The sequence below is a fragment of the Osmerus eperlanus genome, chromosome 2, assembly GCF_963692335.1.
Source record: "Osmerus eperlanus chromosome 2, fOsmEpe2.1, whole genome shotgun sequence".
Taxonomy (NCBI): Eukaryota; Metazoa; Chordata; class Actinopteri; order Osmeriformes; family Osmeridae; genus Osmerus; species Osmerus eperlanus.
Window position 1 is genome coordinate 19745634 of NC_085019.1, and position 62998 is coordinate 19808631.

At 44.2% G+C, this 62998-nt stretch overlaps 4 protein-coding genes across 4 annotated transcripts in view; 2 read left to right on the forward strand and 2 right to left on the reverse strand.

The window, feature by feature from the left end:
* Positions 1-3548, reverse strand: part of LOC134034873 (uncharacterized) — a 6714-nt gene extending 3166 nt beyond the window's left edge. Inside the window, exons 1-5 of the mRNA XM_062479553.1 lie at positions 3044-3548; positions 2839-2894; positions 2204-2750; positions 2001-2054; positions 1815-1893 (exon numbers count right to left, since the gene is read on the reverse strand). Coding sequence (XP_062335537.1) covers positions 1815-1893; positions 2001-2054; positions 2204-2750; positions 2839-2894; positions 3044-3147 — 840 coding nt within the window. The 5' untranslated portion in view covers positions 3148-3548. The remainder of the gene's footprint in view (positions 1-1814; positions 1894-2000; positions 2055-2203; positions 2751-2838; positions 2895-3043) is intronic.
* A 7235-nt stretch (positions 3549-10783) lies between these two features.
* Positions 10784-24369, forward strand: LOC134037195 (cilia- and flagella-associated protein 70-like). The gene is given in 9 exon segments (XM_062482534.1): positions 10784-10945; positions 12794-12981; positions 14402-14462; positions 14638-14734; positions 14737-14927; positions 15079-15204; positions 15390-15510; positions 15617-15731; positions 24324-24369. Coding segments are annotated over 9 exon segments (1107 nt in total).
* A 5416-nt stretch (positions 24370-29785) lies between these two features.
* On the reverse strand, positions 29786-34591 carry LOC134037212 (collagen alpha-2(IV) chain-like). Its single transcript, XM_062482535.1, has 12 exons — positions 34183-34591; positions 33981-34100; positions 33785-33903; positions 33551-33701; positions 33333-33451; positions 33121-33259; positions 31729-32259; positions 31531-31620; positions 31120-31476; positions 30895-30984; positions 30589-30651; positions 29786-30534 (listed from the first exon to the last, which is right to left on the reverse strand). The coding sequence occupies exons 1-12, from the start codon at positions 34448-34450 to the stop codon at positions 29786-29788; spliced, it is 2796 nt and encodes a 931-aa protein (XP_062338519.1). The 5' UTR covers positions 34451-34591.
* A 5127-nt stretch (positions 34592-39718) lies between these two features.
* hmox2b (heme oxygenase 2b) lies at positions 39719-46399 on the forward strand. The gene is made up of 7 exons (XM_062479809.1): positions 39719-39862; positions 40629-40770; positions 41146-41274; positions 41560-41677; positions 42058-42549; positions 43339-43462; positions 43675-46399. The coding sequence occupies exons 3-7, from the start codon at positions 41201-41203 to the stop codon at positions 43800-43802; spliced, it is 936 nt and encodes a 311-aa protein (XP_062335793.1). The 5' UTR covers positions 39719-39862; positions 40629-40770; positions 41146-41200; the 3' UTR covers positions 43803-46399.
* The last annotated feature ends 16599 nt before the right edge of the window (positions 46400-62998 follow it).

Below are 62998 nucleotides of genomic sequence, written 5' to 3' on the forward strand. Positions count from 1 at the left end.
TCTTGGGGCATTTTCCCTTCAGTTTTGTCTTTAGCAAGTGAAATGCATGCTCAATTGGATTTAGGTCAGGTGATTGACTTGGCCATTGCAGAACATTCCACTTCTTTGCCTTAACCCTTGTGTTATCTTCGGGTCATTCTGACCCATCAGTCATTGTGACCCACTGTCGTATTGCGACAAATTGACCTCATACAAAAACAAAGTGAAGCATTTTCTTTTAACTGTCGGGCTGTCTCAGACCCCCCACATTGCAATGGTTAAAAGAAAATTATTTTTATTTGTTTTTGTATTGGGTGAAATTGGGTAAACACAACGATGGTTCGTTGTGAACCTTTGGGTCATGTGACCCGAAGGCAGCACGAGGGTTAAAAAACTCTTGGTTGCTTTCGCAGTATGCTTCGGGTCATTGTCCATCTGCACTGTGAAGCGCCGTCCTATGAGTTCTGAAGCATTTGGCTGAATCTGAGCAGATAATATTGCCAGAAACACTTCAGAATTCATCCTACTGCTTTTGTCAGCAGTCACATCATCGATAAATACAAGGGAACCAGTTCCATTGGCAGCCATACATGCCCACGCCATAACACTACCTCCACCATGCTTCACTGATGAGGTGGTATGCTTTGGATCATGAGCAGTTCCTTCCCTTCTCCATACTCTTCTCTTCCCATCATTCTGGTACAAGTTGATCTTGGTCTCATCTGTCCATAGGATGTTGTTCCAGAACTGTACAGGGTCTTTTAGATCTTTTTTTGGCAAACTCTAATCTGGTCTTCCTGTTTTTGAGACTCACCAATGGTTTACATCTTGTGGTGAACCCTCTGTATTTACTCTGGTGAAGTCTTCTCTTAATTTTTGACTTTGACACAGATACGCCTACCTCCTGGAGAGTGTTCTTGATCTGGCCAACTGTTGTGAAGGGGTTTTTCTTCACCAGGGAAAGAATTCTTCTGTCATCCACCACAGTTGTTTTCCGTGGTCTTCCGGGTCTTTTGGTGTTGCTGAGCTCACCAGTGCGTTCTTTCTTTTTAAGAATGTACCAAACAGTTGATTTGGCCACACCTAATGTTTTTGCTATCTCTCTGATAGGTTTGTTTTGATTTTTCAGCCTAACGATGGCTTGCTTCACTGATGGTGACAGCTCTTTGGACTTCATATTGAGAGTTGACAGCAACAGATTCCAAACACAAATACCATACTTGAAATGAACTCTAGACCTTTTATCTGCTCCTTGTCAATGAAATAACGAACTCCCATGAGGGAATAACATACACCTGGCCATGGAACAGCTGAGCAGCCAATTGTCCAATTACTTTTGGTCCCTTAAAAAGGGGGGGGCCACATATCAAATGTGTTGTAATACCTACACCGTTCACCTGATTTGGATGTAAATACCCTGAAATTAAAGCTGAAAGTCTGCACTTAAAGCACATCTTGATTGTTTCATTTCAAATCCATTGTGATGGTATACAGAGCCAAAATGATGAAAATGGTGTCAATGTCCAAATATTTATGGACCTAACTGTATATACACACACATACAATGAGATATATGTGTATATATACACACACACACACACACACACGTGACCTGTTGAGACCAGACAGGCACTGGAGGATACAGAAGGTCATTCTCTCAAAGCATAGTATAGTGTAGCGAAATGGAGTCTGTGTGAATCTGAATATCTGGCAAAAGCTGACACTGACTTTGATGCATGCTAATTTGTACCAAGCGGGCTGTGTGAATGAGTGGGAAGCAAGCTGGTTGATTAGCTAGCTGTCAAAGACCTATTGAAGAGAAAGGACTTGGATACCGTGGCTCTCATTTGCTCCGCAAAGCGAGTCTTCTCTGGCACTGGCTTGAAATGTGTTTCCATTACTTTGTCTGATAACCTGAGGGCATAAAGCTTCTATTTAAAAACAGATCATATAAAAGTAGCAGTAGCCTATTCAGTTTATTTCAACATCACAGTCATCAAATTATTTTGAGTCAGATTTACCGGTTCTGTTTGTTCTTGAGAGTCCTCCATTTAGAAAGCATCTGGGAGGATATTCTGCCAGACACAAAACACAAATGAAACAGATTGTTGGAACAAAGTCAAATTACTACCTCTCACAGATCAACGTGGCATTTCTACATGGACATGCTATACACTGAGGTCTACGTGACTGCAATAGTCATGTATATCGTCACGCGTCATACCCAATCTGTGGCTGTGGAAGGTGTACTGATGTAGACCCCACAATGTGGCAAGCAGACACTGGGTCTTCATGAATAGGTAGAGAGGTAGCTGTGTCTTTGCCTGAGTCTCCAACACACACAGTATACTCAAAGGGAAAGTGAACCGTTTCAACCGTAGCTGGACCTGGGATAGTTGGCTTTTCTTTCTTAGACGGGTTAGGCAATCTCTTGCCTGGTTCTACTGATCGTTTCTGGACAGAACCTCTAACCAGGCTGGCTCTTCCATGGTCCAGCTGATGTGACGGCCTCCTCCGCCCTCCTCTTGAGGAACTTGGTACTGGTACTTTTCTTTCAGCAGGTTTGGTTCCTGCTGATTTGTCTTTGGTGCTTCCTGAGCCTTGTACACCACCCTTAGTCGTCTTTTTCAGCGCATCTCCAACATCTTTACGAGGCTCAGTGCAGATGTGAGTTTGTTTGGTGGGTGCGCTGCTGCGTACTCTAAGGGCCTTTTCTAGCACCCTCTGCAGCAACTCCATCTCCTCCCTCTCCTCGGGAGGGAGATCCGAGTCTACACATGGAAAAATAATATGCAGATTAGATTCATTCAAAATCAACGGTGACACATCACTCTCCCAATACTCAATGTTTATTCATACCCTTGTCAGGAAGATTAGCGGATTCTATTTCTTTGGGTGGCTTCTTTACTGGTCTCCTGCAGAAAATAATCACTCGAGTCAGTGACGTTGGTTAAATTCGGACAAAAATGACAGCTGTCCTGACTACAGATAACTTATTTGCAAACTGTGTGACCCTTTACTGAACTTCCAAGGATGACAAAGCAGGATTGTCAGTTGTACTTACATGGATGCCAGTATCTCTCTGCTTTGGTTGATGTTTTCATTTATCCTAGCTTCTTCAGCGTTGCATAACCTGATAGCCTCATCCACAACACTGAGCAGTGACATTCTACTTAAACAAGGCTGCCTAAAAATACCACGCACCGGCAGTAAATAACATATCACATGATCGTTTCGACTTGAAATAGTTTAACACCGACAAAACAAAGAGTAAAGGAGCGATCATTTACTTCACAATGCTTGACACTTCTAATCAAAAACCGCTGCCCAACATTTACTAGTACAACGTAGATGTTTTTCGTAATGCCCCGCGAAAGGATGCGGAAGTAACATAGACAACTAACGACTTTCACTCTGATAGAACTAGATCAAATACTTTAAGAAACATGTATATATATAGTTATAATATTTTCTTAAAAACTGGGACATTATTGTATATTGTATATATGTGTATATTAAAGCACGCCACGGATTAAAAGGCTTGGTAGTCAGAGCTAGGTCGACCGAATAGCAACTTTTCAGACTCAATCCCAATGTTGTGTCTCGCTCTCGCGATATTCAGCTTCGTTGCTAGCAGGATGGGCTGAAGCATGATGCTTCAGCCCATCCTGCTTGTGTAACTGACTTTTGCCATTCATTCAAACAATTTCTTGACAACTGACACATTTGTGGAGTTCACAAATTAACATGGAGCCACTTGTAGACAAAGCAATGCCTGTGCAAATTACAGTTGTGCGTGGGAATAATCTGGTAAAGCATCCATGGCATTACCAGAGCAGAAGGGCTGCTACTACAGGAATGACACCACTGACTACCACGTACAGTAGGCAGTCCACTGTAGACAGTAGCAAGGAACTTCTGGCAAAAACGCAACATTGAACAACAAGAAAAAAAACACTTAATTCATATAACCTTATTTGTGTTTATGTACATTAATTATTATTAGTTTTGTTTTCAATGCATCGTTAAACATTTGCCGACTAGCTTGGTTTCTTAGCTTCAACTGTGCTTTAGCTCAAACTTTTAACCTTGATAAAGGAACTAGGCCTATTTTAGTGTCCAGGTCCGAACTTACTATAAAGATGCTGTAAAGTGTAATTGAAAATTAGTTTTAAGTTCATCACACCACAGAAGAATGTGTTGTTAACTACCCATCCAAATTCGAATAAAAAAACAGACAAGTAGCCTATGTTAAATTAGGCTTTGAAATCGTGAGAAAATCAGCAGTCTTCTCTGCTTGAGACTGGTGGGCGTGTCGCCTGAAGGAGCTGAAGCTCCGCCCCCTCGAATTTATTGAATTTAGCAACAACAGCAACACTAGCTAAATCAATTGCAGATTTCAGAACAGACCTACCCAGGGCCGGTCTTAAGCATAGGTGACATAGGCAGCCGCCTAGGGCGCCATGAAGTGGGCGGGGGCAAATTCCCAAGTGCATCCATTAATTAACCCTCCCGCACCACCAGCAGAGGGCGCCAAGTCATATATATCCGTGTTGTGGTTGGGGGCGGCACATCGATTTGCCCCGGGGGGTGCTGGTGATAAATCTTGCCTAGGGCGCCACATGTGCTAGGACCGGCACTGGACCTACCTGCAGTCTCTTGAGTGTTTTATGTGTTAATTACTTTGTCTTTGCATCGTACCAGCTGAGTAACAATGCAACCGTCTGTGATCTGACGTAGATAGGTCGCTGTGACGTAGATAGGTGGGTTTTTATGGAGCTAAATCAGGGCCAAATGTTTTGTTAATTCGAAAAAAAAAATCTTTAGTTGAAAAACTAAAGCTTGACATTGAAAATGTAAGTTTTGGTCAAAAACTTGAAAAATAAAACCATGAATTCAAAGAAAAAATAATTTTACCAATTTTTTTTTCAAGTTGAATACAATTTCGATTAAAGTCTGGAATTATTTTGAATAAATTATAAATTTTCATTTTTCACTAGATTTTCACATAGTTTCACATTTAATGTTTTCAGATTCAAAACTTCTTTTTTTTACGGCTTCAACTTTTTTTTTAGAGTTTTTTTTTTAGAGTTTCAGATCTGTTTTTCAGTTTCAGAGTTTTGGCCCCGATTTTGCGTAGGGGGCGTGGCTTCAACTCAGAGTTATGAGTGACAGCCTAACCAAGAGGCAGAAGACTCGGCAGTTGGCATGGCGTCCGCTCTGCCAAGGCAACACGCTGGCGCCAGCGCACAGGCAGGGGCGTAGCCAGGACATTATTTCTGGGGGGGTTAACCCACCCAAATTAGTTTCGGTTAAACAGGCGTGGGAGGAAATTGCCACAATTGTTACAAATCAAGTTCACATACATAGAGATTTGTCATGAAAATAATTTTTTAATCATTGAAGAAATGTAACACGCCATAAATCCAAACAATGTAACGTAGCTTCGCAGAAAGAAGACCCTGGCCTCGCCAGCAGTGCGCACGGACCAAGCTTGCGCCCTTAAAATAGCATCTAAATAACGCACCATTGACTTTAGACTACGTTTTTCCTGGTCAGTGGCGGAATTGTTTTTCTGAAACTGCAAAATAGCACCAGGGAACGTTTGCGCCAGAACACGCCTCCTTTTTTCGCTGAACCGCCCCCAGGAGCGCAAAGTCATTCCCTAATTTACCGACGTGCGTCTGTGGAGGGAAAAGTCCGCTTTGCGTCGAGTGCAAACTAGGAATGATACTTGCGTCGTTGACAAAGTCAATTGCGTTGGGTGCAAGATAGGGCCCTAGCACTCTCGAGGATCATGTGGTTTAATTGTAATCTGTTTAACTACGTGCTCCTCTGGTACTACCCATTGGCACTTATTTGCTTTTTCACAATGTATGCTTCATGTTTTAGCTACCCGCAATGTTTGGGGCTATCTCGCTGTTTATGATCATTGACCTATGCACTTTTTGTAAAGCTCTCTCTTGGAAGTCGCTTTGGATAAAAGGTTCTGCTAAATGAATAAATGTAAATATAGTCTAAGGTACTTAAAAAATATATAATAATATAATATATATTTGATTATGGATATGGATGGCTAATATGTTACTTGGCAGATAAAACATTTCATAAGATTATATTTTTAGCTTTAATTCAGTGCTTGTCAATGTATTCAAACACCAAGGGTGTAAAATTCTTTGAACGCAATAGGAGGACTAGTTGAAACTGAACCTGTAGTCTAGCTCTACAGCTAGTTCAGAGGCTGCTGACACATTGGATGATGTGGCACATAAACCAGTCACACGTAAGCTAACTGTTATTGTCCTGGCTATTGATTGTACAGCAATTAACTGTTAAAAACAAACAAATATGTAATGTAAAACAGTGATATTACAGTAGTATGACATTCGATTTTAAATATATTTACACTTCCTAATGAAAAAAGTTCTCCTGAAGTGTGGAACAATTCTAAGTTAAAAAAACTGCCACTGGAACTCAGAGTTTGATGCAAAGTTTATTGGACTCCAGGGTGACAAAGAATCCAACAAACAAGTGTGTTCCCGGGAGCAGACTGGAATTTTTCTCTGGACATTTACCTTATATACTGTATATTTTCCTCCTATTATCTTGTGCTATTTTATTATTGGTAATTTGAACGTGCTGTATCTAACCAACTGTCTAACTTTCTCTCTCAGAACAACCTGCTTGACCCCAACCAATCAGGCTTCAAGACTGGCCACTCCACAGAGACTGCCCTCCTTTCAGTCACCACTGCCCTCCAGTCTGCCAGAGCGGCTTCCAGGTCATCCGTCATCATTCTGCTGGACCTTTCTGCAGCGTTTGATACGGTTAACCACCAGATCCTGCTCGCCAGACTTTCTGAGATGGGCATCATTGGCACTGCACTCCAGTGGATCTCATCCTACCTGTCGGGAAGATCCTACCAGGTTTCCTGGGGAGGCAAACTGTCAGGACCTCGCCAGCTCTCCACTGGTGTCCCACAGGGCTCCGTCCTTGGACCCCTCCTCTTCTCTCTGTACACCACCTCACTTGGACCAATCATCACCTCCCATGGCTTCTCCTACCACTGCTACGCTGACGACACGCAGCTGTACCTGTCGTTCCCCCCGACCGATCCGGGGATCTCAGCTAGGATTGAGGCCTGCCTCACAGACATCTCCGCCTGGATGACCGAGCACCACCTCCAGCTGAACCTCGCCAAAACAGAACTTCTCATCATCCCGGCTAAACCCTCCATCTCCCACGATCTCTCAATCACCCTGGGATCTGCGACGGTGACCCCTTCATCCTCTGCCAGGAACCTTGGGGTTACCATGGACGACGAGCTCTCCCTCACGGCCCACATTGCTGCGGTCTCCCGGTCGTGTAGATTCACCCTCTACAACATCCGGAAGATCAGGAGATACCTGTCTGAGCACTCCACCCAGCTGCTAGTTCAAGCACTTGTCCTCTCCAAGTTGGACTATTGCAACTCGCTGCTCGCTGGTCTCCCAGCATGTGCAACCCGCCCTCTTCAGAGGATTCAGAACGCAGCGGCCCGCCTGGTCTACAATCTACCCAGACGCTCCCATGTTACCCCGCTCCTCATCTCTCTCCACTGGCTACCTATCATGGCCCGTATCAGATTCAAGACCCTGGTATTGACCTTCCGAGCAGTGAACGGGACTGCACCCGTCTACATCAAGTCTCTCCTGCAGCCTTACACCCCCACCCGTCACCTACGGTCTTCTTCAGACAACCGCCTGGTGGTCCCACCGCTCAAGACCGCCCGGTCCCAACACAAGCTCTTCTCCTGTCTGGCCCCCCAGTGGTGGAATCAACTCCCCACCTCCATCAGAGACACTGACTGTCTCTCCACCTTCAAGAAAAGGCTCAAGACGCACTTGTTCCGGGAGTACAACGGTACTTAGGAATGGTTCGCTTGACCCGATGTTAGTTTCCTCAAGGATCACAATGACTCTTGCTCAGAGACTTGTTGCTCTTGTGGTTAGTGGTAACTGATTTAAATTTTTTGTACTCGCTGTGATATATTGTTTTTATTATTGTTGCTTGTTTTTTCCACAGGTACACTTGCACTTATAGCAGTTCATGTTGTTTAATTGTAACTTGTTTAACTACATGCTCTTATGGTTCTTCCCTTTGGCACTTACTTTGGTTGTTCACAATGTGTGCTTCATGTTTTGGCTACTCGCAATGTTTTGTGGCTATCTTGTTGTTATGATCAGTGACCTATGCACTTTGTAAAGCTCTCTCTTGGAAGTCGCTTTGGATAAAAGCGTCTGCTAAATGAATAAATGTAAATGTAAATTTCAGATGGTCACAGATTCTACGCATCATCACACAATTGGTCCCTTGTCCTGGGGGTTTCAGATTACATATGCGAAAATGCGTTGGCCCCTCTGCCCTTACATACATTTGGACATGTACAGGCCCATGTTGGGTGTCCACACACCGGCTTTCTCTTTGAACCGAGTCTGTATGTCTTAATTACAATAGGATGCTCACGCTTTTTTACACAGAGAAAGTCCTCAACATAGGCCTAGTGCTGACCTTTGTATGACAGCTCCAGACATGACAGTGGGAGCTCCAGACACACTTCCAGGAGTTGGGCCATAAATGTATGTCATAATTTATGGCTAGGCCTCTACATTCCTTCTAGTGGTCTTTCTCACATCTTCCTCTAACACCAACATCTCACACTTCTATAGTTCATAATCAGTCACCGCTTAACATAAGGTTTCCAATAATACAAAATACAATATAAGGGTTAAATGAGACATTCAGTTTCAATCAGATAGTTCCATAATCGTAACCCATCTTCATCATTTCAGCAGTGTGATTTAAATGTCTACGTCAACCCCACCCCTGGTTCATCTGCCGAGGTTGCTTACCAGGAGGACAGCAGTAAGGTACTCCCCCACCCCCCCCACACACACACTTTGGCCTGCCATACCATTTGGTCTGTATACAAAATGACAAATCATTACCATTACAGAGACAACCTTTTTTTTCTTCCCCTGGGCTCGTGGCAATCAGTCAGATCATTGTTGGGCCCGACCTGCCTTTGTCAGATGGTGTGACGATAACTTCCTAGACCTTAATGTATAAAAACGAAGGACTTAATGATTGATTTCAGGCAGAATAGTAACAAACCAATAGTCAGCATTATACATGGAAAAGACGTTCACATTGTTGACACAGTGTCAAGTGTCTGGACTGGACATAAAAGTATCTGGATTCGAAGAGAGTTGGTTGTTAAACGTAGACCGCAAATAATACACTTAATGCAGAAGCGTAACTATTTGAAGTATTTTCACTTTCTTATGTATTTGCTGGTTAAATGTGTTGTCTGTGAAGGAAAAGCAGAGCCTTAATGCTATCGTGAAAGCCTGCTACAAGATAACTGATGCAGCAAAGAGACTTGGGCTCCCTCTGGAAGAAATAGGTGGCCCAGAAAGTAAAAGTAGTTATCACCCAACCTGACCATCTTCTGCACAGTGAATTCACCTTTTGACTGGCGCCCTTAGGAAACCAACCGCTGCACTAAAAGTCTTTCATTCCTTCCACTGTCAGGCTCTTAAACACTGACTTTAGTCATTGATCAGGAGTGTTACATTCTTTTAAACTCGATAATTTATATAACAATATTTTATTTTTGTTTTTTATTATTATTATTTATGCTTTTGTTTTTATGTATTATGTGTTGACCTATGTATGTTAATCTGTGCCTGCATGCCTATAAATCTTTTGTGTGTGTGAATGGACTGGGTAAGCTGCAAATTGCTGGGATCTATAAAGTTGTCTGATTCCGAAACATTAACATCAAGCTTCTTGACCTTAAACCCAGCAATTCTAGAGGATGTGTTGTGTATAATCACAACAGGACACAAGGATTGATTATTCTGAATGTATCTTTGCTGTACGAGAGCTTGTCTGTTATTTCTCTACCCCTTTCTGTTTGGTACCCAGCCATCTTTAGATGTGATCATCTGTGTGCCAGAGCCTCTGCTCTCTGTTGTCCAACTGTCAGAATCCAACCTGTTGAAGGTGACGGTGGAGACAGCCTACTCCGTCCCGGAGGTGTGGAACCCTGCCTTGGAGTCCGACTATGTGGCTGCACTGCAGATACCCTTCACAGCCGAGGTAAGAGAGACATTAGGTCATCTTTATACAATGACGAAGCTCCTATCAACATAGTAAACTACTGTGCAGACCACACTGGTGCTTTTTAACTTCAAATATTATTTAAATACTATGTGTGCACATATGTTTTGTTTCTTCACAAAAAGAGCAAACATTGTGGTTTTCCAACGGGTTACTGAAAGTAGGTGGAGAGAGAGAAACTGTAGGCAGGCCCAGGAGGTGGCCTCTGGGGCCCCTTGTTGGCGCCTGGAGCTCAGTTCATCCGGACACCCCATCGAGCTGGAGGATGGAGACCAGAGACCATAGAGGTACTCTAACCTACATACCAAGGTGCTACCTAGAACCATACAAAAGAAAATAGATTTTACCCACAATAGTGTTCTTTCCAAAAATATAAAACATCTCATACTAATAATTCAGAGACCCTTCAAATAAATTATGTGTATTACTAGCATTTATAGGGTTGTGCAAGTGAACCGTTAAGATGTACAGTAAATTAATCCCTTTTCTTTATCACTGTCCTTGTGTTTCCTAGGATAGAGATTTCCGTATTGACGCTGAGACTAACAAAAAGAGAGTGATCTGGGACACAAAGCGACACTTTGAGATCAGCTAAACTCCATTGAGATCCCTGCTTTTGACATATGCAATATCTATAAAAATGAATAGTGTGGCTATCCTTCATCTCGCCAACGCCCTTCTCCTTCCTGCCTTGCTCAGCTTGACCCGTAGGATAGCGAAGAGTCGACTGTGGCCGGTGGAGGTCATGAGGTCCATGCAGGCTGGAGCCCCGAAGGGAGGAAAACCTGGGAAACCTGTAACTGTGAGATGTCACAAGCAAAAAGCCACAAAGAAGGTTCAGGCAGGAGGACTCAGTATATATTTACTAATACTTTATTGCACACTATACAATACATGATTGTAACACTTGATTTGGCATTGTGGTTCTGCTTGTATCAGCTCCCTGCCGCACCCAACGGAGACACCATCTCATCCTCCGAGCAGAGAGCAGCGACGCATTCCCCCTACAACAGGAAACAGAACCAAGGGTGGAGGCCGGGGAGGCGGAGGCAGCAGGATGACTGATGTCTATGTCGCACTAGCAATGCATATGCCGGGATACCCCGCTATATACCCCGCCCTATTAGGAGGGAGTACCCTGCAGCATAATATGACGCGTTGCTAGTGACGCGCTATGTCTCGCGTCCTCCTTCATGAACCAGCTCCGCTTGATTACAGAGCATCATAGGGTATCATTCAGCATCACAGAGCCTCACAGAGCCTCACAGAGCATCATTCAGCATCACAGAGCCTCACAGAGCATCATAGAGCCTCACAAAGCATCACAGAGCATTATTCAGCATCACAGAGCCTCACAGAGCATTATTCAGCATCACAGAGCCTCACAGAAGAGAAGATCTGAACAAATCTGAACTTAACTGGATCTGATGAGTCTGTCTGTATTGAACCATCAAAACTTAAGACTCTTCTGATTACTGTTTCTGCACGATGTTTCAGAACTTGGTAACCAGCGACAGCTTAGATGAGATGAGTCCAGGTGGTCTCAGATAGTGTGGTGCTAACCATAGCAGTATGATCTGTGTCCTGTGCTGTGTATTTACAAGTATGAAACTAAATAGCCGCCTCTCTGTGTTTGTGTGTTAGCAAGCTGAGTATGAGTCCCAGATCTCCTTCCACGGTGTGGCTTACATCGACATGGCCCCTCTATTGTATCCCGGGGCGAAACGTATCCGAGGAGCTTAACGACTCTACCCCTTCTACGACTCTGAGCTGTTAGATAAGGAGAGGACAGACAAACAAGGGAAAGCAAGCTTGCAGACAGACATGGATGAAAACACTTCAAGACGGAACGTCGTAATGGTGCTGTTTCCGTGACAGTATTCTGTGACAGTATTCTGTGTCAGTATTCTGTGTCAGTATTCTGTGACAGTATTCTGTGACAGTATTCTGTGACAGTACAGTACAGCAGGTATGGAGAGGGAGAGGGGCAGTAGGACTGAGGCAGAGGAGCTTGTCAGACTTGACTAGCAGGAGCTGGGGGAGAAGAAAGAGGGTTCAGCATCAAAGAACAGACGTAGCCAATCATGTGGAGTTAAGAATTTTCAGACACAGCAGTTGGCCAGATTGTTATTATTTTCCTGCCAAATGCCACGTCCCTATAATCTTCTCTGTCAGATCAGTCCTGTCCAAATCTGTTCAAGAGTGTTTTTGAGGATATTTTATTAATAATTTCTCTTCTTTATTTCCCTTCTTTTTTTAATTGCTACATTACAACCTGAATTGCTCTCAAAAGGAACATTTTAGACATTGTTCATCAAACATCTTATACAGAAATATAGTAATATAACAATACAAACCGCAATGCACAACTATCTCATGGGTCCATTTATCTCTGTTGTTTCTACCGTACTGTGGGCTCTGGTCTCTTGAGAGTATTTTTTTCCCTGTGTCGTTCCAGCACTTTGATCATAAGCAGTTTTTTTTCAGTCTGTTGATCTCTACCTTGCTGAAATCCATCATAAGTGCTCTGACGCTCTAATAATCTCAACGTGATGCCTCTGAGCTACGCGCCAGGCGGTTTACGTAGCAACTCAGTGCCCCCTCGCCCGTTTTCCCTGCTATCACCCATGTGACCTTGTGTGTTTCAAAGGCTAAGCGCAGCGTCAGCGTTCTGAAGGAGAGCGCCAGGGCCCCCACCACGCAGGGAAGAGGCCGAGCTCCTTCGTCCGTGGGGTCCTGCAAGGCCGCCCCCAGCAAGACCTTCGACAGCCACAAGGGCAGGAAGGAAACCAAGGAATCGTCCAGAAAAGTAAGGCCAGCTACCAAGAAAGCAGTCCTGTAAGTTCTGTAGCCTTGTTCTTAGTTACAGTGTGACTCACATAGCACAGCACTTATCAAAGTAGGCTCCGGCAGGGCCGACAGAGGCCACCTGTACCAGTGGTCTGTCTTAGATCAGAGCCGGATTTCCCATCTGATTGAATCCGGTTCCGCGGTACAGAAGCTGCTTCCCAAAGCAATTAGCAGTAACAGCAGCAGCTTTTGGCTCCATCAGAGGATGGTGAATCATCGTGTTAGCTCATCTGCCCCTCACCGGCACCCTGTGGAGGCGCAGCAGACGGAGAGGAGAGGAGCACACAGCCACCCCACCAACTGAGCATCTGACACGGCAGACGGCTGCCAGACAAATAACAAACTCCCACACGCGTAGACTCACATGCACACACAAGGTGGCATGCGCGTGCACGTGTGTGAACACACGCGCAGAACTTGAAAGTGCACGTGGGCACACACACAAACACCAGCAGACTGCATGGGCTCGACACATGTACACACACGTATACAAATGACCATTTTTTAAGTATTTGTCAAGAAACGTACTGAACAAATTTGTGGCCTCATATGTGACTCGCCCACACATATTTTTCGAATTGTGCTCATTACCATAGAATTGAATCAAAGGCCAGATTTTCCTACTCCCCAACTGAATTTGCAACTGCCTATAACTGTATTCAATGATCCATGACCACACTCTAATGAAGAGAAACAGCTGGAAAAAAGCAGAGAAAATCTGCCCTGTGCACCCTCTCCCGCCCCCAGCTCGACATCTCCCAAACGAAGACTATCATGTAGTGATAGTAGTAGTGATGCGTGCTGTGTTATGATATCAGCCAGGGGTCATGGTGAAGCCTACTACAGCTGAGTGTGACCAAGGTGAAGCCAGAGGTCAACTTGGAGGGGCCAGATGAGTGGGATCGACGCCCCTGTCACTGAGAAGGATGTCACTACAGGTCCAGTTTCAGTATCTCATTACCCTCCACACTCATCAATCTATGTGTGCATATGTATGCAGAAGCCCTTGGTGACCAAGAGGGCTATGGTGGGAATCGGGAATCGGGCTAGTAATCTGAAGGTTGCCAGTTCGATTCCCGGCCGTGCCAAATGACGTTTTGTCTTTGGGCAAGGCACTTCACCCTATTTGCCTCAGGGGAATGTCCCTGTACTTACTGTAAGTCGCTCTGGAGTGTCTGCTAAAAATGACTAAATGTAAATGTAAGAGACTGCCTGAGGAGCTAGCTCCAAGGTACAGTACTGTAACTGTACAGACTGAGATTTAAAGGATTGAGGGGTGTAGGAGGTCATAAGTGTTTATCATTTGATTGGAACTGCCTCGTTACTGTACTCAGAACAGTAACTGTAAGTATGGAAGGGAAGTGAGTAATAGTCAGAAGAGAGACAATGTGTGTCTGTCTATTGACAGGTCGAAGGAGCTGCTTATTCCCAGACCCTCCCTGCCTCGCAGACCCGCTGGAGCAGAGAGAGTAATCACAACACACACTTCACAATAACAAAATCCAATCACCATGACGCTAGCACACTTCTCCATTCACTTTGCTGTGTCGACACCTTGTGGCCATTTGCCAGCCACTACATGTCTTCCTACTTCTTCCTGCTGGTGTGCAGGAGTGACCAGTGCTGAATGCAGTTGTGTCTTAGGCCATCCAGGGGTACCACAGCCAGATTGCCAGTGTGGCGGGCCAGGTTCTGGAGCATTTCAAGCAGCTGTTTGGAAATGTTAGAGAAATGAAAGAAACATAGTGGAAGCGTTTCTTCCATTGTCTCTTACTGTTTTTGTGTCCGTGTGTGTTTCTCAGTAGTCTGTGGTGAAGATCGTATGGGAGAAGAGGCTGAGGACTGAGGCCTTTACTGACCCTGAGCAGCTCCAGGCATTCCTCAGCCAGCTCCATGTGTTCCTGGTGGATGAGATGCACGTGGCCCTCAACAAGGCAAAACACACATACCACTGTCACCACCTTAAACGTGTTTGGAGATGTGTTCACAGAGACGGTAGCAAACCAGCCTTGTGCCGTGTCACGTTTGTAATCCATTTAATTCTTTCTCAATTTTTTCCTTGGTCTCTTGTTTCCCCCTCTCCAGACCCTATCAGTGGGTGCCCAGGAGAGCCAGCCTCACCCGCTGCTAGACTGTACCCAGCTGGGGCACTTTGCCAGGGAGGCTCATTTAAGAGGAGACTACCAGCTGGCTTCTCACTACTACCAGGAGGTGCACTACCACTGACCCTGGCATGAACACGCTGCCAACACCCTCTTCAAACCTATTCATCATAATACCACATGGGTTCATTCACAATTCTGTCCCTCAGTGAACCTACCGGTGTATCAGTGGGCATTTTCTGCCATTTTTCTTCACCTGAATGTCGTCTTCTGGGTGTTTTGCTGACTGTACAGCGGCTAACTCGAGATCGCAATAACCCATCCCACTGGTTTGACTATTTGCTGAGGGCTGACTACCTGAAGGCTCAGGAGTGCTTCCACTACGCTGTGTCCAAAGACCAGGCACACCTGCCCAGGAGAGCAGGCAGCAGAGTGGGGGCCTCTGGCTTCAGCAACGCTGCCGCTGCTGCGAAGCTGGGAATGATCACCCATCTTGTATTGGCTAACAGTGTTTCCACCCTGCAGCTTGATGTGTGGGGTCCTAACAGAGATGGGTGAGCGCCACAAGGAGGCAGAGACCTTCTTTGAGAGAGCCACGTGCGTCAACCCCACCAGTGTGGTGGCCTGGGGCCTCATGTATAAACGTTGCGTACGCACAAAAAGCTTGCGTACGCTGGTTTTCACGCACACGGTGTGATGTATAAAGATTTACTTGACGTGAGAATGTGCGGGCCGTCATGGAAACCTTTGAGCAGACGTGAGAAGGTGCGTACCGTCCGCAAAGTCTCGTCTGGCTCTGTAACATGGCGAATTCTAACTGAAAAGTGCGGAAACTCACCAAACATTACAAAATAAAGTTTCCACTACAGTTTCTGTCATACGTAGGCATAACGTTAGTTATTCAAAAAACATATTTGGGCTACCTACGGTAATAAAAGTTTGATCATTAATGTGGATGATCACATCAAAATGCCAGAACCCAAAACGGGAAATGCTGTATAGCCTTCTGTTTAATCCGCCACCACTTAATAACTTCTGTTAAACTTGAAGGTGTCAAATGAACGACAAAATCACTCTGGAAATGCATGTCACGCTAACCCTATAGCTGCCATGCTGTTATTATGCGCCACCACTCGTTTCTTCATTTAAAGTTTTACATCGGACCATTTGTTCTTAATTTCTGCCATGGTCCGGTTCTCTGAACCCACAGCATTTATGGCCCTATAATAATAATAATGATTTTATTTGTAATGCACTTTACATTTAGCTAAATCTCTGTGCTACAGGTTAAAAACAAGAAAGGGCGCAAATAGTGACAGTTTTCCACTCTGCCGACTTTCTTTTGTCGCTAATACCTGATGACAGGCCGCCAAACAGGACACATTTTCTCGCCTCCACCTCTGTTGTCAGAACCTCGATCTCACAGTCACCGTATTTCTTCGAATAAATGCCACGGCGTTTAACGTTCATTTTTGGTGCAGCGTTTATTCGAGGGTGGCGTTTATTCGAAGAAATACGGTAATTCAGACAAAGAAATGACATCAGGAGCGCATTTATAGTTCATCTGCATATTCATTTATGGGAGGAGGCAAGGTGGGGTCAGTGGCTCGTTTACGTGCGGTCAATCTCACGTTGATTGTGATTTATAAAGGAAAGGTGCGCAGGACCTGGCGTACGACCGGTTTTATACATGTGAATATTTCTGTGCGTAGGTACTTTTCGAATTTTGGCCATACGCCATCTTCTGGTATGAAAGCTGCGCAATCCTTTATACATGAGGTCCCTGGACTCTGGTGAGAGCACACATCTTCTGTGAGAGACACACAACTGTGTGGAGCATACACTTTTAAAAGGGGTAGCACTATTGTGTGAACAGTAAAACCATAACGATTGTTCATAGAACCATATGGTTCCAGGTACATACATTTACAATTATTCATTCGGCAGACGCTTTAATCCAAAGCGACTTCCAAGAGAGAGCTTTACAAAAGTGCATAGGTCACTGAGCATAACAACGAGATAGCCCAAAAAAATATTGCAGGTAGACAAAACCATGAAGCATAAATTGTGAAAACCAAATAAGTGCTAATGAGAAGAATCATTAGAGCATGCCGTTAAACAAGTTACAATTAAAGGGGTCATTGACTGTTTTGGGGGGTATTTCACACTTCCTTAAGGTTTCCAAATAGGGTATGTAACATTGGTTGGGCTGAAAATGGCCCGGGTGCTGTTCTATGCCCCCTTGTGCTTCCTGTGAAATTGTCCTGGGAAAAAACGCTAGGTTTTCTCCTTTTATGGTATGCTCATAAATATATAGATGAGCTGCGCGCTGATTGGTTGGTTTTCAACGAGTGAAGCTGCGGAGTAGTGATGGAAGGTAGGATCATTTTACTGACTCGGTTCTTTGAATCTCGTTCAGTAAAATGAACTAAACTTAGGGAGTCAGGTGGCTGAGCGGTTAGGGAATCTGGCTAGTACCCGGCAGATGAACGAATCGTTCACCTCCCAACCGTGTGTTCGGATCAATGTTTCGTTCTTCTGCCAACCAAGTCTTCGCATCAATGATTCGTTCAACTAACCAACAAGAGTAACAAGTCCCTCAATAAGAGTCATTGTGTTCCTGGAAGAAACTAACATCAGGTCCAGCAAATCATTCCTAGTACCGTTGTACTCCCGGAACAAGTGCATCTTAAGCCTTTTCTTGAAGGTGGGGAGACAGTCAGTGTCTCTGATGGAGGTGGGGAGTTGATTCCACCATTGGGGGGCCAAACAGGAGAAGAGCTTGAGAAGTCGGACCACCAGACGGTTGTCAGAAGAAGACCGTAGGAGGCAGGTGGGGGTGTAAGGCTGAATCTGATACGGGCCGTGATGGGAAGCCAGTGGAGGGAGATGAGGAGCGGGGTAACATGGGAGCGTCTGGGTAGATTGAAGACCAGACGGGCCGCCGCGTTCTGAATCCTCTGGAGAGGGCAGGTTGCGCATGCTGGGAGACCGGCGAGCAGCGAGTTGCAGTAGTCCAACTTTGAGAGGACAAGTGCTTGGACTAGCAGCTGGGTGGAATGCTCAGATAGGTATCTCCTGATTTTCCGGATGTTGTAGAGGGTGAATCTACACGACCGGGAGACCGCAGCAATGTGGGCTGTGAGAGAGAGCTTGTCATCCATGGTCACCCCGAGGTTCCTGGCAGAGGATGAAGGGGTCACCGTCGCAGATCCCAGGGTGATTGAGAGATCGTGGGAGATGGAGGGTTTGGCCGGGATGATGAGGAGTTCTGTTTTGGCGAGGTTCAGCTGGAGGTGGTGCTCGGTCATCCAGGCGGAGATGTCTGTGAGGCAGGCCTCGATCCTAGCTGAGATCCCTGGATCAGTCGGGGGGAACGACAGGTACAGCTGCGTGTCGTCAGCATAGCAGTGGTAGGAGAAGCCATGGGAGGTGATGATTGGTCCAAGCGAGGTGGTGTAGAGGGAGAAGAGGAGGGGTCCAAGGACAGATCCCTGTGGGACACCAGTGGAGAGCTGGTGGGGGCCTGACACTTTGCCTCCCCAGGAGACCTGGTAGGATCTTCCCGACAGGTAGGATGAGATCCACTGAAGTGCAGTGCCAGTGATGCCCATCTCAGAAAGTCTGGCCAGCAGGATTTGATGGTTAACCGAATCAAACACTGCAGAAAGGTCCAGCAGAATGATGACGGATGACCTCGAAGCCACTCTGGCAGACTGGAGGGCAGTGGTGACTGACAGGAGGGCAGTTTCTGTGGAGTGGCCAGTCTTGAAGCCCGATTGGTTGGGGTCAAGCAAGTTGTTCTGAGAGAGGAAGTTTGACAGTTGGTTAGATACAGCGCGTTCAATTGTATTGTTTACATTTACGTTTACATTTACATTTATTCATTTAGCAGACGCTTTTATCCAAAGCGACTTCCAAGAGAGAGCTTTACAAAGTGCATAGGTCACTGATCATAACAACAAGATAGCCACAAAACATTGCGAGTAGCCAAAACATGAAGCACACATTGTGAACAACCAAAGTAAGTGCCAAAGGGAAGAACCATAAGAGCATGTAGTTAAACAAGTTACAATTAAACAACATGAACCGCTATACGTGCAAGTGTACCTGTGGAAAAAACAAGCAACAATAATAAAAACAATATATCACAGCGAGTACATGTTTTAAACAGTTACCACTAACCACAAGAGCAACAAGTCTCTGAGCAAGAGTCATTGTGATCCTTGAGGAAACTAACATCGGGTCAAGCGAACCATTCCTAAGTACCGTTGTACTCCCGGAACAAGTGCGTCTTGAGCCTTTTCTTGAAGGTGGAGAGACAGTCAGTGTCTCTGATGGAGGTGGGGAGTTGATTCCACCACTGGGGGGCCAGACAGGAGAAGAGCTTGTGTTGGGACCGGGCGGTCTTGAGCGGTGGGACCACCAGGCGGTTGTCTGAAGAAGACCGTAGGTGACGGGTGGGGGTGTAAGGCTGCAGGAGAGACTTGATGTAGACGGGTGCAGTCCCGTTCACTGCTCGGAAGGTCAATACGAGGGTCTTGAATCTGATACGGGCCATGATAGGTAGCCAGTGGAGAGAGATGAGGAGCGGAGTAACATGAGAGCATCTGGGTAGATTGTAGACCAGGCGGGCCGCTGCGTTCTGAATCCTCTGAAGAGGGCGGGTTGCACATGCTGGGAGACCAGCGAGCAGCGAGTTGCAATAGTCCAACTTGGAGAGGACAAGTGCTTGGACTAGCAGCTGGGTGGAGTGCTCAGACAGGTATCTCCTGATCTTCCGGATGTTGTAGAGGGTGAATCTACGCGACCGGGAGACCGCAGCAATGTGGGCCGTGAGGGAGAGCTCGTCGTCCATGGTAACCCCAAGGTTCCTGGCAGAGGATGAAGGGATCACCGTCGCAGATCACAGGGTGATTGAGAGATCGTAGGAGATGGAGGGTTTAGCCGGGATGATGAGAAGTTCTGTTTTGGCAAGGTTCAGCTGGAGGTGGTGCTCGGTCATCCAGGCGGAGATGTCTGTGAGGCAGGCCTCGATCCTAGCTGAGATCCCTGGATCAGTCGGGGGGAACGACAGGTACAGCTGCGTGTCGTCAGCATAGCAGTGGTAGGAGAAGCCATGGGAGGTGATGATTGGTCCAAGCGAGGTGGTGTAGAGGGAGAAGAGGAGGGGGCCAAGGACAGATCCCTGTGGGACACCAGTGGAGAGCTGGTGGGGGCCTGACACTTTGCCTCCCCAGGAGACCTGGTAGGATCTTCCCGACAGGTAGGATGAGATCCACTGAAGTGCAGTGCCAGTGATGCCCATCTCAGAAAGTCTGGCCAGCAGGAAGTTAGACAGTTGGTTAGATACAGCACGTTCAATTGTTTTTGAAAGGAAGGGTAACAGTGATACCGGTCTGTAGTTCTGAAGGACGGCAGGGTTAAGGGAGGGTTTTTTGAGTAGAGGGGTAACTCTAGCCTGTTTGAAGGCAGAGGGGAAGGTGCCAGAGGTAAGAGAGGAGTTTAGGACATGGAGAAGAAAAGTTATGATGGAGGGGGAGATGGTTTGAAAGAGAGGGGAGGGGATAGGATCAAGGGGACAGGAGGTGGGGCGATGAGAGAGAATGAGGTCAGAGATCTCTGCCTCAGACAGGGGAGAAAAAGAGTTTAGACATTTAGTTGGGTCAGTCATGGAGGGTGAGAGAGTAGGAAAGGTGGGTTTAGGGAACCGACTGCTAATGTCGGCGACTTTTTTCTCAAAGAAGAAGGAGAAGTCGTCTGCTGTCAGGGTGGAGGGAAGGGGTGGGGGAGGGGGGTTAAGAAGGGTGGAGAAGGTAGAAAAAAGTTTGTGGGGGTTTGAAGCGGAGTTAATTTTGTTCAGAAAGTAGAGGGTTTTAGCACCAGTTAGGTTGGAAGGATTTGAGGAGGGAGTGATACTTATCAAGGTCCAGACCGCCTTTGGACTTGCGCCATCTCCTCTCAGCTGCCCGAAGGGTGGACCGTTCTTCACGAATAACATCCGTAAGCCACGGGCAGGAGGGAGAAGATTGTGCAGGCCTGGTTGACAGGGGACAGAGAGAGTCAAGTGATGCAGTTAAAGTGGTTAACAAGGTGTCGGTGGCAGTGTTAGTGGGGTGGGACGAGAACTCGTCAATGGGGGGGAGGGAGGATGTTACAATAGAGGAGAAATGGGAGGGGGATAGGGAGCGGAGGTCGCGCCGGAAAGTTACAAGGGGAGGGGAGGTAGAAGGAGTTGGAGGGAGAGAGATAGAGAATTGGATAAAGTAGTGATCAGAAATATGCAGTGGGGTTACAGAGGTTAAGTCAGTGATACAGTTACGTGTCAGGATGAGGTCTAGCTGTTTGCCTGCCTTGTGGGTCGCCGGTGTGCTCAGCAGCGTCAGCATTGTATTCATTTATTCCATTATCTTCATTTATCTTTTTCATCCTGCATATTTACTTATCATTGATCTGTTGGTCTAAGATGATTCATATGAAATGTTCCAATAAAGGTTAAAAAAAATCTGAACACAAAGTCCAGGTTTGCGAAATATTTATAAAAGGAACCTTAAGGTTCTTACACTTATCATCCAGTAAGAGAGGGCCTCTCTCCAAAACCAGACGCCAAACACACACAGGCATGGGCTATTTTCGCATTTACCAACTATTATGAAGATCACAAAAATACTGCCCCTACTCAGATTTGTACAAAAAAATAAAAAATAAACATGTCACTAGGTTCTGTCTATGAAGCTGGATGAACGTAGGTAAAGTCATACCCTTCAGAAGGTGAGTCAGGTGGCTGAGCGGTTAGGGAAGCGGGCTAGTAATCTGAAAGTTGCCAGTTCGATTCCCTATTGCTGCGACGGGACGTGTGTCACTGCACTTTGTGAAAACGATGTATTCCACTCGTTACATAGGAGTACAGCGTGGTAGCGTGCATTACCACAGTCGACCACTAGATGGCAGCGGTAGCCTGTGCTGCACAAATCGGTAGTAAATCAAGGCAGCCACATACTACAGTGATCCCTCGCCACTTCGCGGTTCACTTATCGCGGATTCGCTATTTCGCGGATTTTCATAATGCATTTTTTTTTTTTTTTGGTGCATTGTGCTCTGCATTCTGATTCGCTAAAAACTCACTCCCGCTTCTTGTATCAAAACATGCTACGAATTGTGCTATCATCGTATCATATCATATCATCGTCTCGTGCAGTTATGTGTACGTACATAAAACAGCTTGGCAAATTTACATTAAGTTGGCCAAATTATCTTGTAATTTCGAACATCTCCTAAACCCATAATGTCGACGAAACGGCCTACACGTGAGTCACTGTATTTGTATACATGTAATAGTTGCTAATTGTAAAAAAAAAAAAGTTTTCTGTTTCGCGGATTTCACTTATCGCGGGTCATTTTCGGAACGTAACCCCCGCGATAAACGAGGGATTACTGTATTTCGTTTTGGTCTGATGCTACACATCAGTCCTATCGTGATGAGTCCGCGATTTAATGTGTGATTATGCAACATAAACTCATGTAGGCCTACTCACTGACAACTCATTGATAATCTCTTCTGTGCTGTGAATTATATTCATAGGCAACACTCACACACCAATTCATATTGTAAGTCTACATTATAACGATTCATGTTGTTTAATTGAAACTTGTTTAACTACATGCTCTTATGGTTCTTTCCTTTGGCACTTATTTTGGTTGTTCACAATATGTGCTTCATGTTTTGGCTACCCGCTATGTTTTTGGGGCTATCTTGTTGTTATTATCAGTGACCTATGCACTTTGTAAAGCTCTCTCTTGGAAGTCGCTTTGGATAAAAGCGTCTGCTGAATGAATACATGTAAATTTAATCCTTGCAGGTGTGCGCCAGCCGCCAGACCGTTATGTAAATCTGACTTTTGAGGTAAGGGTCAACAACAATACAGATCCTCCATAGCTAATTTCCTGGCAGGACTACGCTGTCTCACAAAATTTAACTATTATGATTTAAACAAAACTATTGCAGTCATTCAATGCATATGTGAAAGCAATGAAAAAAGTAGCCTCAGTTTAGTCCACAGCTTGTGTTAAGTGTGTGCTAAGAGTTTTGTGATTTCGGTATGAACAAATGTGCTAAACCCATTGTAATTGTTTGTTGTTGCTTGCCACACTGCTAATCTGTTTTCGATAGGTCACCGATTTCGGTACAACACCTGTATTGTTTGCAGTCTCAGGCAAGGGCAGAGATAGCAGAATTCAAGCGACAAACAACTGCCACTGGTAATATAACTTTATTTTCAATTTGACCAATGACCACTATATGTTTTATTTTCCATCATTCAATGGATTTTGCCTATACATAAATGAACCTCGCAATGTCATTGCAGATTAAATTTAGCATTTTAAATATTTACCTACCTATCTATCGCTTATTACCTGATGTCCAGTGTCCTTGGCTCGAGCACTGTAAATATATCCTGTAAATATACAGTACCAGTCAAATGTTTGGATGCATTTTCCCTTGAACATATGTTCATACTTTTGACTGGTACCAAAAGTTTGGACACATTTTACCATTCTGTTACAACATTAAAAGTATTACTATAATGTGATACATGAAATAAGAAACAAAATCCTATCAAACATGACATTAAAAGCTGTTTTGAACTATATCTACAAGAACACAACTTTTAATTATCATTTCAGAGTTGTCCTCGGTCCACCTTCCTCTTCAACTGTTGAGACCACCTTTCCAGAGGTGTGTCATTAAAGTGTGATTGTCATTTTAACATTCATGCTAATCAACGACTGTCCCAGACGAGTGTCTGGGTGACCAGTGACAAAGGGGCTGTATTATTCAGGTCTCTACCAATACAGCCCTACAATACAATTATCCGTCTTCATCAGAACTACTAAGTATTGTATTCCTTAAAGTACAGATACAGTTTCAAGAACAACCTGCATGAGCCTCAACAGCTCTTGTAATTAAAGACATAATAAACCAACCAATCTTACTCAACAAATGGGTTAAATACACAGACACTCTAAAGGGCTTCAGAGATAAAGAGGTCAACCAGAAATGAATATTGAGCACCTTGATGTTTTTTTTAATGAAATTACAACTGTGTCCTTCAAAACTGAAAGGTGTCAGCCAGTGTTTACCAAGATTCTATCCAGTCTGACAGAACTTCCGCTCCATTGTTACAGGGGTAGAGTATCTTCCCTGTGTCCTGTCATGTTGGACTGTAGATCTGGTGTTACTGCATGTGCTGTCCCAGTAGGTGCAGGCCAGTAGTTCTTCCAGCTGTTGGTCCTACAGAAGTTCTTTCAGGTGGTGACTGCTGGGACAAATTCACCCTCTTGGTTTTTCTATCAAAGATATGCATAAACATGAGAGAACATGCTGAGGACTGAGGCCTTCACTGACCCTGAGCAGCTCCAGGCCTTCCTCAGCCAGCTGCATGTGTTCCTGGTGGATGAGATGCACGTGGCTCTCAACAAGACAAAACACACCTAGTCACCACCTTAGAAGTGTCTGGAGATGTGTCACAGAGACAGTAGCAAACCAGCCTTGTGCCGTGTCATGTTTGTAATCCATTGAGTTCTTTCTCTCTCAATGTTTTCCTTGCTCTCTTGTTTCCCCCTATCCAGACCCTATCAGTGGATGCCCAGGAGAGCCAGCCTCACCCGCTGCTAGACTGTACCCAGCTGGGGCACTTTGCCAGGGAGGCTCATTTAAGAGGAGACTACCAGCTGGCTTCTCAGTACTAACAGGAGGTGCACTACCACTGACCCTGGCATAAACACGCTGCCAACGCCCTCTTCAAACCTATTCTTCATAATACCACATGGGTTCATTCACCATTCTGTCCCTCAGTGAACCTACCGGTGTATCAGTGGGCATTTTCTTCCATTTTTCCTGACCTGAATGATGTCGTCTTCTGGGTGTTTTGCTGACTGTACAGCGGCTGACCCAAGAGCGCAATAACCCATCCCACTGGTTTGACTACGGGGGCCCAGATTATGGGGAAATGCTTGGTTTCCGTTGTTTTGATTTATTTTGGAATCACGGAATAACCATATAACACAAATGGCATAAAGAGCCATTTACTCGTTTGTTTCATTGGCCGTATTATGCATACTGGCACTCGTGAAAAGGAGAGAGAAGGGGAGATGTGCAATGATCGGAGGTGTTATTATTTCCGAACACCAGATGGCAGCAACGACTATCTTTTTCTTTTTTGGGTGTGCTCAAGCCTTCGGCGAGAGCACCTTTGTTCTCTCACATATATATTTATTGTGAGAATGCTGTTAAGCATTCTCAGTATTGCTTTTCAACTTCTCAGTTCTTCCGCCGTTTTTTGGCCTTTAACTCGTTCTGCATACTTTAACCGATTCCTACAACTTTTGTATCAAAACGTTCAGCTCCTTCAGGAGATGATGGCTATGACTTTTGGTATTTCTCACTTTTATACTTTTTAAGACATTAAGGTTTTTGTGCAAATTATTCTCCCATTAAAAGTAATGGTAAATCCTTTCAAATCATTAAAAAGCTTCCTCCTCTTTCAAACGTAACTACTTCAGCTTACTTTCAGCTAGAGACACCATTCAACCTTTAAAATGTTCACAAGACATTCAGCTATTCCCAAATGATTCAGCTTTTTCAAATGTTCAGCCAATTTTGAATTATGACAGTTTGAAATACATTAAAATGTTTGCTCCTTACTCTGCAGCAAGCAGAGTGCTCACTGCTGTTTCGCAGGAACAGCCTTTTCTAGTTTATTGTTTATTTTCGCCCCCCTAAAACTCAGTCAATATTTGGCCTACATACACAACGGCGGTGTCAAAAGGTTCGTCTTGGTAGCGATTGCGTTGCTTCTATTGGAATTTACGTTCCGTTGCATGGTTTGGGCTTAAGTTAAGTTTTTGTGGCGAAAAGTGAAGCTAACGGTGGCTAATTTGCTAGCCACAGTCACTGACGTTACTAACGTCACTACGTCACTAACGTCACGAAAACACGCGTGACTACCTGTAGCAGAACATTCGTTTCGCATCTGTTAACTTGGGGGATAGCTAGGCTAACTATAGCTTTACTGCAAGGCAGCTGCAGGAACGCCACAAGCAAAGAGGCCAGGGTGATAACTATTTACTCATTTTACTTTGTGATATGACACACAATTGTGATGTGTAATTTACAATATTAGCTGATATTATTAACCCTTGTGTTATCTTCGGGTCATTCTGACCCATCAGTCATTGTGACCCACCGTCGTATTGCGACAAATTTACCTCATACAAAAACAAAGTGAAGCATTTTCTTTTAACTGTCGGGCTGTCTCAGACCCCCCACATTGGAATGGTTAAAAGAAAATTATTTGTATTTGTTTTTGTATTGGGTAAAATTGGGTAAACACAACGATGGTTCGTTATGAACCTTTGGGTCATGTGACCCGAAGGCAGCACGAGGGTTAAGGAAGTGAGCCCACATCTACTTTCGGAAACGGTAGTCTACTATTTCACTGAAATATTAGCATCATGACATTAGCCTCTGTTGCCCGGGCAACACATACTACAGTGGTCTATGATGTATCTGTTTTCAATTGTTAAAATAAACATTCCTCACATATACATTTTCGTTGTAGGATTTATTATGACATTAGATTACAAGTAAACGATTTGTGGGTGAAATTATCATTACCTGTGGTTTCAATCCAGTGTATCACTGCAACGCTGTAGCCTACGCGAGACACACGACAAAAACATCTAACATACTGTACACAGCTGTTTAGGAAGTCAAACGGCGACAGAACATGTTCGGCACTCCCCTTACTTAACCCTCGTGCTGCCTTCGGGTCACATGACCCAAAGGTTCATAACGAACCATCGTTGTGTTTACCCAATTTTACCCAATACAAAAACAAATTAAAATAATTTTCTTTTAACCTTTGCAATGTGGGGGGTCTGAGACAGCCTAGCTGTTAAAAGAAAATGCTTCACTTTGTCTTTGTATGCGGTAAATTTGTCGCAATACGACGGTGGGTCACAATGACTGATGGGTCAGAATGACCCGAAGATAACACAAGGGTTAAATCAAAAGTCTATCTAACTACTAACCTGAACTTCATTGCCACAGCCTAAACTTTGTCAATCTGTTCATGAAAATAATTAATTTCAGCCTAAACCGTACAACGGAACGTTTAATCGAATTCAACCAACGCAATCGCTACCAAGACGAACACAGCAGTAGTCTACTAGTACTGTACCGTAGTAGTAGAATTTACCGGGGCAGCTTCTCCACACAGGGCTATATCGCATTTTGCGTTGTTACCTTACAATGATCGCTACCAGTGAGCTTTTTATGAATGAGCGATTTTCCACTAAATAAGTGTCAAGCTTATTTACGTTTTGGGGGGCATATTTTCAGTTAGCAGATGGTACTGTTTGAATCGCGATTCCATCTTCTACTGCCGGGTAACGTCGTAGAATAATCTTCAAAGGGGGTTCTTTATTAATGAATGAATGCAATGAGTAGGCTAAATGCATGAAAATATCACGAGAAGGGAAAAACTTAAAAGGACGTCATTAAGTCATAGAGATTAGGTCAATTTGTACACCGGTCTGCCAAATTTATTCGTTTTGATTCAACGATGAGGCTGCCTCTTGCAGGGGAAATGAGAAGACATCCATTTCATTCTACACTTCACTCGTATTTTCAGTTGTAAATGAGCAGCAAAAAAAAATGCTTTTAAATCTATGTAATCTTTATAAATAATAAGTATGCATTTTTATATAAAATACAGAAATATCAGTTGTAAAAATGTCATTAAAAAACGGACCCCTGTGCAACCAACGCAAGCAAGCACACCCTACAATTTCCCCAGAAATTGTACCCTCTCTAGTTTTTACCTGTGATCTGTTGGCCAACTATCTGGACGACACAGCAGCAAGTTCTTTGTAGTAGACACACACACCAGGTTGGATGATCATGTTGACCGAGTTTGCTAGTTGCTACTTAGTTAATAAACAATGATCTTAGATGAACCCAAGTTTAATATAAACTCCTCAAAAATAGTTCGGAAACGTTATTTCGGTCGATTATTCCTCCCCTTCAGTAATACCAATTGGTATTGTATTTTATATTGTTGGAAAGCCTGATTAGTCACCTTTACAACGAGGTACAAATTGTAAGGATCGTGCATTCGTAGAATGAGCAACACAGCTAACCGTGTGGGTAGTGGCCCAACATCTTTTGCCAAAATCCCCTGCAATATTCTTCTGTTGGTATTCACTCTCGTTTTGAGTTGCTTGGTGGATTGGAGGAACTCTCCCACAGTAATAGGGAAAAAACAACACATATTGGCATATTTTTACACTTTATTCATTTTACACTGTCAGGGACCTCGGTAGCGTGTGGAAGATCCAACAAACACAACGATGGTTCGTTATGAACCTTTGGGTCATGTGACCCGAAGACAGCACAAGGGTTAAAGCTTTAGTCATTCTTAGGTTTCAAGGTATCAAGGCAAATACAGCATATTATGTGGGTTCAGTATAGTTCAATATGTTGACAAAATTGCCCTTTTTAATCTCTTATGTCCTGAAATACGTAAGGATGCATATGCCATCATGCAGTGATGTGACCGTTTTGATGGGAGGTTCTCAAACTGCATTCATGTAAACCATTTTGACTCATGGTTAATGTAGCAGGGAAGTAGTGTCACAACTTTAATTTCCTTCAGGATCAATAGTGAATTAAATATAATGCTCTACATGAACATTGAAATACAATTTCATTCTGTATTTAATGATTTGCCATTCAACATGACAAATTATACATTTTACTTTAGGATTAAGTATTGTGGTTACTGTTAGAATCAGAATGGGATTTATTCGCCATGAAAGTTTGCACAGACAAGGAATTTGCTTTGGCAGGAAGGTGCATACAATAAACATACCTAAAATTTAAATATGTGGACTATCTATAATAAGGGTACATAAACTAGCAGTACTAAGTGGGATTAGAATAGAATTAAATATACAATAAAATATAATATAGGCTTACTCCAACAAAAACATAACCAAAAAGGTATGCAAGACTTCAGACAAATCTGAACTGTCCCTTTTCTACAGTTAGTTCCAAATCGAGGCTGCAAGAAGTGCTAAAGTTATGAGCCTTGTGACATTGCTTTTACACAATAATTCTGAGCTCCATTTATTCACAGACAACCATATTTGCATACCAAAGGACCATGGGGTGAAGAACCGCAAAGCTGCCGTTTCTTATACCTGATAAAACACCTCAAGGCCTACGCAATTATACAGTAACATTTGCCATTTTCTATGGTTTGTCTACGGAAACCCAATTCAATATTGTCCAGAAAGTCAAATAGCAGTGCTATAAGCACTGCGTCAAATTAAACACTACCCTGGAAACTCAACTACTGGTCCAATCCAGAGTGAGAAGGTCCTTTTACCAATTGAGCTGTGAATTTAAAATTAGGGACTCATGACAAGCTGGCAGAACTGCATGTCAAACACCCAACAAGTGTAAAACAATGTTTGGATAAAAGTGTGATCACCAACAAGCCATATACAATTGCATCCAGCAAAAATAAAGTTAGCAAACCAGTAAATCAGTGTAAAGGTGAGAATTTATTAAAAGTTGAAGTCAAGTTGCACAATTACATCAATAAGAATTGTTGAGTCACTTGCTACGAGTTCTCGGGAGCAGGTGGAGGGAGTGCATCCCTACTGCGAGACCCAAAGCCAGGAATCCTTCTTTGGTCCTCCACACTAACAGTGGAAGACTTGGAGGTACCTGCTGAAGCCGGTGTAACACTCAACTGAAGGGAAGCATCGTCCTTGAACATTATGTTGTACACTGGCTGGACCATCTGCTTACCCCCCTTTCCTTTATGTCTGAAAAGGGCAGCGTTAACGCAGGGTGGCCAGGGAAGCTGAAGGGACCCGGGGGAACCTGGCAGCTGTGGAAACTGAAGGGACCCGGGAACCTGAGGGGAGCCGGGGGACCCGGGAAACTGATGGGAGCTGGGAGAACCTGGCAGATATGGAAACCCGGGAACCTGAGGGGAGCCGGGGGACCCGGGAAACTGAGGGGAGCCGGGGGAACCTGGCAGCACGGGAAACTTAGGGGACCCGGGAACCTGAGGGGAGCCGGGGGACCCGGGAAACTGAGGGGATCTGGGGGAACCTGGCAGCCCGGGAAACTGAGGGGACCCTGGCTGTTCTGGAAACTGAGGGGAGCCTGGAAACTGAGGGGAACCTGGGAAAGGGGAGTAAGGAAGGTCTGGTGTCTGGGGGCCAGTTGGTGCAGCTATTGTAGTGGCAGTCATTGGGAATGGTCCAGGGAACTCAGGGTATGGAGTCAGCTCTACTGACTCAGAATCTGAAGACCCTGGGGGCCCGGGAAACTGAGGGTAGCCGGGGGAACCTGGCAGCCCTGGAAACTGAGAGGAGCCAGGGGACCAGGGAAACTGAGGGGACCCTGGCAGACCGGGAACCTGAGGGGAGCCGGGGGAACCTGGCAGCCCTGGAAACTGAGGGTAGCCAGGGGAACCTGGCAGCTGTGGAAACTGAGAGGACCCAGGGGAACCTGGCAGACCAGGAACCTGAGGGGAGCCGGGGGACCAGGGAAACTGAGGGGACCCTGGCAGACCCGGAAACTGAGGGGACCCAGGGGAACCTGGCAGCCCGGGAAACTGAGGGGAGCCGGGGGAATCTGGCAGCTGTGGAAACTGAGGGGACCCCGGCAGCCCTGGAAACTGAGGGGACCCGGGAAACTGAGAGGACCCGGGGGAACCTGGCAGCCCGGGAAATTGAGGGGACCCTGGCAGACCGGGAACCTGAGGGGAGCCGGGGGAACCGGGAACCTGAGGGGAGCCGGGGGAACCTGGCAGCTGTGGAAACTGAGGGGACCCGGGAAACTGAGAGGAGCTGGGGGAACCCGGCAGCTGTGGAAATTGAGGGGACCCTGGCAGATCGGGAAACTGAGGGGAGCTGGGAAACTGAGGGTAGCCAGGGGAACCTGGCAGACCAGGAACCTGAGGGGAGCCGGGGGACCAGGGAAACTGAGGGGACCCGGGGGAACCTGGCAGCCCGGGAAACTGAGGGGACCCTGGCAGACCCGGAAACTGAGGGGACCCGGGGGAACCTGGCAGCCCGGGAAACTGAGGGGACCCTGGCTGTTCTGGAAACAGAGTGGAGCCTGGGAAAGGGGGGTAAGGAAGGTCTGGTGTCTGGGGGCCAGTTGGTGCAGCTATTGTAGTGGCAGTCATTGGGAATGGTCCAGGGAACTCAGGGTATGGAGTCAGCTCTACTGACTCAGAATCTGAAGACCCTGGGGGCCCGGGAAACTGAGGGTAGCCGGGGGAACCTGGCAGCCCTGGAAACTGAGAGGAGCCAGGGGACCAGGGAAACTGAGGGGACCCTGGCAGACCGGGAACCTGAGGGGAGCCGGGGGAACCTGGCAGCTGTGGAAACTGAGGGGACCCGGGGGAACCCGGCAGCCCTGGAAACTGAGGGGACCCTGGCAGACCGGGAAACTGAGGGGAGCTGGGAAACTGAGGGGAGCTGGGAAACTGAGGGGAGCTGGGGGAACCTGGCAGCCCTGGAAATTGAGGGTAGCCAGGGGAACCTGGCAGACCAGGAACCTGAGGGGAGCCGGGGGACCAGGGAAACTGAGGGGACCCTGGCAGACCCGGAAACTGAGGGGACCCAGGGGAACCTGGCAGCCCGGGAAACTGAGGGGACCCGGGGGAACCTGGCAGCCCGGGAAATTGAGGGGACCCGGGAAACTGAGAGGACCCGGGGGAACCTGGCAGCCCGGGAAATTGAGGGGACCCTGGCAGACCGGGAACCTGAGGGGAGCCGGGGGAACCGGGAACCTGAGGGGAGCCTGGGGAACCTGGCAGCTGTGGAAACTGAGGGGACCCGGGAAACTGAGAGGAGCTGGGGGAACCCGGCAGCTGTGGAAATTGAGGGGACCCTGGCAGATCGGGAAACTGAGGGGAGCTGGGAAACTGAGGGTAGCCAGGGGAACCTGGCAGACCAGGAACCTGAGGGGAGCCGGGGGACCAGGGAAACTGAGGGGACCCGGGGGAACCTGGCAGCCCGGGAAACTGAGGGGACCCTGGCAGACCCGGAAACTGAGGGGACCCGGGGGAACCTGGCAGCCCGGGAAACTGAGGGGACCCTGGCAGACTGGGAAACTGAGGGGACCCTGGCAGACTGGGAAACTGAGGGGACCCTGGCAGACCCGGAAACTGAGGGGACCCGGGGGAACCTGGCAGCCCGGGAAACTGAGGGGACCCTGGCTGTTCTGGAAACTGAGTGGAGCCTGGGAAAGGGGGGTAAGGAAGGTCTGGTGTCTGGGGGCCAGTGGGTGCAGCTATTGTAGTGGCAGTCATTGGGAATGGTCCAGGGAACTCAGGGTATGGAGTCAGCTCTACTGACTCAGAATCTGAAGACCCTGGGGGCCCGGGAAACTGAGGGGACCCGGGGGAACCTGGCAGCCCGGGAAACTGAGGGGACCCAGGGGAACCTGGCAGCCCGGGAAACTGAGGGGACCCAGGGGAACCTGGCAGCCCGGGAAACTGAGGGGAGCCGGGAAACTGAGAGGAGCCGGGGGAACCTGGCAGCCCGGGAAACGGAGGGGAACCCGGCAGCCCGGGAACCTGAGGGTAGCCGAGAAACTGAGGGTACCCGGGGGAACCTGGCAGCCCGGGAAACTGAGGGTACCCGGGGGAACCTGGCAGCCCGGGAAACTGAGGCGAACCTGGGAAAGGGGGGTAAGGAAGGTCTGGTGTCTGGGGGCCAGTGGGTGCAGCTATTGTAGTGGCAGTCATTGGGAATGGTCCAGGGAACTCAGGGTATGGAGTCAGCTCTACTGACTCAGAATACCCTGGGAGCCCGGGAAACTGAGGGGAACCGGTGGAACCTGGCAGGCCGGGAAACTGAGGGTAGCCGGGGACCCCGGGTAACTGAGGGGAGCTGGGGGAACCTGGCAGCCCTGGAAACTGAGGGGAACCTGGCAGCCCGGGAAACTGAGGGTAAGGCAGAATGTCTGGTGTCAGGGGATCAGTTGTTTCCGGAGCACCAGGTGGAGATATGCAGGATACTGCAAACCGTTGGCCATTCATCAGCAGGACAAGAACATAGACCTCATCCTGTAAACACAAAAGCATTAGTGGAAGACCCAAATATTCCGTACACATATGTGATCAGAAGTTGGCACTAAACCTCCATCTTGACGCAGGGTTCTTTGTAAGGAGCCCTGATCATCAATCTGCTAGAATGCGATGCCACAGTAAATCCACAAAGTTGTCTAGATGACAGCAGGGGCTCCCATACGTTTGAAACTAAATTTAAGAGTTAACCATTAGTCATTTAACAAATGGTTGTTGAAATACAGTACATGAACTTTGATTCCAAAGATTAGAGCAACTGCTGAAATGTACCTTTTACAGAGAGTGCATCTGCTGCAATATTACCCATATTCAACACCATGCCTTTTCGGAGGCAGGAGACTGACAGGCGAGGAGGTGCAAGAGGACAAGACATTGTCATGGATTCCCCCCACAGCTTTAGATGCAGTACATGATCACCACCCTGTTGGAAGAGTAGGCCACTTCTCAAATTCAACCAAATAAAGAGGGGTGTGTTTAGTCTGCCATTCCTTCATTAAGAATTACCTGCTCAGTAACATGGCAGCCTTGGTATGGAGCTACAAAAAGCACATCTCTGCGTGACCTTCTCACAGTGAATCCACACTGAGAAGGCATCCGAGTCACAGGAATGAGAGCCCCGTCACCTGCAGAAAGCAGATTCTCAGAACAAACTACTCGCAGTTTTCACCGGAAAACCACAGAAATGCATCATTGATCTCACCATTGTCAACCAGAAAATGGGGAGTCTTCCCTCCCTTGACCCGCAAGGTCATAGCATCATCAGCGCACTGCACCGAAGGTCCCATGCGATTTAGTTTAGCGTTCATCAACAGGTGCCAAGCTAAAACAGTAGGGATTAAATTACTATACTGGAGGAACCGCTAAACACGCGTTGGCTAACTTGAGATATTGTGTATACTCACAAGCCATACCTGTGGTTTGGTTAGCCTCCCGACCATCTGAATCAAAGGCAAGAGAGCCATTTCTAGTTATGACGCCAGTCGGAGTGGACTCATTCACGTCACGAAGAAAGTCTCTTTTAAATTTGGTCCCAAATGCCGTCGGATCGGTCACTTCATTTGTTAACCTAAATGTGCTCCCATCTCTAATACTTCCATAGGAAACTGCTACTAAAGAGGTCAAAGTCCTCAGTACTAAGATGCAAAACTGAGCATTATTCCACAGCACCATGTTGAACAGCCTCTCAATGCCGCCCTACCAACATAATATCAATACACATTTCACACAGCTTTAAGATGCTCTCTCAAATTGGACGACCAATCCAATTTGAGGTGGGCAAGCCTTCGTTCCAACGCACCTGAAGTGCAATTGGATCATCGTTAGACGTGAAGTGACTTTGTCAGTGATTGTTGCGAGTAGAGGGGGTTTGTACACGTGGATCCTACCAATTGGCAATTTGTTTGGTCAATTTAGTGCTGATGAGCTCATGCCAATCCGACTCGGAAATTGTATAATTATTACTTTAAACATCCAATTATTTCGTTATGTCTGTTTTTGAACTCACCGTTTGCTTCTGAAATATTTATGATAGCATTTTACAAGATTGAGACCAGCTGCAATACAGTGCACTTACATCTGTAGTGCACTCCGTCACTGAGTAGTGCTGTCTCAAATGGAACACTTAAGTTAACCACTTGGCGGGAAGTGACGGACGTAAATCTGATAAGGTGTGTTCGACATATATTATACTATATTAGACATTCTCTGATGAAATGAAAAGCTGCTGAAAGGGCTCCTCCTCTTCCGCTACGCAGCCAATATGGCGCCCGTTTAGGGCGAGTAGTGTCCATCGTTGTACACCGCATTTTTGACCGTTTGCAGTGCGCCATCCGGGTAGTGATGGGCAAATCGAGGCTTTTCGAAACATGAATTCAATTGAAACATTAGAGTCGTGGCCTTTGAAACGCTCGAAACCTTTACTCAACAGCGACATCTGCTGGCAGCTACGAGTATACCATAACTAACAGTGTTGCAGCTAATTCCACATGGTCTGAAGGATTCTTGTGGATGAGCGGAATTATTGCCGTCCTGCAATGCAGATGGCGTGGTATCGAATACGGGAGCGATGGCTTTCATCAAACAATACAAATAAAACCTGGTATGACTTAAATTCTGTATGAGAAAATAAACTCAGTATAAAGTTGTTACATATTCATATATATATATATATTTTTTTTTTTTAATTGTATTTACACACAACAGCACACAAACAGACACATAAACAAACAGGATTTCGCTAATGGCACACAAGTAACTAACGTTCTCTAACTGTCTCAAACTCTCACAAATCTCTCAACCAAGGTCTCAAGCATTCAAAACCTTGGCTTTGCCGCCTCATTTTATACCCCGACACGTCAGTGTCTTTTGCCAAATACGAGACAGGTTTCGTTCAAGATCACGTCACAAAACGTTTCGAAACACTTTGACACGTGACCGGAAGTGTGTTTAAAACCCGTCTGCAACACAGAGTGTTGAATGTGTCGGGACAGTATCGACAGCGCAGTACCGAGCGGACCATCACTACATCCGGGTACTTTCAGTGCCCTGAATTCTGCTGGTTTCGTGAGTGTAAGCGCCCTTAGCACTGAAAGTCAGTGCTCGAAGTGCACAAGTGCGCGGTAGTAGACACAGCCTTTGACTTATTGAGGTAGGCCCAGGACGCAGGAAGTTGCAATTATGTAAAGTCTAAAGGCAATGCAAGTTTATTTATATAACACATCTTCCTTTCTGAAAAAAAGAAAAAATCCACTTGATCTTGTTTCATTAAAGGAAAATGTGGTTCTCCAATTGTTGACTTCCTTTATAAATTGGTAAAATGTGTCCATGGGGCTGTTGTCGTTTGGCGAGAGTTAAATCTGGGTTTCATCTGCATAGCTGTCATAAGAAATTTTGTTGTGCATGAGTTGAGCCCTGAGCGACCCCAAATTGCTGTCCACTCACATTCTGAGCCAACGGTATTTCTTTTATAATATTTTTAATAGTATTGTGTGATCCACTGTGACGAAAGCAGCATTGAGGTCAAGCACTCCGACTGATGCACTGAAATCCCAGACCTAGTACAGAAGCAAAATCCAAATTGAGCGGAAGTACATAGGAGGGCAGAGCCAGGCTAGGATTTTAGTGCATCACTCGGTTTTCAGAAACACATTTTTTGTAGGTCCAATCAGCGAACAGAGGGAGTGGCTGAGAACGATGACGTTGATGTCGTGCACTAGTTTGAGTTGTAGTTCAGTAATGGCGGCGGAGAACATTTAGTCATTTAGTCATTTAGTCAGAAATATGCGAGCGAAGCTATTCTGCGGTTGTGGCAACGCTGCCGAATATCCATAAGTTAAAGCCGGAGCAAGAACAATCCTTGCTGAGTTTTGTTGGTGGTCATGATGTTGTGGCCCTCCTCCTCACATGGTTCGCAGAAAAGTTTGATTTTCCAGCTACGGCAGCTAGCTCCGTGGTGAAGGAGTTGGCTAAGGCGAACGCTAGCGATTGGTTATGGCAGATCAGAGTGGCTCTGGGCAGATCCAATAGTTTTAAACTTCAACAGAGTACCCGCCTTCAAGGAAGTTAACGCTTGTCAATGGAGCGATCCCAGACCCTCTGTACAAATGAAATGTACGAGGGTCTGGTTAGGACCAGACTAACTTACCATAGCTTACTGTCAACTTTATATTCAAACGAAAGGCCACGAAATTCACGCTGCCTTTAATTTAATATCAGTAGAAATGTGGCCTGTGTTTTATATGTTCACCCTACAGAACCAAACGCATATTAATGGATATAACGTGATCTAACAAAACTTGATAATAATGTAATAAATAAAAGCTTGAGAAGTGTGTCTAAAATATATTTTATTGAACATTTGCCTTTGAAAGGGGCATATTAACAGAATTATATACAAGACGTTGCCATCAGATATAAGTGGGGATGAAACATAGAGTCACTGAGGACCTTCACTGTCCCACAAAAGCAGTCTGGCTTGATGACACGATAAAAAAAAGAATAATGGGTGTGTTTAACAAAAGCTTCTGAAGGCAAGACTAATATTATTTAAATATATATCATTTCCTATTGTGGTTATCAGTTCAAGTATTAATCTTCTTCTTTGCTCCAGATAGACATGTCAACAATCTATGCTCACGCTTAAGATAATATAATATTTGCCGTCATTGCAAATCAAATCTGTTTTAAAATAACGGGAATAAACTATATTAACAACATTTTATGTATGTGTGACAACCATTTGCTAAACTTGTTACAACAGGGCAGGCAACTCAAGCCATTTCTCCCTGTGCTCATTCAATATAAGTCTATGGCTCATTCAGCTCCAGGTAAATCGTTAATCGGCCAATGTGAACTTTTGTGCTCGTGCCCTGTTTTTATCCCCGAGCACATTTGCAGGCAACTTTTATTGACGTAAGCAAATAAATGGGGTGCTAGTTTACCCATTTCGGATTGGTTTCAAACGTAGCAAAAATCAGGAGAAATTCTTCTATGAAAAAGCTAGTAGTATGAGCCAGGTTCGAGAATCAAACAAAAATTATTGGGGGAGATAGTTTTGTAAATGTTGACTGGAGTTAATAGAATAAAAACGACCGGAAGAGCCGGATGTCTAACAAGAAATGCAATACCACCTACATCCACCGGGGCCGTTGCTTCAAGCCGAGGGGCGAGGGGTGGGGGTCTGGGTAGCCTACACAGGCTAAGCCAAACAGCTGTTTGGCCCTAGCCCACGCTAAATAAAAGAAAGGTAGCCCACAAAACAATAGTGACCATCTTCTTGTGAAACCCAGATGTAACAGAAAGAACAGAGGCCAAACCTGGTCTTAACTTCGAATTCTCCATCCCCCCTCCCCAAACCCCCTCCATGCCCCTTCGCCAACCACCAGGCTGCCCAGCATCCGAACATTCCAGGCATTCCCGTGATTGGCAGACAGCAGGTTGATTGGCATGTCGGACCCCACGAACACTGGGTACTGGTAAACAACCAACTAACAGCCTAACTAACATAGGCTATAACACACGTCTTTCTGTGTGGGTCGCTACACTATTTTTGTACTTTAACTGCTAAGATTCCTCGATGAGATGCCTTATCAATCTATTAACGTTACAAAAGATTAACACTCTGCAGTCAGATAGCAACCCTGTTTGCGATTGTATAATTAGGGAGGGAGTCAGGCTATTAATCAGACGGTTGTTGGTTCGATTCCCGGCTGTGCAAAAATGATGTTGTGTCCTTGGGCAAGGCACTTCACCCTACTTGCCTCGGGGAGAATGTCCCTGTACTTACTGTAAGTCGCTCTGGATAATATCGTCTGCTAAATGACTAAATGTAATGTAATGTATAATACCTGTTTGTTTTTCAGAGTAGGGCTAGCCATGATTTAGTAACTTAAAGGCTGGTAGTTGATTGAAGATAATAATGGGGATATGTTTAAGATTGAGATTGGACTCAAATGTGGGTAATTGGATATGTAGGCATTCATGTTATTTTTGCTTAGGGTTCACTTCAAACATTAAAAGAAAGGGTGAGGTAGCAGACTTCTTCAAAAAGCTGAGCAAACAGGATCAGGTGGAAATAGACCCCAGTCCTTGCACCACCCCAAGACCTCAGAGCAGCTCCCTACCGGAGGCTACAGGCACCAGGTCAGAGCATACTAGGCAGTCAGTCACATGCCAAGTTTAGCTTGTGTTTGTAGGCCACACATGTAAGCCTACACAACGTTTTTTTCCGATTAAGCCTCACTTTAAAATGTTGGTTGTTGATTCATGAGTGTTCTTGTTTTGATGGCTGTGGCATTTATTGTGTGAGTATACACTAATAGTTTTGTTTTAATGTAAAAGATTCATCAAAGGATCTAACCTCTAACCTGATTAGACCCAGATTATATATTCATGTAAACAGAGTGACCAATGTCTCTCCAGTTTGTGAGTACAGTATAGTGTGTGTAAGAAATAAATTAGTTGCAATTCAGATGTAGAGAAACAGTCTATTCATAGTAAATGTAGAATTTGATTAAAGTAACCCTAGTGGACCATACTAGGCCACACTGAAGAACTACGGCTTAAGTACATTTTAATTTCTATTTCTCATCAGCAATCATATGAATACTTTACACTGCTTAGATGCCAGGCTAAGGTTACACACACATTTTCAGTATTGGTCTGTGGACCCCCTGAAGTGGCCCTGGCCACCCCTTGGCCACCCCATATATAAAAGTCTGGTTACGCCACTGCTAATGATTCGAAATGATTCAAAATGAACGAATCGTTCACGAACCACACATCACTAGTAGGTGTAAGTGAACTGTTTCCTCTAAAGTTCTGTAGTCAATGGGACTGTAAGCTAACAGGAAAGCTGTATTCGTGCTTGTTGGCTGTACACTCTCAATTTTGAAACTGAACTGCAGAAAAAATTATCCAGGGAGGATTGTGCTTGCCTGATATTATTTGAACCTTTAACAGGCTCCACGTTGCTTTGCTTCAACCAGAAACAGGCTGTACTTTGTGACGGACACGTGATTGTAACTTGGCCACTCAGCACTTCCTGTTTTGACAGTGAACAACAGTGGACAGATTCGTGGAGAGGTACGCTAGGCTTTGTTAGTCTTGGACTGTAAGTTTTCAAGTTCAGTGATGTCCATTTAGTTTTCTAGGCACTAAAGGACTACCATTCTTAAAACTAATTGAAATCAGTCTGCCACATCCGCATGTTGACTAAGATAGCAGCATTTAAAGCTAGTAGTGGTGCTAGCACTATCAAGCTAACGCATCATGTTAGCGAAGCTACTGATTGTAGCTTGCAAACTGCTGCTGATGGTGATGCTTCGGTCATTGTTTGGGAGATGATTTAATGGCTCGTTTTGTCGTTTGCCTGCAGCTATCTTCTTTAGTTTACGTTTATATGAATACAAGTTAACGTAGAAATATATAGTAAATGTACTTTACTGATAAGTTATTTACGACAATACTTGTGGGGAATGTGTACAGTGTTACAAGTCATTACTATCTGGTTGATACTGTAAAGTACCGTCAGAGCTAAAACGGGAGAAGTGTCATGAATGACATCTGGCTCAAACATTCATTGTCATGTTGGATGATTTCTGTTAGACAGGTGCTTAGCTAACTTCAGTAACGACCAGAAAAACTGTTATCCTCTGTGTGGTCGTGTACTAACTACATAGTGTGTGTAAGCTCCTTTTGTGAATCCATGTTCCTAGTTCCAGGCCATTGTTGATCTCTCTTTCATTATTGGAGGCCTTGCTAGTCTGTGCCAGCTGTCCAGTTTTTCACCAGAGGTCTTTTGAGGTTAGTTTATCAATGGCTGAAAGTCATACATGCACCTCCTCTCTAGCAGGCTGAAGAAGGTCACAGATGAACTAACTGGCAGGGGACACTACCACTGACCACCCAACCGCTGAACAAGGTCAATACGACAACAAGAGGAAGTGTGGTATCACGGTCTGTCACGTTTTGATACAGGGTTGAGGATTCAGGTAGGCAGCATTGCTACTCATACATGTTGATGTTAAAGTGCCGTTTGTATTTTAATGTAGTATTAAGTTGGTTGTCAAATTAAAAGCAATGTAACTATGTTAATCACTGACTGATCAGGTCTTCACACAAAAGACAGAGAGATGCAGTTAAAGGGGATTGGCCAGGCCTAGTACATTTCAATTGGTCTTTTGTGTTGGGGGGGATAATTAGTTTTTCTTACTTATTCTGTACATTATTACTGACATTCTTTCCTTATTGTTTAGTATAATATAAGTCCACCACATAATCAAAAGACGTGCACAATAATATATAATAGCCTTGCATGGCAGTCGTCCACGATGTCCAATGCTACCATACCAAAATACTTTGGGCAGATTGTGGCGCAGGGTGACAGACAGACGAGTGGAACGAGTAACGTCATCGGTGACGATGGAGAAGACAGTGACTGTGTCCAATGGAGCAGGGATGGTGTATGCTGAGAAGGAACCAGACACCACTCTCAGGTAATCAGCCCAGGACATCCCTGTAAGATCCCTCCATCCCTGTATCCACCAGAAGCCTTGTTTCTGAAAACTGCGGGAGCTCTGTGGAAATGAGTCGTACTCTCAAGGTCTGACTATGTTTGAAAATGTGTGTGTGACAACGATGGGTTGTTGTATCTTCCAATTCGATTACCAGAACTGTATTTCTGTATAGAAGGTGGTGACATGACAGGGTACATACAGTATACCCCTGGTTATCTGTGTGGTATCAGTGTGTGCGTTTCTTCTCTGCCCTCGTCCTCACAGCCCTGAGGACCTGTCGGAGCTGCTGGCAGCGGGGACCAAGGAGGTGCATGAGAAGGCCGAGAGCACCCAGTTTGTCAAAGACTTTCTCAGGGGACGGATCCGCAAAGAGCTCTTCAAGGTCAGCCCGGAGAAAGAGAGGAACAAAGCCTCCATTTAGAGAATCAGTACCTCTTGTCTCAGTTCCTGCCTGACAAAACACGGAACAACACAGAATGTATATTTACAATCACATTGATGTAGTGTAGTAATGTTATGTATTCATTTAGCGGACGCTTTTGTATCTAAAATGACATACAGGAGGATTGAAACTTTTGACCTCTTGATCTGCAGTCAGATGCTTTAACCACTATACCTAGCCCTGTAACCTTGTCAATTATGTCATTGTCATTGATTGTTTATTTATGCTGTCATGAGTGCAGATGTGTATTATAACGAGATTTCTTTTTTTGAAAACAGAATCTGAACCATTGCATACTGTGCTACCTCTTGTTCCCCCAGCTGGGTGCCGTGGCTCTCTACTTCACCTACTCTGCCATGGAGGATGAGATTGAGAGGAACAAGGACCACCCCCACTTTGCCCCACTCTACTTTCCCAACGAGCTGCACCGCCGCGAGGCCCTGGCGAGGGACCTGGAGTACTTCTACGGAGCCGACTGGCAGGACCAGGTCAGCTGCTCCTCGGCCACCCAGCACTACGTGGACCGCATCCACCAGGTGGGACGCGAGGACCCTGTCCTGCTGGTGGCCCACGCCTACACCCGCTACATGGGGGACCTGTCCGGGGGCCAGGTGCTGAAGAAGGTGGCCCAGCGGGCCATGAAGCTGCCGCCCACAGGGGAGGGCCTTGACTTCTACACGTTCGACGCCATCCACAGCGCCAAAGCGTTCAAGCAGCTGTACCGCAGCCGGATGAACGAGCTGGAGCTGGACAGGGATACCAAGGATAGGCTGGTGGTCGAGGCCAACCTGGCCTTCCAGTTCAACATGGAGGTGAGGAAGTAGTTTTTTTCAGTTCACAATATCTGTCAATGTGTTTGATATTGGATGTATTGCAATACATCACAAAATGAATGCAATTGCGATGATAATTTCACATTGTGACCCGAGTTTGTTTATACATATCTGTGGCATCAGGTCCATGCTAACACCCAGGCCTTCTAAACATGTGGGGGGAAGTTCATTTCTACATGGTGATCGCAAGTGCACCTGTGGGCTTTCTGTTAATTTTCTATGGCTTTGTGGTTAAGAGCATTAGCCCTTTCACATCGGTTTCACAAAGGAAGATGTGCAGCTCTCTAAACCCTCTCATTTAATTTATCTCCTCAGCTAAATAGCTAGCCTCTATCTCCGTCCCCTAGAGTAAAGCTTGGAGCCCGGTGAGATTTTAGAACTACAGATGGCTGGACAAAGCTCATCACCGTAACCCTCGGGAACAGATACAGACGAGGATAGAAAGATATAACTGAAGGGTTGTCGTAGAATTTTCAATTATAACACGATGAAGTCTAATTCATCGTGTTCATCAGGTCAGGCCACATTCTAAATGTCTCTTTTATTACACTCTACCAACCCACAGTGTGTTTTTATCAAATTAACATATTATGATTAAACGGGTCATGAGTTTTACTCATATTGCCTACTCAGTAGCAGTGTAATTGCCTCTGCTTTTTATCTGTTTTTCCAAACTGGTAGAGAGCTGAGATTGCTGCAGCAGGGGTTCTGTGAGATGGCTTTGGATGAGTGGTGAAGTGCATGTTTTGGTCTTGTGTGTGTGTTCAGGTGTTTAACGAGCTGGAGGAGATCGGGAAGACCATCCAGGAGGAGGTGCTGGATGCAGGCATGCCTGTCCACGGAGCCACGGATGGAGACATCAACAAGTGCCCATATTATGCAGCCAAGACGGGTAGGTTCTCCTTTCTAATGAGCTCCAGGGAAAACGGCTTCTCAGCCAGTGTAAAGAAGGATTTAGTCATTTCATGGTACCGCCTGTGCCACAGTACATTAGACCTGTGTATGAAGTCGGTAGAGATGTAAATGTCCATTATATTTGTCCCTCCACAAGTAGAAGGAATCCATGCACATACAATACTAGTTGTCATTCTCTCCCTATCTCAGTGGCCAGCGGTGGGTCAGCCTATGCCTGTCAGCTGGCCATGGCCGTGCTCCGACACCCTACCGGTCAAGTCCTGTTCGCTGCCTGGGTCGCCGCCCTGGCCGGATTGGCTGCATGGTACCTCATGTGATCTATCCATCGTCCAATCACTGTCCGGCAGGGAAACGGGAAGGAGAAGGAGAGAGAAAAGTAGCCGTAAGAGGCAATGAAAAATGGGCAGTTCCGTAATTGCTTGGATGAGAAGTCCGTCCATTCCCAGTGCTTGTAACTTTTCCTCCTCTTGCTCTACCTCCCTCTTACCCTTCCGTGCCTGTTGTGGCTGGGCATATCTCAAGTCCTTTTGTAGATCACTTTCATAGCTTTATACCTACACCATTATGAAAGCTCTAAGAAGAACGGGTGAGTTGGTCCTTTTGAGAGAAACGTAGGTGTGCATTTAAAAAAAAAAAAAAAAAAAAACGTTTTGGTTATGAAGTGGGACGTATTTCTATTTCATGAAATAGTGTCTGGCTTTGATATTAGTCAATTTTGTGCAATTGATTATAAAGTTGAGTATAAAATGAAGCATAAACTTATTTGGAATATTTCAGAGCAACAATGTGCTTTGGCAACACAGAACAAGCTATGCATATATATTGCATGAGTAGGCTAGTTGAGTTAAAACTGCAGGGCAGACAACCCTGTTAAAAGTTGACCATTAATATAACCTGGTTTTATATTGACTAATTTGTGTTGAATGGTTGCTGAGCACAAGATGTGAGGTCTGGCGGACTTGAGAACGGTTCCTAACGGTTGTTAATGGATGTCCAAGGGGTATGTTTGCAGACCTGAAAATCCTGAGCCATACACTTTCCAAAAGGACAATACTGTAGTGGGTTAACCTTTTATCACCTGCTCCTTCCTTCCTTCTGTACCCCTAATGCTCTATGATGATACCATAATAGCTTGAACTACCTGTACACATGTATGAGGTGCCTGGCAGGATGGGCTGACCTCCAGATCAGAAAGCTGTCATCTGTCATTCTAGATATTTGGTTGGGTTAGAACCGGTAGTGTACTGTATATGTGTTGCTAATATGTAGTTTGAGTGGAAATGTAGTAGAAAAATAACCACCTCCTTAATGCAAGTGAGAAATACTTCAAGCCTCATGATGAATAGCTGGAAGTTACTGCAATTTTCATTTCTGAAGTCTATAATAGTTCTTGAATTGTTTCTTGGAATGTTTATTTTCAGCTGTTACAGTCACATATACCCAACATTCATTTTTTGTAGACTGAATTAAACTTTTGGGGGGTAGAGGAGAGCTGATGGTAGGGAAACTGAAACATCCGTCCGCGGAAGGCCCAAAAAAGTGTGTCCCCAGCACGGAGGCATTTGTTTTAGTGAGTTTTCTACCGGCGGCAGCAGACCAGTGGAAGAGCGAGCCCTGAGCCACTGTAGGGTTTCAGACCCGGGCTCCAGAGCAGGTCGGTTCAGGTCACGCCACACAGGTGATACAAGACACCTCACCTTATGTTTCTCAGTTTATGCAGTATCTATCCATGGTACGTATAGCATATGCACTGCCTTTGACATTGCTATGATGGATGGCCAAACAGATGTGTGAGTGGTATGAAGTGATGGGAACCATGGTTTTTATATTCCGTTTTTAGAAGTAGCATGAGGGTATGCTAACTGGCAGGAGCGAACGGTTGTTCATTGTCATCATAAATAAAATGCACATTCCCCAAATTGTTTCTACATTACCCAACCTATTTTTTTCTGCTGAAAGGCTTCAATATGCAGTAAATACCAAAGGACACACTTGCAGGCATTTATCTCAGTCTCAGTTTTGAAGTGGTGAGTGTGGGTCTTCAGCTTTACAGTCCTTCAGAGATCTCATTCACAGACTAATTGAAGGCTGTGTCAACTTCCTTGATACCCTCTCATCTATGAATGTGAAATAGTGCTCATTCATGTATCAAAGATGAAGTGTTTTTGGACCAATGCCACTGTAGTGTTAATCTGGAGCGACAGTCTTTGGTTTAGGATAAGAAAGGGGAGTGTGAGACTAATGCAAGGCTTGTCATATTCTAATAACTCAAAGTGATGTCAGGAATACACCAAAAGGCAGTAGGCCACAACTGATGTGACAGCTCCTCGAAAAGCCTTTTCCTTGCGCGCACACACTTTTGCTGGTGGCACGCTGTATCTTTAAGTGGTAGGAAATGAAAACCCTACTTGATTTATTAGAATTATTGTCTTGCTTAATTCCCTGCCTTTCAAATGCTCTCCGCAAAACACCTGACAGCACTGTCTACGGCTGGTGGGTATTGGTCAAGAATGGTGTTTGGTTGTCCCCCCATTTTCTTTTCTTAATGCCAGCACAACATGATGCATTTTTGTAACCATGGGGACATAACTGAATCGAATGCAGTATTGTGGCTATTTTGAGACTAAAACCTCAGGAGAGTGGGTGAGTGTTTGAGAATTCGACTTAATGGATCCCCGTTGACCTCAGTAAGCAGAGTGTCTCACTGGGTCACATTGGGGGCAAACACAGGTCCTGTATGGCATTTTACTGCGAGTGGTCATTGACCAATCCATTTTCATAAATGTAACTTGTTAGCTTTATTGTTGACTGACATGACAAGTGTAAAATGGTTTGTGAGTAGAGCAGCAGGTCGCAGTATTAGGCTACATTGTATTGACTGTAATTAAATAAAATACAGATTTTCTGGAATCAATACTTTTGGTGTGTGATTTTATATTTGAGAAGCCATGGGAAACTCATGAAAGCCCATGGAATGAGTCATAAATGGAAGATTGAAAACCATGGAACTATGTAATGTAACTAATATTGGGATGACAAGTGCATTAGATAGACAGTTTCTTTTATTAATCCCCAGAGGGAAATTACATCTAATCATAGAAGCCAAATACATAAAATTAAAGAAGACAACGAGCAAGTGATTTAGAATAGTAAATAAATAGAAAGATGAGTCCCAGTTTAAAATCAGGCCAGAGGCCTGGGGGTTATCCATCAACGTAGATTAACCCTTGTGTTATCTTCGGGTCATTCTGACCCATCAGTCATTGTGACCCACCGTCGTATTGCGACAGATTTACCGCATACAAAGACAAAGTGAAGCATTTTCTTTTAACCGTTGGGCTGTCTCAGACCCCCCACATTGCAAAGGTTAAAAGAAAATTATTTTAATTTGTTTTTGTATTGGGTAAAATTGGGTAAACACAACGATGGTTCGTTATGAACCTTTGGGTCATGTGACCCGAAGGCAGCACGAGGGTTAAGGAAAAGACAGGTTTATTTCAACAAGTCTCGCTTAGAGTTCTGTTCCAATAAGGTGGCTTATTCTTGTTCTAGCTAAGTAGCCAAGGTAACTTATACTTCTGAACTAGCCTGCTCCATGTCAGGCTAAAAGTTTAGCTAAATTAAGATGTGTTGCAAATAATTTCAAACAGGCGTAAACAGAATGTCAAAAAACAATTCAGTCGAGTGAATTCCAGCAAATCATTTTTGTTCCGTCCGTGTTCGGAAACATAAGTGCAGACTTTTTTCTCACAATATGACCCAGCATTAATTACTTTACGTGTTTACTTCATCTCCAAAGAATTAATTAATTTAAATTAACAAGTTAACAAATAATGTCACTTTCACTGTTTTCAAAACTAAACAAGCAGTGCGTCTTGACAAGTTTTGTCAACTATGACGTATCCGTTCTTCAAACCTGTGGATGAAGGTGCTCAGATTATACAAAGAGCGTTTATCCCACCAGCCCTAAGGGTCTTCACCAGTATCTGTGGAAGAGGTATAGGTTCAGCAGGCCCAGCATAGTTTATCTAGATAGATTTTATTGTCATTCTTAAAAAAAATTATATAGAAAAACACTTTAGAAACTCTTAAGGATGGCAATGAACACATGAGAGCAGCCTACCGTCCTTAGTAGAAAAGAGAGTAGTACACTATAATAGTAGAAAGGAGGATAGTAGACTGCAGTCTATGTAGGTAAGCCTAGACCAGTGGTTCCCAACCTTTTTTCAGTCATGGCACCCTAACAAAATAATCAAAAGTTTGTGGCACCCTGAGCTGAGCATGCCCACTAAGTCAGTCGACTCATCCAGCTGCAAGGAAAATTTGTTGAAGGACTTTTACGCGGCACCCCTGCTCTCGTCAGACGGCACCCCGGTTGGGAAACACTGGCCTAGACTATTTAGTATGCTGGAATCACACATAAGAAAGCAAACTCACTGTAGCCAAGCTTTGACCACTGTTCAGTCTGTCTGCATCTCTGTGTGTCTTTGCATGTGGTTTTGCAAAGCGTTTCTAAAATGCCCTCTAGAGTGGCAAAAATGAGACAACGTGCCCAACGTGCCTGCCATTCACATTGGGAGATATGCTTGAGGGCCCAGGATGCCCCTTAACACAATAAATGATAGTCTTAATGAGTGCCTTTACAGCAGAGAAAACGTGATGCAGTACCCTATAAGGTGCCCTTACAATTGTCTAAATTTGACTGTTCCCGTGCTGTTATGAAGTTTATGCTGCCCCTATATGACAGTGTCCCAAATGGTGCCCTTTCCAAAGGAGAACATGAGATGCTGTGCCCAACAGTCTCCCCTACAATGTGCCCACTATGACATGCTTTCCCAAGGTGAGGCCGTGACGACACTTGGAGTGTCGTCCCATTCCCATTGTTACACTGGTGAGGCCCCATGTCATGCAGTAGCAGCCCTTAAAACTTTTCCGCCCCTGCCCTTCAAACAGCCAGTCTGCTACTGTCCAAGCCCCATCTGGACCTGTGGAGGCAGACTGTGTTGTCAATTTTAATTGGAAATCTTTCCATATTGTATTGAATTTATACATAACCTACATCCAAATACAATTTTCAATTGTTGCCACGTTCTTTTTTGGCTATTCTCAACCTCCTGTTGAGAATATCGGTCAGTGATTCCTTTCAGGACGGTTTCAGACAGCTCATCAAATACCGCAAATTATCAGTAGGCCTAAATGCATTAGTTATATTAAGTAAATTTGGTAGGCCCACAATTTACGCATTTAAACGATCGATAAGGTTTGACAAGTTGTCTCCCTCGCCGTGTTAATTGCGGCAATGTTGCCCTTTTTGGGGTTAACTCCAAAACACTCCAAAAATTAATTCACGCTGCTGAAAATAACACCATTCTGCTGGTTTACGCTTTGCTTTTTGAGACATAACTCATCTTTTCGACGATCGCCTGATCTGGGCTGCTTCTGTTCTCCTACTCTTCTGGCGGTGAATTGTTTTCAGCACCCACAGCCTATGGAGAACCATAAACGCAGTCTATCCGTCCGTATCCGTGCGTATCCGTGCGCCCGCCCATCCGTAAACGGAGACGCAGAAGCATTGCGGCCTCTAGCGTGGCTTTTTCGTGTAAGCACGGCTTTCGCGACGTTGATGGAACACCCCTCTGTTCCATAAAGGCCGAGACTAAAATACAATTTTCATTGACTAAAACTAGACTAAAATATCAGTTTTCGTCGACTAAAACTAGACGAAAATAGTCATGGATCTGACTAAAATAAGACTAAAATGCTCAGACTTTTAGTTGACTGAAACTTGACTAGACTAAAAAGAGTATGAACGTGACTAAAACTAATAAAAACTCAAATGACAGCTTGACGAAAAGACTACACTAAAACTAAAATTAAAACAGGCAGCCAAGAACAACACTAGATCCACCACGGCAAAAAGCAATGCACACGGCCATGTGACTTCTTCCAGAAAGAACGTACCCTTTCGGCAGCTCCCTCATCGACCACTTCATCAAAATGACACGCCATGATTGACATGAACGATAGGCAACATCAACGATAAGTCAAGAAAAAAAACAGACACCCTCTAAACACTTTAAATTAAATTGACTTTTTTGGCATTGTTTTATAAATAGCCCACTATTAATCAATACATTATCCAGTAGCCTACATTTTTTACATGGTTTTTGTCTTGGGAAAATTAAGGATAAATGTATGGATTTAGATTTGTTTTGCAATTGTAGGCTACTGTTAAGAATTATGTAGCTATGATAATTATACTGGGATCATTTAGATTAAGATATAGACTTATATGCCCGATGCCTCAACATTTGAAATCACAAACTACCATACAGCCATACATTTAATGTAGGCTATGTAGGTTTGTATCATTCTGAAATCATTGTTCATCATTGTTCAATGCATTAGGCTAAATGTTGTAGCCTATGTATTTAAGTTGATTTTCTATAAACGTAGCTTACATATTGAGCTGAGGGAGGATGAGAAAATGATAATGTCCGTGGTAAATCATCGTTTTCCCGTTCGGTCAGTGTTACAGGAATGTCTGGTTAAGCAACAACATGGGCTAAGCCTGACAGTTAGCATCCCACGGACCTGGGCTGCGTTTCCCGATAACGATGGATCGTAGCAACAATCGAGCAAAAAACGAAACCATCGATATTTCTTACATGCGTTTCCCAATCTCGTAATGCTCGTAAGGAGTAGGCTAATCTATGCGCTTTCAAGAGCTACGAATTTTCAAGAGACACTTTAGCTACGATGTCTTTGGGAACGGCCTGTAAAACTAAGATTCGTCCTACGATGGATCCTACGATCAACTTAGGCTTACGACGCTTTCGGGAAACGCAGGCTAGGTTCGAAGCATAACTTGTCATAGTAACTGAGTTCGAACTACGTTGAGCTGGCTTCATGGAACCGAATGAACTAGAAATGAGTCCGACTAACTGACATAAGCCTGGCTTATTCGGTAAACTCGCTTCATGGAACAGGCCTCTGGTGTATTGAAGTGTTTGGATAAGTTCAAGTGTTCTGGTAGTCCTTATGTGCAAAGAACATTAGTTATTAGTGTTAAAAATAATAAAATCAAGTTTAGTCAACGAGCAGATCAATGTCATCAGGCCTCTCAAAGGCAGATTAGTATACCTGATAGCGCCTGGCAAGAATGACTTCCTGTATTGCTCCTCAACACACCGGGGTTGAATAAGTCTGTTTCTAAAGGTGGTCTTAAGCGTGGCTATGTTGTGTAGGAAGTGGGAAGCGTTATCCAGGATCACCAGAAATTTGGTGATCGAGGCTACTCAAGAATAACATGTTTACAGCTATAACATTGGCAAGACGCTACATCTTTAAACTTTCTGTTTAAAGAACATGCACCTTTTAAACTATGTGAAAGTTGCATTGATAAGACCTCTTTCTCAAGATTTGTAAGTGCTAGTATTGTTTTTTGACGGTCTCGTTTTTCAACATGGGGAGAAACCATGCAGTTTGTTGTGGTAAAAAATATCCGTCCAGCAGAGGGCGGTCAAATAGTGGATGAACCTGCTTCAAAACAACGCTGGCACGTGGCATCATCTTTTTAATATACGGTAAGTTTAACATATTGTGCGACTTTGGTACAATAACAATTGTAAAAAATCTCATGTAAAACCACTGACATTTTCTTGTCATGTCAGGCTTAATGTTTATTGGATTGGTTATTTAGAATAAGGAATGTGTCTATTTAAAAAAACGTGTCATTTGCATTTTTTTGTAATGTAACGGTAGCCTACCAAAAGCAGAGCAGGTGTATTTGCTCAAAGTACTTCTCAGATTAAGGAAAAGTGGATGAAAAGTTTTATTTTTGTCAGATGATGTTGTAAGAGTCTTCTGATGAAGATAAAGGATTAATTCAAAAAATATGTTTGTGTAAGTTTTTAGGGAAACTTTTAATGCAACGTTGGGCCTAGTTGGGAGCAGAACTTAAGCATTTGCTCTCAAACTGTCAGAACAAATACACAAAACAACTAATGGTTAATTTGGAGTGTGGATTGCTTACATAGCACTATAACAGTACATTTCATTAATAATATCACCCAACAGTCACATTTTGATGAATCAGAATTTATGAAAAAAAAAAAAAAAATGGATACATATTATAAAAACAGAATGAAAACTTCAAAGACCCCGGGGTCCATTGTTCACGTGTAATGGTAGTCCCAAAAGCAGTTCCTTTCCTCTGAAAAGCAGAGACGGAGATTGCACTTTCTGCAGAGCGTATTAAAATATCCTTTTATGCAGTGTCTGCAGCGTCCTCTCGTTGTCTTCACCAGAAATGTGCGACCATGTCCCTGCGCACATCCGTTGGTGGTTCACATGCCCTCTTGGCTGGGACCCCATTTGGTGGACCCCCATTACCTGAGGATGGTCTCTTCTGAGCAGTCACAGGTCTCTGAGGTGTCACAGTTATCGATGTCGAAGGGCTCCCACTGGCTGAAGATGGCCACCCTCTCCTTGGTGTGTTGACAGCTGTGTTTGTCAGGATGAGAGAGGAAGCTAGTTGCGCCTGAAACAGTCTCCTGTTCAACATATTTTTCTTGGGAATATTGAGAGCCTTGCAGTCCCGTTTGTAGAGGAGACAGGCGTTGATCACAGCAATGATAATAGTATGCCAGAAGATGTAACTATCAGCGGTGCAATTTTATGAGGAACTTGTATTTGGCTCCAAATGAGTCCAGCAAATCCACACCGCCCATGTATTTGTTGTATGCACCCACAATATGAGGTCTCTCAACTTCAATGTAAGATTTGGGGGCTTTGTTCCAGCGTTGAATCTTTTGCACAGGATCAATGCCAGCAAAGGATGACACAAGTGTGACTGCCCTGTTGTCATATCACTTGACAGCGCATATGTTGTGGTTTGGTTGGCTTGTGTTGGTTTGCTCGATGTCCTTACTATCATCATCATTAGTTGGACAATCAGTGGGTCTCTGATTCTCTTTTTCCACTTCCTCAACATTTTCAACCACCTGCTCATCACTCGAATCACTGGTGTCTGATTCGATGTCAACATCACTCTCTCCATTTTGGATAGCATCAATGACATCATGCATGGGAGTCAGATGGCTGAGTGGTTAGGGAATCGGGCTAGTAATCAGAAGGTTGCTAGTTCGATTCCCGGCTATGCCAACCAAATTATGTTGTGTCCTTGGGCAAGGCACTTGCCTCGGGGGGGATGTCCCTGTACTTACTGTAAGTCGCTCTGGATAACAGCGTCTGCTGAATGACTAAATGTAAATGTAAATGCATACTGAAGTAAACTCTCCTTGCTGGTGTCATTCTGAAATGGAAATAATAGTTAGAGTATGTTCAAGTATACCTAATTCCAATGCAAATGAATCTTATTCATGCATTACATTCCACTGAAGGCACACAATACTGTCTGGCTAGCCTAATGTGCGCTCTACTTAACATTCTAAAAGGGAGATACAACCCCCCAGGCCTCTTACATCCCCATATTGCAGAACATTCACTCCTGTCCCTGAACAAGGCACCATACATGCAATCCCCACATACCAAAACATTTACACTTGTCCCTGAACAACCATCCTCCAAAGCATTCCACAAACAGTATCTGCCTTGTGCAACAAGCAGATATTTGGGCAAACAAGCAAAGTACAGATTTAAAAAAACAGTTGACTATATTTCACTTCTAACATAGAAATAACATTGATTTAGAAATCTTCAAATCTGGTCTAAACTAATAACCCATTTTTAAAGTGTGAATCATCAAATACATTATATTTCTGTAAGTATTTATCCTGTATCTGAACATTCGAGAAGTGTAATGTCTCCATGTAGAGTGCAAGGTGCAATTGCTATTTTAGGTACCATTTTGACCCAACGTTGTAAAATTACAACAAAGACAAAACAAGCTTAAAATCAAATGTGATGCATGAATTCCACAATAACTTGGTATTTACATGAACTACATATTCTAACAACCACCCCAAAAAATATGTCATGGAATTTACTTACTTTAATGTTGATATATCCAGTCCAATGAAACAAGGAGATTCTGTACATTGTAACATGCTTCTGTATTTATTTTGTATCTCATTGATACATTATGTATTCTGTCCAGTTTTAACTTCCTATATATTCAGTAACATCGTCCGGGGATGTTTACCCCCCCCCCCCCCCCCCCCCCCCCAACCCGCATTTTCGGAACGACAATGGATGTGAACACACACACACACTACCTTTCTTATGCCAGCAGAGGGCACCAGACACAAATGTCGGAAAATGCCGCCCCTCTCTTCATGCCGCCTTCGCTCGTGCCTAGAACTGCTACTGGCCCCACCTCTCAAGAGCGCCCGCTCCCAACCCAAGCTCTTCTCCTGTCTGGCCCCCCAATGGTGGAATCATCTCCCCTCCTCCATGACTAAAGGCTAAAGACGCACTTGTTCCAGGGATATACCAGCACTTAAAATGATTTGTTGGATCACATGTTAGTTTATTTCCTCTAGGAACACAATGACGATTATTGAAGGAATTTCTGATCTTGTTGGTTAGTTGTAACTGATTTAACTATTTGTACTCGCTGTGAATTATATTATTGTTGCTTGCTTTCCTCCAGGTACACTTTAGCACTTTCGAGGATCATGTTGTTTAATTATAATCTGTTTAACTGCATGCTCTTCTGGTTCTACCCATTGGCACTTATTTGCTTTTCACAATGTATGCTTTAAGTTTTTGGCTACCCGCAATGTTTGAGGCTATGTCGTTGTTTATGATCATTGACCTATGCACTTTTTGTAAAGCTCTCTCTGAAGTCGCTTTGGATAAAAGTGCTAAATAAATGTAAATGTAAGTAAGGACAGAACAGAGGGTTTGACAAGTGTGATGACTGTATTCCTTCACAGATTCCATGAGCTTGGACATGGAGTTGGACCAGTCAGTGGCGACTTTTTAGGGGTGCTCAAGCACACCTAAACTTCATCTCAGTACCCATCACTCACGCACGTACACAATGCTATTTGTGTGTGGATTGCAAAAGAATGTCTCAAAATTACGTCATTTGAAGAAGGATTGGGCGCGTGTATTGGGCGTTCCACAAATGCAGATTCAACACTTCACACAAAGAATTGTAGATTTACAAGTGACAGACCATGAGAAATGCACACACGAAATGTTAAGTATTTTTAAGAAATTACAAACTATATATTAACAAATAGACATCTATGTGTACAAATCATAGCACATTTATGTAACTGCCACAAGTACAAATCACAATTAAGAATTTAGTTTTTGTGGATCGCAAAACACATTTGTAAATTGTGGAACATTTGTTAGGGCATCATCATACTTGCATTTACGAATAATTTTGAGACATATCTCTCTCCATAGTTTTTCCGCCAGTTTGAATTTTATGAAAAAACTAATTTTTTTCTTCAAATTCTTTTTACTGGCAATTTCTTTCAGAATTACATTACACAGTGCTTGAAAGACAGTACAGTGCACATGTGTTTACAAACATCTACCATAGCCTGTCAGCCTCCCCAGCCGGTAAGTTATCCAGGAAGGTTCCAGGCCTGCGGCCTACTACTACGGTCTACGTTAACATAAACTCCAAGCTCCAAACATCGGGTTACTCAAACCATAACCAGTCGGGAGGAGAGGAGACGAGATGTAACAACAAGTTAGCAGTACTTAATGTGTCTAAAATAATCAAATAAGCTCCGGAAAACGCGTGTTAAACCCGGAACCTCCAAAACCCACATTTTCCTCCTAGGCTGTTGCTCCGATTTTCACGAAAAACTAAACATATTATCTTCAGAGCATGCTGACAAACTTATGGAATTCAAAATGATTTGTTGAACCATTCTCGAATAACGCGCAAATGAAAAGCATGCCAAAGAGGACATGAGGCTATATCTATGTCTATGCAACGGTTTACTGTATGCAAACAAAACTTGATACGTGTCACAAGCATGACATCAGGATACCTGCACAGTTTCGGCACAGTGCCACCTACTGGTCAGGAAATACGTTTTTGTTCATAACTTCTGAACAGTTTGACCAAAAATCAAGAGAGTGGTCTTTTCTGATTCTATGTGGCATACCAAGTCTAAAGAAATCCAATTTTTCCATGTCAGCCATTTTGGGCGTTGGCAATGTAAAATTTGTCATAAAATGATATATTTAATGAACACATTGCCTTATAATTACAAAACTCAATATACGTCTTTGGCAATGCCATGAAGGTAATCAAAACTGGGCAGAAAAAAAGTAGCCAGAAAGTATAATGCATTTTCAAAAAGCATTTTTTGCACTTGGCTCCTTAATTGGGTGTGCTCAAGCCATCGGCGAGAGCACAACCTTTGTTTTCTCACATATATATTTATTATTGTGAGAATCTCACTTGTTTTCCTGTTTCTCTTTATTATTATTGGGTGTGCTTTGCCTTCGGCAAGGGCACAACCTTTGTTCTCTCACATATATATTTATTATTATTTATTTTTGCCCCCCTAAATCTTTGTCAATATTTGAAGCTAACGGTGGCTAATTTGCTAGACACAGTCACTGACGTTACTAACGTCACTACATCACTAACGTCACGAAAACACGCGTGACTACCTGTAGCAGAACATTCGTTTCGCATCTGTTAACTTGGGGGATAGCTAGGCTAACTATAGCTTTACAGCAAGGCAGCTGCAGAAACGCCACAAGCAAAGAGGCCAGGGTGATAACTATTTAGTCATTTTACTTTGTGATGTGAAACACAATTGTGAAATGTAACGTACAATATTAGCTGATATTATTAAGGAAGTAGGCCCACATCTACTTTCGGAAACGGTAGTCTACTATTTCACTGAAGCATTAGCATCATGACATTAGCCTCTGTTGCCCGGGCAACACATACTACAGTGGTCTATGATGCATCTGTTTTCAATCGTTAAAATAAACATTCCTCACAAATACATTTTCGTTGTAGGATTTATTATGACATTACAAGTAAATGATTTGTTGGTGAAATTATCATTACCTGTGGTTTCAAACCAGTGTTGCTCACTGCAACGCTGTAGCCTAGGCGAGGCACACTACAAAAACAACTACACAGCTGTTAAGGAAGTCAAACGGCGACAGAACATGTTCGGCACTAGTGATGGGTCGTTCGCGAACGATCCGTCTCTAAGAGCCGGCTCTTGAAGGTGAACGTCGGGAGCTGGCTCGCATATCTGAAGAGCCGACTCTATTTTTAAGAGATTAATACAGCCTATAAAAACTAAATGATTATGAAATAATGAATTTTAATTGTATTTAAAATAATTGACTAATTCAAAGAACAACAAAAAAATACTTGTAGGCTTAAAGGCGCACACGATCATCCTCACATTCTGTTCCTGTCAATCCTGCATGAGGGAGGGCCAGTCAAAACTCGGAGAGCCATGACAAATCAATGCATTTTTAAAGATATGTGGTTACGGTCGAGTATGATTTCATTTCATAATTTAATTCAAATTGTTTTCACACCCATCATAGTCAAATTCATAGTTAAAACATGTATTTTTTAAAGAGCCGCTCGGGAGCCAAAAGAGCCGGCTCTTTTTGGTGAGCTGAGCCATACGAGCCGGCTCACGAAAAAGAGCCGGAATGCCCATCACTATTCGGCACTCCCCTTACTTAAATCAAAAGTCTTTCAATAGGTGAAACTATCTGACTACTAACCTGAACTTCATTGCCACAGCCTAAACTTTGTCAATCTGTTCATGAAAATAATTAATTTCAGCCTAAACCGTACAACGGAACGTTGAATCGAATTCAACCAACGCAATCGCTACCAAGACGAACACAGCAGTAGTAGTCTAGTACTGTAGCCTGGCTGCCAGCCCAACTTCTCCCCGCCCACAAAACAATTTGGTCGGGAAGTTGGGTCTGGAGGGTCTCGTATTGGGAACAACTACATAAAACCAGGATCTGGGCGGACCAATGAAATTGCCAGGGCGGGCTTTATACGATGATGGACAGATGATCAACAGTAACGTAATCAACAACGTCACGAAAGAGCCCTTGGGTTGAATTCGTTTTCAACAAACAACATATTACGTTGCTCTGATTGGTTGTAGGTCTATCCAATTGAGCGAAAAGGCATTTGTTTTACGAGTTCGGTTGAAACACGCCCCGTAGTCACAGCCCAACGGAGAGTTTTCAGACTCATATTCTGACTAGAATTATGAGTATGACAACGTCAGGCTACTAGTACTGTACTGTAGTAGTACAATTTACCGGGGCAGCTTCTCCACACAGGGCTATATCGCATTTTGCGTTGTTACTGACAATGGTCGGGTTTCCCAGATTCGATCGTTCTTAACCCTCGTGCTGCCTTCGGGTCACATGACCCAAAGGTTCATAACGAACCATTGTTGTGTTTACCCAATTTTACCCAATACAAAAACAAATAAAAATAATTTTCTTTTAACCATTCCAATGTGGGGGGTCTGAGACAGCCCGACAGTTAAAAGAAAATGCTTCACTTTGTTTTTGTATGAGGTAAATTTGTCGCAATACGACGGTGGGTCACAATGACTGATGGGTCAGAATGACCCGAAGATAACACAAGGGTTAAGGACTTAAGAAGGCTCTTAAGAAGGGTTCGGCTAAGAAGGAGCGCTAAGATAGGGGTGTTTCCCAGACGCGTTCTTAACTGCCTTCTTAAGATCCCGCCAAAGAAGCTTCTTACAGTGCGTTCACACTGCAGCGGAGCGGGCGGCGCGTGGCGTCGGCTTCCAATTCATTTTCAATTAAACCAGGCGTTGACGCTCGCGTAGGGCATTGTGGGAAGGCGAGCGGAGCGGAGCGTTGCAAGTTGGATTTTCTCAACTTTATGTAAATGAGGAGCGTGAAAACGCTAGCGTTGGCCAATCGGATTGTTTTCTTGTTTCTTGTAACGTAGCAACCTTTGGTCATGATAAACATTTCTAGGTTTCACAATTTCAAGATGGAGGAGAAACTTTTCGTATGTGTCTGCACACCCAGTTCTGTTCAGAACAAAGTTACTAATGTGACGAGCCTGAATTTAAAGATTACATTAAACTAATAATGCATGGTGCATGGTTGCCGATGTCGTCATTGTTCCTAGTGTGTTTTTATAGCCTACTTTTAAATTCAGTCTCGTCACATTACGTGACTGTTCTGTGCCACTGCTAGCCCAGCCTACAAACGACTGGTTGAGTGACCGGTGGCGTAACATGTATTCTACTGTAATCTTGCACTAGTAAAATCTTGCACTTACATAAATGTTGTGTAAAAGTGGTATTTTGATCGATATTGTGAGTACGTGAACCCAATTCTGCACGCTTGGCCATGACTACAACAGTGACCTTAGAGAACTACAACTCTGTATTAACTTGTCTAACACGACCCCGTGCGTCGTGTACTGTGGGAAGGCAAGCGATGCAGAGCGTTAAAAAACGCTGCAGTGTGAACGCAGCGTTAAGAAGCTCTTAGAGGGAGCTGCCCACCGCCGTGGTGCTGAAACTAAGTCAATCGATGCCAGGCAAATCGATCACCCACCACTTTATCAGCGCATAAATCACACACAACACCCTGTTTCTCTTTTTTTTTAAATAAACTTCTTTTCCTTTTCAACCATGTGTTCTGTGGATCATTTTGCGTCATTTCCTAGCTTTCAAGCCCTATAGCCTACATGATAGTTGGTATGGGTTGTGTGATGGTAGTGGGTTTAATGTTGGGAGTAGGGGGGTGGCACCCTATGTTGATGGCAGTGTAATGTTTCCTCCCAATCCAGCACAGATCCACCAGGGAGGGATTGTGGATTGGGATCAGTGTGCCATCCACGACACCAATCACCCGGGGATCCCAGCCACGGCATGAAATCCACGGTGGACCTGGCGGACCTCGTCCCGTATGGTGGGCATTCTGATGTGTGTCCGGGCATGGCGCAGGAGGATCGGTGTCATGGCTGCCACACTCCGTGAAACCGATGCCTTGCTGAGGCCGGTGCCGTCCCCAACCACCTCCAGGAAGCTCCCCACTGCCTAAAAACGCAGCGCGGCCAGGAGCTGCACCTCCGGGCTGAGGGCAAAATTGCATCGGGTTGCCCTCTGACGAGGCGTTGGATCTCCACACGGGGAAGCCGGTACTTGGACTGGACAGCCCGGTCCGACAGCACATTCAGTGCGGAGAAGTGCTGACGCACATAGGCATTTATATAAACTGTCTGGCTTCGCGCACGGCGACGCTGTTGATTAGCAGCGAGAATATGCTGTATTGCAGCCATGGTGTCTCACACGCGTGGACTTCAGCAACGCCTTTATATAGACTAGCAGGTGGAGCCTCTCTTGATGAGGTTCCAGCCGAGTTCAATTACACCTGTCAGTTTCCCTGATATCTGTGAAATACCACAGAGTTGTTGATGTTTTTATAGCTAATGTAAACTCATATGCATATGCCGAATGTGTGTGAAAAATGAGTGATAGTAATGATGATTCATTTTATTTATGTGCTACAGGAACACATGGGCAATTATTTATTTTTATATCTTTATTTTTCTTCTTATGCTATTATTTTTCTTGTTCTGCAGCTGTGGGCGCACATTTATCACGCATGGTTTTAGTATTCCTTTGAGTGTCAGATATAACTTTCCCTGATGCAGCTGCAGTGAGCGTTTGGTCGCTAAGAAGGCTGTTAAGAGTGGGTCAGGCTGATCTTACATTTCCTTCTTAGTGAAAGATCTTCTTAAGCTAAGAACGACTCTGTGAAACACGTCCTTCTTTCACAGCGCTCTTAGAACGCTCCTAAGAAGCTCTTAGCGCTTAAGAGCTTCTTAACGAATCTGGGAAACCCGGCCAATGATCGCTACCAGTGAGCTTTTTATGAATGAGCGATTTTCCACTAAATAAATGTCAAGCTTATTTACGTTTTTGGGGGCATATTTTCAGTTAGCAGATGGTACTGTTTGAATCACGATTCCATCTTCTACTAACGGTAACGTCGTAGAATAATCTTCAAAGGGGGTTCTTTATTCATGAATGAATGCAATATGAGTAGGCTAAATGCCTGAAAATATCACAAGAAGGGAAAAACTTAAAAGGACGTTTAAGTCATAGAGATTAGGTCAATTCTTTACACCGGTCTACCAAATGTATTCGTTTTGATTCAGCTATGAGGCTGCCTCTTGCAGGGGAAATGAGAAGACATCTATTTCATTCTACACTTCACTCGTATTTTGAGTTGTAAATGAGCAGCAAAAAAAAATGCTTTTAAATCTATGTAATCTTTATAAATAATAAGTATGTATTTTTATATAAAATATACAGAAATATCAGTTGTAAAAATGTCATTAAAAAACAGACCCCTGAGCAACCGACGCAAGCAAGCACACCCTACAATTTCCCCAGAAATTGTACCCTCTCTAGTTGCTTCTTGCAGCTATATCGTCAATCATATACGGTTGCACACAATGAAACGAGACAATGTTCCTCCAGGACCATGGTGCTATATAAACAACTTAGACCACAAATGCTACATGATACAACAGATGACATGCAACATTATATGAGAGACCTAGGTCAAGAGGTCATGTGGAGCCCACTGTAGTCCACATATAGATACAGGCCTCACTTGTTCAGAGGGGAGTCAGTGAGCAGAAACTATGTGTGGAACTTTCTGTGGAAACTACATTAGTACTTTTCTATTCATTGTCTATAAAGCCACTTATAACCCAAGGGCTCACTCATCTGACCACTCTCTGCTTCGAATGGTTAAATGATCCGTTGTCGTTCTAATAAACCAAGTCAACTCTTTTAATTGATGTGCATATTCTGGCCACCGATTGACATCCTAACAACAGGTATTTATAAAATTTCTACATAAAGTGGGCATGCAGACAGTACAATAGGCACAGTGAGAGACAGTGCAGCGCCAACCACAGGTAAAATAAATTTGTGCATTGAGGTAGATGATATTAAGTAGCAATAAGGATACTGTGGATGTAAACACACATACTATGACATAGTGCACGTACATACACATGCAAAGAAATGCAGAGATCCAGACAGACTCAACAGTGGTCAAGGCTAGGCTACAGTGAGTTTGCTTCCTTATGTTCCAGCAGACTACATAGTCTACCGTATTTTTTGGAAAATAAGCCGAGCAATGTGTTTGTAAATCGGAGTATAGGCCGCACTGGAATATAGGCCGCACTTTAAACAGGAACAATGATACCGTAGTGCCGGCTAGCGTTGAGCGGAACAATGCTCACGACTGTTTGTTTACCCACAAAACACATTCCCAATGGACAGCTTGGATAGCCATCTAACTAGACAACATTCCCAATCATGGTGAACACTCAAATTATCTAAACTACAGACCATAATTACACATATCAAAACAGGACAAACACAACAATAGAACTCCGAACAATGCTTATCTAAGCTAATGCCCTTAACTTCGTAGGTTTTCAGCTTGCTGAGGGCATTCTGGGTACCAAGAGCATTGTCGCTACAATACCAAGCAATGCACGAGTATAGGCGATGTGTAACACACTTTGGTTGTATTTCCATAAATAAAGCCAATAGTGATGTGTCGTTCGCGAATGAGGTGGTGAACGTCGGGACCTGGTTCGCATATCTGAAGAGCCGACTCTATTTTTAATAGATTAATATAGCCTAGAAAAATGTTATGATTATGAAATAATTAATTTTACTTGTATTTAAAATAATTGACTAATTCAAAGAACAACAAAAAAATACTTGTAGGCCTAAAGGCGCACACGATCATCCTCACATTCTGTTCCTGTCAATCATACACGCGGTGTCAACCAATTATACTGCATGAGGGAGAGCCGACTCACACACACTCAGTTAGACGAGTAGTCGAAACTCGGGAGGAGAGCCATAACAAATCAATGCATTTTTAAAGACATTGTGGTTAAGGTAGAGTATGATTTCATTTAATAATTTAATTCAAATTGTTTTCACGCCTATCATAGTCAAAATTCATAGTTGAAACATATTTTTCAAAGAGCCGTTAGGGAGCCAAAAGAGCTGGCTCTTTTTAGTGAGCTGAGCCAAACGAGCCGGCTCACGAAAAAGAGCCGGAATGCCCATCACTACAAGACGAACATTTTGACACCGACGCTGACCTATGTAGTGCAAATATAATAATATATATGTGAGAGAAAAATGGTTGTGCTCACCGAAGGCTTGAGCACACCCAATAAAGCAGAGCCGCGGAAATGTAATTCATGGTTAGAAGAACAAGTTAATACCAATGCTGTCAGCGCGGGCCAGACAATTGGCTCTTGCGGCAAGATCTGGCCCGCGGGCCGCTAATTGGAGTTGGCTGGGCTACAGTGTCAATCTGTAAATGTTTTGGTTTGTGGTGTGCCACAAGATTTTTGTAAAAATGTAAAAAATGTGCCGTTGCAAAAAAAAGGTTAAAAACACTGATGTACTGAACCAGACTTGTATTATTTTCGCCCATTATCGTCCACGACCGTTTCTTTCATAAA

Bases quoted from the DNA above. Each gene is read 5' to 3' on its own strand.
- LOC134037212 (XM_062482535.1), bottom strand. From the start codon at position 34,450: ATGGTGCTGTGGAATAATGCTCAGTTTTGCATCTTAGTACTGAGGACT. The intron at 34,101-34,182 runs GTGAGTATACAC...CTACTGTTTTAG, and splicing joins CCAAACCACAGGTATGGCTT to CTTGGCACCTGTTGATGAAC. The intron at 31,621-31,728 runs GTTCCCCTGGCT...CCGGTCTGCCAG, and splicing joins TCAGGTTCCTGGTCTGCCAG to GGTCCCCTCAGTTTCCAGGG.
- hmox2b (XM_062479809.1), top strand. From the start codon at position 41,201: ATGGAGAAGACAGTGACTGTGTCCAATGGAGCAGGGATGGTGTATGCT. The intron at 42,550-43,338 runs GTGAGGAAGTAG...GTGTGTGTTCAG, and splicing joins CCTTCCAGTTCAACATGGAG to GTGTTTAACGAGCTGGAGGA. The intron at 43,463-43,674 runs GTAGGTTCTCCT...TCCCTATCTCAG, and splicing joins ATATTATGCAGCCAAGACGG to TGGCCAGCGGTGGGTCAGCC.